We start from the raw sequence: 71,893 nt of genomic DNA, 5'->3' as shown, positions 1-71,893 counted from the left end.
TATTTATTGATAGCGGATTTTAATAAATTGTAGCAAAAATATTTCTGAAAGTAGCCCGAAGAATAACAAGTATAAAAGAATTGTAGAGGATGAGTTTTAATCCGCTACAGTGGTGACATCTGGCACCACTAGCTAGTTTAGAGGGTGAGCGCAGTCTGACTCGGCGCTGGCGTCACATTACGAGTATTGAACAAGACAGTACGCCTATAGAACATGCATAGAACAATGGTGAATATGGTTTTCATCTCGTAAGGTTACGATATACGAGAAGTATTGATTATTATGCATTTTGAAGAATAAATTAAAAAAAGGCCAAATTTAAGGCCAAATCTTAAAAAGGCCAAATGTATAATTTCTAAGGCCAAAAGACTCTAAAAAAGGCCAACTTCGAGAAATTTGGCCTTAAAAAGGCCAATCTGGTAACCCTGAAAGTCACTGCAACAGCATTTCAGAGTTTCCAGTCTTAAAATTAAAAAAAATTCTTGTAAAATATTTTCGGGGTGCAAAAAAAAGCAATGTTCTAACAAACCCCATGTTCCAACAAACCCCAGTCTCCCTATTCTTTTGTGTTATTGTTTCACTAAAATACGAATATTTGCGTTGAACAACGCTTATCATCTATGGACCATGATAGCCTACTTACTTTAGCAACGTTTTACGTAGGCTACCGGTACATCAAGTGTGTTGTTTCAAAGTCTCATAAGGGCATCTTCTGAATCTCTTCTACGGCACCTAGCGCATTTGGAAAGTAAAAAACTAACGTTCCGGAAGCTAATCTCCTGGAAATCCACCACTGGTTATGGTTAGAGGAAACTGCAAAAAATGTTTGCGGAAACTGCAATCAACGACTTCCGCTTTTTTCAATTTTTTTTCGATCTTTTTAGGGTACGAACTGTTCATGGTACGAACTAGGTTGCATCCGATAAGAACAATCAGATGATTAAGTTACAACAAAGTCGGGACTTTACTACAGTCCCGGCCAGGCGCGGATTTATGAGGGGGGCCCAGGGAGCCCGGCCCCCCCCCGAAATTTTGTGAGGAATTGTTGAAATTGTATGTTTCCGCATCAAATGGTTTGATATGCTTCTAAACAGCTGATGTTAGTCCCACGGCGGACTTAACTTACCCCGGGGGAGATAGGTTTTTGTTATTATGGTTGAAATTATCCATCGACCAGACTCCGTTATTTTCTTTCATACAACTTCAAATACATTTTAATAGTAACATTTGTTGGAGCTGAAACCAACGCTGAACCAAATGGCGTCAGTTGCAACAATCTGAAACCCCTGAATGGCTCAGTGGCGTTGCCAGGGGGGGGGTTGAGGGTTTCAACCCCCCCCCCCCCTTTGGCACGCGTGTGACGTCACGATATTGAGAATGATGCTTTCAGTCTCTTTATGTCTCTAAAACAAAGTTTACTTAACTTTAAATGAAACTGCATTAAATGAGTGAGTTTTGCCAATACCAAACATTCAAACATCTCAGCCAGGAATTAGCAACAAGAAAACATAGACTTAGCTTTATTTCCGAAAAATGCCGAAGAAAACATGATCTTATCCTTTTGTTATGCCACCGGACAGCACCATTTTATAGGAATATTCATACCTACATTTTTGTTGAAAATGCTCTCAGAATGCACAAAATTTAAAGTAAATTTTTAAAATTTTCTGGGGGAGGCCCCCCAGACCTCCGCTGCTGGGTGTCGTCTTAGGCGAACACGCAGGCGGGCTTTGCCCGCCCGACGTCATAAAAAAAAACCTTTCAAAATTTCTAGCCACGCCACTGGAATGCCTGTTTTATAGTTTTTAGTCTTCTTTATAATTTCAATCAATTACGTATATGCCTGCAAACATAAAATATATCCAATTGGTCATGGATACTCCATGCAGGGTTTTAAACCAGATTTCAAGTTTACTTTGAATGCTTAGCAATTTTTATTGAAGCAACATTTATTTTTTAAACATTCACAATTGATGAAAATGGCTGTTTTAATGTCTATTTTATATCATATCTAGGCTATATGTCGTATTATGATTATTGTTCATATGTGCTTTATCTTTTTCTTTCTTTTTAATTGATTTTCAAGTTTTCTGGCCCCCCCCCCCCCCGAAAAAAACTCCTAGATCCGCGCCTGGTCCCGGCAACAAAGTTATATATCTTCGCAAGAAAAAAAAAGGAATTTATGCTACTGCAAGACCGTAGCCCATGGGCCTAACTACCACCGGCAGAGCGCTAGCCTATAGCATACTGCACGTCAGGCTTGCCAGATTGGCCCTTTTTAGAGGTAGTTGGCCCCCAAAATAATTGTTTGACCCCTTGGCCCTTTGTATTCAATATTTCAACCCATAAAATGTACAAACACATTTCTATGATTAGAATTTGGGTGTGAGGGTTTTAATTAGAAATTATCAGACAGTCATTTTTAAGATTACAAATTAGCAGTAAATACTCAAGTGGCCCGCGCAACCATTCGTAAACTACACGTGGCCCTTTGGCCAAAAAGGTTGGACACCCCTGGTCTAAACTCTAAAGCATGTGCAAAATAAAAATTACCGAAATGAAAATGTGAACTTATTAGGCTATTACTATCAGGTTTAGATCAAATAGGTTGAGTTTATTTTTATCAAACAGCATCTCAATTCAATTGAAATTGCAGTTTCGTAAGGCTACGATTTTGATCATTTTTTATTTGTCTTAATCTGACTATAGCCATTTGCAGTGTAACAACAGTAGCCTATCTCACAAACAGTAAGTTAGGCTACCCTTAATTTATGGTTGAGGCAATGTCTACAAATTGCTGTTTATGTGACAGTGTCACTGTCAGTGACAAAAACCGTGTAACTTACTATCTTTTCACGCTTTCTCACAAAACAAGGTGCTGAGAAGAAAATGATCAAAGTTTTCTCTAAGTGCTCGAAAGTGGGATGGGCCATACAAAACTAGTCGTATATGTTTTCTTCATTTTACTAAAGATGATTTTATTTATTGTTGCTTTACAACAGCAAAAAGTATTTCTGCGACAAGGCTCATTTTTAATTTTATATCAGATTTACGATCTCATCACATTATTACCCGACTTATTTTCACTGCGTTGTGCAAGAAAGAACACAATCGGTATCGTTTTTAACCCATTAGTGCCCGGTCATCATTCTAGTCGGAATATTTTTACAAAAAGTTTCATGTAAGGTCGTTATGGGTTGAATATTAATATTCAAAAAAAAAATTTTGATATCTGTAGGCTACCAGGAATGCAGAAAATGGTACGTCCTTCTATGGACGCTTGGGCATTCGTACGAAGGCTTGATGTAAAATAAAAGAACTTAGCATTTTCCGGTAATGGAATTTTTGAAGTCATAAAAAGCAATACTGCTGCCCTGAGATGCGTTAAAAATGAATTTCTAATAAAAATGCATCGCTTTTTTATTAGATTGATTGAGAAACGAACAAACGAAACTCGATCTAAACAGATAATATTACAAATTCCTTTCAGTCATGATACTTTTCGAAGCAATCTGGGTGCAGTCGAACATAACACCGACGGCATCTGTATATTGACGTTCATTTGTGACAGTGTTTGCAGACACCTTTTTGTCTGTCTTGATGATCAGGTGATTGCCCTGATCCCTTCGGTGTCCGACGTTTTTTTCGTAAACTGTTTTTCGTAAAACAATTGTTCGTAATCCATTGTTCGTAAAATCAATTCTTCGTAAAGCAATTCTTCGTAAAGCAATTCTTCGGGCATGCAATTGACCGTAATACTAATTGTTCGTAAACAAATGTTCATAAAAGTTAGGTTACAGCTTCAAAAAAAAAAAAACAGTTAGGCCTACAATTGTTTACGAACAACCAATTAGGGTAGCCCATATGCTAGAGATGTGCTAATTGTGCTTAAAGACGTGCTGTACCTGTAGAGTGTAGACGAGCAGACAGAGCGTAGAGTCCCTGATTCAGAATGGCATTACAGTTTGTGAGCAGCGAAAAAGGAAAGCCAAAACTTTTGTATAGTGGCCAGCTTTATTACAAAGATTATAGTGCACTTAACGCACAAGGGCAAGAAACTACTTATTGGAAATGTGAGCATTTTAATAAGAAATGTCCTGCACGAGTAACAACTGCTATGGCAGCCATTGTACAATCCAGAGGTGAGCACAATCATGCTGGTCATGTCGAAGCAGCAAAGGTTATGGAAAATATTCGTTGTGCAGCAACAGACAGTCGTGATGCCCCAAGTTACCTCGCCTCTGCAAAAACTATTGGACTCAGTCAAGCCACGGCAGCAAAACTGCCAAGTGTGCAGAGCATGAAAAGGGCAGTCACCCAAGTGGGATTGAAGGAAAATGCAGGCCCGGCAATCCCAAATTCTCTCCGTGACATTGTGCTTCCAGTAGAGTACAAGCAAACGTTTGCTGGTGTAACATTCTTGGCCTGGAGATAACCGTATGGTCCTCTTTGCCACTGAAAGAAATCTGCAGCTCCTTGCCCGTTCAAAGCACTGGTATGCTGACGGCACCTTCAAGACAGTGCCTTCACTGTTTGAACAGCTTTACACAATACACGGACTGAAGGAAAACACTTCAGTGCTTCTGGTGTATGCCCTGCTGGGGGACAAAAGGAGAGGGACATACATTCATCTGCTGCAAAAGATCAAGGAGTTGTTACCTGCTGTTGCTGTTCCAGAAACAATCATGACTGACTTTGAGATGGCTATGGTTAATGCAGTAAGCAGAGAGAACCCACTTTCAACTCACCGTGGCTGTTTCTTCCATTTGTGCCAGTGCATTTGGAGAAAGACGCAATCAAGTAGCCTGAAGGAGCAGTACGAGACAAGTACAGAGTTTGCTCTGAGGCTGCGCATGTTGTCGTCTCTGACCTTTGTGCCTATTGATGAAGTCAGTCGGGCCTTTGACATTCTCATTGATGGGAATGTATTACCAGATGTTGCTCAGCCAGTAATTGACTACTTTGAAGACACTTGGGTTGGGCGCCCTGATTGTCGTCAAGGGCGCCGTCCTTCAATGTTTGCAATTCAAATGTGGAACTGCTATGATGGCGTCCTCAGTGGCCTTCCCAAAACTAATAATAGCATTGAAGGATGGCACAGAGGGTTCATGTTCCAGGTATCTGCAAATCATCCAGATATTTGGAAGTTCATATCTGCAATCAAGCGAGAGCAAAACCTAAATGAGGTTTGTATTGAACAGTATGTCAGTGGCCAGGCAGGACCCCCTCCAAAGAAGAAGTACAAGGACAGTGCAGAAAGACTAACTAGAGTCGTCCGAACCTGGCGTCAAGACTTTCAAGATGATAAAATTTGTGATTACTTTAATACTTGCGTGGAATTGCACACAATACTTCATACTAAACTTGGCTCGTGGACAATTTGTACGAAATTACTTAAAGTAGTATTGGTAGTGTAGGCAAAGAATTGCTAAACACAGACAATTGTTGGATTTCAATATATAACAAAAAATGCGCTTTTTCATTGTGCTTATTTCTTTGTGTCGTCGTAACTTGGTTATTCAAGAAAATTTGCATTACGCACCTTCATCGGAAATTGCAAGACAAACCTTGCTGTTGCGAAAAATTGTTCACGAACAATTCACCTATCACCTGTTTACGAACAATTCACCTATACGAAGAATTGATGTATACGAAGAATTGCTTTACGAAGAATTGCTTTACGAAGAATTGATTTTACGAACAATTGTTTACGAACAATTGCTTTAAGAACAACTGTTTACGAACAATTCACCTATAACCGATCCCTTCTGATCTCTTCACGGTTGACAAGTGCATGTGTCGATGGTAAGACAGAAATGTCTTGTTCCCATCATAATTGTCATTTCTACACATGATCGGATAAAGTCAAGGAGGATAATCTTTTCCATATCTCTCTCTCTCTTCCGTGATTGCACCAAATTTTTTCTATAAAACCTTCAAGCTTGCACCATACTGGTATTTAGAATCCAATTGTACACACCCCTGTACCAGTTGCGGTTTCTTGAGCGGATGGAATAACAGGAACTGAGATTGTCCAACATGTCCACACCTACCATGTTGTTATTGTAGATCTTGAGTAAGTAAGGCTGATCCACGTCCAGTTTCATTACGCATCACGAGAGTATCTAAAATTTGCTAAAATGATTACCTACTATAACTGAAAGACAGTACCGTGTTCAAGAATCTTTCCAACAACAATGGTTTGATTATCTCTAAGGTAAAGTTGCTTCATATCTCCCTTCTTCATATTATTGGTCTCTTTCTTTGATGGTAAAGATAGATTGTTTATTCGATTTCACCTCATTGTCCCCAAAATACCTATCCCTTTCTTAGACAGATGATCTAGGAAATCCAGGCTCCTGAAAAGATTGTCGCACACAACCTTCGAACCAGGAATCAGTCGAGCACTTTTCATCAGGCCATAAACAACGTCAAGCCCCCTGACTTAATCCATACTTGAAGATGTTTGTTTTTGCTCTAGCGTAGGGACACAGTGAATTAGCTCTCCGGAGGGAGTGCACATAGACCACATTTTAAACCCGAATCTTGTTGGTTTGCCCTTTATGATTTACTTGAGAGGGTGGGGGGCCAAAATAACGGATCACTGATTCGTCTATAGCTGCGCACTCATTTTTTTCTACAAATTTGGCTGCTATCTCATTCAAAGTCTCAAAAAGATAGGTAATTTTTCAAAATGAATCGTCTTTAGAGTGGTTTAAGTTGGAAAAATTGCTATAGCGCATTACTTCATCAAAAATATACATTGACATAGCTCTTCTTGCCATCACATTGCTTGTATCATCTCTCCTCTCTCAATACATCCTGCGTGTGAAAGGGGTGATGTATCCTGTCATAAACATTATTGCATGACTTGCTTTTATGAAGGAATTATCCAGCTTTGACTGGAAGGCCAATTGGTTTTGTTGTGCTGCATACTTCTGGATCTCTCTCACTACTTTGTTCATAAAACCATCAGTCAGAGATCAAGAGTTTCATAACATCATACGTTTTCACATTATCAGGATGAATGGGTAAATTATCATGGTTTTTCAGCTTCAGGAAAAGGAGGGATTTTTTTCCTCAGTTGATTTTGCTGTAGACTGGATCCTATCTTTGTTGCTGACGCGTACAGGAGGTATCTTTTCTTCTGTTAACTCTTCTTTACTTGATGATGAGTTAAGAGACACAGTTTTTCATAGACGGCCCTTCCTTTTTTTAGTTACAAGTGTGACTTTTCCAATTAGTTTGGGTAATTCTGTAAACTTTCTCTTGGCAGGCTTGTTGTGCGATAGTTCTTCTTCCAGGTCATGTAACGCAACAGGCGTTGACCCACTTTCTTGTGTTGCCAGTACTTTCTTTACGTTTCTTCTTGGGTTCCAACGCAATAGGTTGGCTTTGGATGGTCCCGGTAGCGGCTCTGTCTCATCGTTATCAAATATAGGCCTCTCCTTATCTTCAACAAAATCCATGCCCTGAGTATCTTCATTGTGATGAATCACTATTTCGCCTTTCTGGTTCAGGATTCCTTTTCCAACATTGTTAACATTTTTGACACATTCAACTTCATTTGCACTGTCCTCATCGCTCACGTTGCCGGATTCATCAGGAGGAAAAAATTACAATATCTGTGGGCTCCTTGGGTGGAGCCTCTTCCAAAATTTCTTAAACAGTGAAACGAATTTTCCTATAAAAAGTGCAAAAATTTAATTATACATGAACTTTTAAAAATAAAGATAAATTAAAGATACATGAATATTTATAACAAGACCTCAATTTACAGAACAAAAACAGTGAAAGCGCCTACTCCTAGATTCTAAAGCACCACCGTCCGCGTACGAAAGTGATGACCTAACCTACTACTCGAACTAAAACGTCCAGTTTTGCAAATTGAATATCACACCGTTACAAATAACGTTCGTTTTTGCCCAAAAATAAAAACATACGAAATCCTATAGCATTAAGCGAACCTGCCTATATGTCTACAGTTGGCACAAAGCGTCCGCGCCAGTGCCCAAGCGTCCCTACAAGGACTCACCTAACTTCTAATTTATGTTTATTGTCAGAAAAAATAATAAGAGAAAAATAAAATATTTCGCTTTGGGCACATAGCTATACATATTAATAGATTTATTAAAACACAAAGTTGATTAAAAACAATTTTACATACCTCAATTTTGCAGGTCACAGTTTGTGTACCATGTGCTGGCTCCATATTTTACAAAAGTACTTTGTAATCTGACCCTACTTCTTGACAGAGTGCTTTAAAAGTACGGTGGTTTACAGCTCTGCTTTTGATGAAATTAACAACTTTCACGCAGTTCGTCAGAATTTCTTTGAGACTTGCTAGTAAAGTTTTTCCTGCTAAGGCGTAGGCCTACCTGTGCAAGAAGCAATGGGTAACAACCACGCGAGGAGCTTCGTTTTTTACTAAACCAGCAAATCCGGATTTGTTTCCGAGCGTAGCTGGTGCTCTATCCGTGCACATAGAACATTTTTTTTCCAAATTCATCAAGGTAATCACGGACCCCCAAAAGCTTTCTCACGGACCCTCAAGGGGTCCACGGACCCTCAAGGGGTCCGCGAATCCCAGGTTGGAAACCACTGTCTTAACTGCTTGCAATTTAGTTTTACTTATAGACTATTGCAGTGTATATGATAAAGCTTTGATTTAGAGTTTGCTTTGTTGAACCATAGAGAAATAAAACAGAGTAACTTTAGCGGGTTTAACATACTTTTTTGTGTGTAAAAAGGTATGTTAAACCCGCTAAGATTACTCTGTTTTATTTCTCTGTAATGTATATCTCTTTGAAAACTCCTAATCCGCCCCCGGCTCCTGTTTTCATAAAAATTTGCACTCTTGTTGATCCGGATACTGTTTTTTGAATACCCGACAAATCTGGATCCTAATCCGCTTTGTGCTCATCTCTAAGGCGCAGGCTTTGGAAGAGATGTACGAGCGTTAGATTTCAAAATCCAATTCCACTTCCAGATTTCAACCTTAAAATGTAAATCCAAGTCCAACTTCAGACTATTAGCCCTGTAAAATCCAAATCTGGTTATTTATCACAGCCTACTGCAACACAACAGCAAATGCTGTATGCTCTTTAAAAACTAATTTGACACTTTGTAGGTTTGCGCTTACGGTTGCAACATTCAAATCACCAGGCTTTTCGCGCACATTTATGACTCGTTTGTGGCACACCAGTGTACCGCGTTACACAGCTTAATAACCTCTGACGTAGACTCAAACGCTTTGTTATTTTCTTCAGGATATGCGTAGTCATAATACAATGAAAAATACAATCATAACCGTTTTGTTTCTTTTCCGTTTTCTTTGCTATGGAGATCTTATTTCACCAGCAACTCAATGGTGTCTCCCTTGAGCTGCAGGTATCAGCGCGTGAGCATTGAGTGGTTTATTTGTAAAGCTTAGTCTGTTTGAGTTAACACCATATTGTTGCGAGATAGGATAACAAAATAAAGTGTCATAAAGAAAGAGTTTAAAAGAGTTCATAACATAGGCTAATGATTTAAAATCAAAATTATTCTATAGCCATTTATAGTCTTATTTTTACTCTACAGCAGCAATCGGCAACCTGCAGCTCCGGAGCCGCATGCGGCTCTTTTGTTTTTACGCTCTGGCTCACGTGATGCTTTTTTGTACTCGTTCGTGTCACAATTAAACCATTGTGGTGCAATAATCAAAAAGCGAATAGTTGCGACAAGGTGGCGTAACACTTTACCTTTGTAGCTACGGTTTGCTTTGCAGCTAGTAATAGTAATTTGTAGCTAGTCAGTATTAAATAGCTAAATATTTAATTTCAGCATCACTTGAATAGATTTGTATTGATTAATCATAAATAATAGCTAAATCAATTAGATGGTGCGGCTCAGAGCAGGTTTTAGTTTGATGAAGACGAGACCAAATGGCTCTTTCAATGCTAAAGGTTGCCGATCCGTGCTCTACAGTAATAACCTTTAATCTTGATGTTTGGCCCTGCCGTTTCTTGGTTTCTTAGAAAAATACTATTATTACTGCGATATCTAGCCTAAGTTATTCAGTTTATAAAAAAAACTTTAACATAAAAGGCTAACAGAAAACCTTGCAACGAAACGTCCAATCTATCCATTTAGAGACCGTTTGTGATAAAAAGATGCAGAAAATTGCATTCAGGGGCGGCTTACCATAGTGTGGGCTGCGGTGCTGCAGCACTCCCACAAAAGTTTTCACGAAAAACTTCTCAAATATCTTAGCGTTTCTTCTGCCCAAAATGTATTTTATGTTCTTTGCTCACAGAATTGCTGACTGTTATAAGTGTAAATTATATTGGGAAACTCTGCGTTATGTGAAATATTTGGGAGGCACTTTGACCATTGGGAGGCACTATGCTTTGACATAGGACAGTTTTCCTTGCGAATCAGCTGATTTCAGTCATGCGACTCAGCACGTGATATTCTGACCGATCTACTCGAAAGATTTTTGATACAAAGAAAATTGAGTGAATGTATCGCCACAAGCAGCGTGGCCTAATGGGTTAAGGTTAGGGCAAGGGAATAGTCATTTGGATTGCGTGGGCTCCATTCCCACCCTCTGCTGATGTTCTTTTTTCTTCTGCAACTGAACTGAGTGCAAGAAGGATCTTAATGACTGTAATCAATTGAGTTTATAAGGAAAATTGTCCTACTTTTCTTAACCAATGCGCCGCGGCGCAATAGTGGTAGCTGGTTCGCACGGAAAACTGTCCTATGTTAAAGTGCCTACCGAAATATTTTGCGCAAGGTTACAATAAAAAAAACATTCAATTGTGACGTCAAAGAGCCGCAAGTTTTCTTAAATTGTCAATACAAACGAATAGTAAAAAGCTTGTGCTGTGTACACTGTTACAAACAGCAAAATTGACCAGGATGCTATCCTAAATGGAACGGCAAGTGTTATCTTCTGAAATTTCACGACGATGGTTGCTGCAAGCAATTAGGATTTGTTAGGGAGGTTTGACGTTTTAATTAAAGCTTGGAATAGATTTAAGAAAAAAGTAAATCTGATATTCTTCTTATTAAACAGTTAAAAAGTTTTGAAACTGCAGATAGTTCATAATATGTTTCCGTCAAGTAGGGTAGGGGAAGGTGACCATAGTTGTGCAATTGTTAACATTTTAATTAAAAGCTGAATCATGAGTAAAGTTAGCAAACAAACGTTATGATGTGGTTATAGCACAAGCATTTACCAACAAAAAGCACTACAAAAATCAAGTTTTGCAATAATCTGATAGGTGCTTTTGACATTTTAAAACGGTGACTATAATTGCACAACTATGGTCATCAGTAGCGTAGCCAGGAATTTTGAAAGGGGGGGTTTTGACGACCCAGCGGCGGGGGGTCTGGGGGGCCTCCCCCAGAAAATTTTGAAAAGTTACATTGAATTTGGTGCATTCTGAAAGCATTTTCAACAAAAATGTGGGTATGAATATTCCTGTAAAATGGTGCTGTCAGGTGGCATAGCAAAAGGATAAGATCATGTTTTCTTCGGCATTTTTCGGAAATAAAGCTAAGTCTCTATGTTTTCTTGTTGCTAATTCCTGGCTGAAATGTTTGAATGTTTGGTATTGGCAAAACTCGCTCTTTTGATGCAGTTTTGTATAAAATTAGGCAATTTTTTTACACTGAAAGCATCATTCTCAATATCGTGACGTCACACGCGTGCCAAAGGGGGGGTTGTAACCCCCAAACCCCCCCCCTTGGCTACGCCACTGATGGTCATGGGTGCCCATCAGAGGCGTAGCAACCGCCCTCCGAACCCTCCGCCGAAGTTTTTGGAAGACTATCGAAATGCAGGATATAGGCTAACCACGTGGTCACAAACGCATGCGAAATAGCAGAGCTTATTGGTATTGAGCAGATGTTTTCAAAAACACGGTGGCCTACGACATAGGAAGAGAATGTTTGGTTACGAATGTGCTGATGATTCGAGTCGTCTTTCTGCTGAAGAAAAATTCAAATCGCCATTTTTTTCTTGTTCTCACTGGTCAGGCCATGTCTTCTGTTTCTTTGCGCTTTGACCAACTCGTGGAGTGATACAAGTTGTTTGAATTTCTGTACAAAGCTAGCAGCCTGAAGAAATGTCTCAGAGAAAATAGTTTGGTTGGTTGGTTTTGAATCTTTATCCTCGGACCGACACAGCCTTGATTGGTTATTCCTGGTAGTTTCGCATAGCCTACTTATAGAAGCTCTTGACGCAGGGCCGGTTACCGAGATTGGCAGAGTGAAGTTTTCCGATTATTGAAGTGTTGTTGCCAGGAAATTATTCCATTCACTAGGTGCCGCTGAATGGAGAGCAGTCCTGAAATGCGTTGCTCAAGCGCACACCCCCAGAGTCGAACATGTGCCGCGTGATTTTGAGCGGGCACGCAACCACTGAGCTAATGGGTCGCACAATGGAACTAGAGTACTAGACAATCACTGAAAAAAAAATTAAAAGAAAAATGTGAGACATTGATGCCAACAAACTAATAATGGAATTAAATCGTTTTATTTATGTCATTGAGAAAGAGAGAGGACTTGTCACGGCAAGCATTTTTTAACGCACAACAACAGCCTTCAGAAGATAGGCTATATCCGAATCTTTGCATTTGCACCAGAATTCTTCTGACCGACCACACAAGTTACTGTCGCCAGTGCTGAAAGGATCATCAGCAGAATGACTGATCAAGAATATCCCACGCTTAACTGTGGCAGATGACAGGCTTTCTGCTCTTGCAATTACTATCGAAAACAAAATTGCCAAATCCTTGGACTATGACCCATTACAATTTGCGCAGAACAAGGCTCGAAAGAAGCGCTTTGCGTAATTATGGAATAGATGTCCACACTGTCACTGTAGACCTATGTAAGCTATACACAGTGGTAGGTGCTGCTAATGTAAAAGTTAGCTTTCAACAAGGAAATCAGCGGATTTCCAATAAATTTACTTTCGCTAACGAGTCAGCTAAAATTTCTAAATATTTGCGAAAATGCTAATCCGCTAACCAAAGCGTTAGCTTCGCTAGTTAGCGGAACTGTGCCCTCTAGCCTACTGTGTATACATAATATGATTAATATGAACCCTGCATGTTGTGTAAAATAAATACCACATTCCAGTTTCTGCGTTGGAAGGGGCCCCGGACTTATGTTCGGAAGGGGCCACATTCTTTGTTGCTACGGCCCTGGTGCCCATAGTTGTGCACTCTAATTCCTTAATTGTGTTAATTGTGCAACTGATTTGTGTATTAGCTTTATTATTGCAGTAGAACGAAGTACAGGTGATGCAAGCTCTATGAAGCTCAAGCTCTACAAATAAGCTCACTTTCTTAGAGAACTAACGTCTATTTAAGATGACAACTTATCTGATATCTCAAAAACCAGGGGAAAATGCAACAAACTAACATTTAGGCCTACAGCAACAGCTCGCAAAGAGTACGCACGAGAAATTTGTTATCTATGAGAGATTAGCACATTACTTAGAGCAGGAATTCCCAACGTTTTTACGATCTCGTACCACTTCTACGCTCTGTATTGCCAAGCGTACCACTTCTTGCAGAACAACTAATTTAATCACACCATATTTTATTCAGAAGAATACTATTGACGTACTAAAATAACATTAAAGCACTACAACTAAATTTAACGAGATTTTTGTTTACTGTCCACCAATTGGTCGATGCGCTGTGTAAATTTGCTAACAGCGCATCGAAAGGCATTTCCGGGCGCACTTAGTCGGTTTCGATTTTTTGACTTGATGTGCATCATGACTGAAAATCCCTGCTCGCATTCCCACGTGCTGTGGACAATCACTAGCTGTGGAACAACATGGGAAGCTAGCGTTGAATATGAAGAGGCCATACTGAGCTAGAAGTTTATTGGTTATTGAATATTTCATTTCCATCTATTTATAGCTTGCACGTAGAATTATTCAACGCTGTTTGTAGCTTAAATAAAACAGTAGATGATATCTATCAAGAGCTATCATTTGACATAATTAACGCCCACTGTCCCACAGCGTTGTAGGCCTACAGCTTTTCAAAGCAACTGTGCTTCTTGTTGACAATTGACATGACCTGTATTTTGAAAATCGTAATGATACGAAACAACAAGAATAGTTCTGTAACAATAAGAATAGGCTTCGGGAATTTTGAGTTTAATATGTCATGCAATAAGCAACATATCTACATCCAAAATGTAAAATGACATAGGCCACGGGAGAATTTTTGTCGAGTAGGTAGGCTAATGAAGAAAAACAAGCGTTTTCTCTTGTACCATTTATAGAACGTGTTTGTTGATCGTCCCCTTCAATATATTACACATTTTCGAAACTCTTAAATAAGCCAGTTTTATCTTAAACTTTTATCACAATTTAGAGCTGAAAATACGCTCAGAAAGCAGCAAATCAAATATCATTTTTCAAAAATTTCTGATGGAAGCCCTCCAGACCCCCCCGCTGTTGGATTCGCCTTCGGCGAACACGCAGCACCCCATTTCTAAAACTCACCACCCCCCATTGACGGCATTGATGAGAACTTCGAACGTCTGAATTAATGAAAATATTAGGTTGTTCAATTGATTTTGAGGTAAATATTTATAAAAAAGCATTATAATTACTGATTTTTTATCCTGCTGTATATCAACTTATAACTCATAACATATTAACTTAAATATCATCGTCAAAAGTGCGTTCCTAGTTTTGCAAATTTGTCTTAGAAAGTGTGCCGCTTCAAAACTTATGAAGCATTTGCTTCCATTAGGAGGAGCCGATGTAGGCTACTGAAACCTCAAATCATTTTTGTAGGGGTTCGCGACCGCTTCGAGAGCACCAAAGAGGTCTGCCATGATAAAAAAAAAAAGATTGAAAACCACTGCTCCAAAGCTATGTTTTCTGCTTGTAACCGTTGAATTGGAAGTGTAGGTTACGGGTACAGCGTATTTTTAGAGAAACAAAAACTCTTGAAGAGAGCGCTTTGCAAGTTGTTGTCAATGATTTCTTTGAGTGGAGGTTGTATTGGTGTGCCTTCATGTTGGCTGTTGTTTTCATTGGTTCCAGATATATCACTTATAACCAAAAAATATCGAAAAAAGATGTTATTCTTGTTATTTGTTATACTTGTGCAATTTGTTTCTGCAAACTTGCACGTTGCACCTCAGGCTCAGGCATTAAATCTTTGAAGTGAAACGTGTAGCCTACTCGGTTTTGCATTCCATAGAGCAGAGAACAAAACCGAGATATCAGTGTCATCATGACAATGGCTGTCGTTACTTTCGTTCGGGAGCGCCAAAGTTATGGTATTAGCTGCCATGTGGTGTTCCCAGTAGCGTAGCCAGGAATTTGGGAAAAGGGGGGTTTTGACCACCCAATGGCGGGGGGTCTGGGGGACCTCCCCCAGAAAATTTTGAAAATTTACTTTAAATTTTGTGCATTCTGAGAGCATTTTCAACAAAAATGTGGGTACGAATATTCCTGTAAAATGGTGCTGTCCGGTAGCATAGCAAAAGGATAAGATCATGTATTCTTCGGCTTTTTTCGGAAAAAAAGCAAGTCTCTGTGTTTTCTTGTTGCTAATTCCTGGCTGAGATATTTGAATGTTTGGTATTGGCAAAACTCGCTCTTTTAATGCAATTTTGTTTAAAATTAGGCAATTTTTTTTTAGACTGAAAGCATCATTCTCAATATCGTGACGTCACACGCGTGCCAAAGGGGGAGTTGTAACCCCCAAAACCCCCCTTTGGCTACGCCACTGTGTGTTCCCAACTGGTTTTGCTCACAGGGAGGGAGTTTGGTCTGCATTTATTTGAAAAATTGCGCTGAAAGTCTAAGTGATTCGGACGAAACAAGGAGCTTTCTGATAAGAAGTTTTTTTTGTACAGAATCCTAATCTATGCACAAATTGCACATAGTAATCATATGGTTGATTGATTGATTCCTTATCCTTGGATTGGGTTTGCCCGGCTGGGTTTGTCCGAGACACGCAAAGGTAGAGTGCCCACTGTTCCAGACAATTTTCACCAAATCAAACGTCATATAAAAACCGTTCAAGTCTACTGAATATTACGTCATGGAAATTCCTAAAGCATGTGCCAAAATTCCACCATCGTTAATAAGACTTGTGTCAGACCTGTTTAAATCTGTTTGGACCTGTTTGGGCCTGTTTAAACATGAATGCATTGGTTCACTAGCTCGAACACCTGTTGAATGACTTCATAATTGTTTTTCATTATTGCGTCACAGTACTGCATACGTGAATTTGAGATATTGATATCTATTCTGGTCATTCGTAAAATGATTGTTTGAAAGTTGGCCGCACATTTAACTGTTGGCTTAGTGCTTGCTAGCTGGACAAAAGTTCCGTCTTTTATCCAAGTAATCTGTTCTGTAGTGACAGTTTTCAGTGGTGTACGCGTTGCACCCCCTCGTTTTCGGTAGCCGTGGGCTAATTTTTACAGAAATACACTTTTTGAAAAGAAGTTCAAGTGTGTGTTTCTTCGGTCATTATATGCAGACGAAAGGATCCGGGAACTTTAAGTTACAATTTTCCCACGAAGAAATTATGGTTTACCGCTGTGACCACCCACTGCCCAGCGTCGTTCTGAACTTCGAGGGTCACCAGTGCGGGGAAGGGTGACTACTAGTCCTCACACATTCTGGTCGACGTTGCCTTAGCCTACATGCGAGAATGAGAGCTCCCGATATTGCCGTTGGGGTGCTCAGCGAAGGCATGTCGACCTTTGTGTTCTACCAGAAACAACTAACTTAGGTTTGCGGTACCGAAATAGAGGAAAATCCCGAAAGCAGATTAAGCTGTTTCGTGCCGCAGGGCAGTACTCCTCAGCAGGCTTTCTTAACAAAAATAAGTGTATTCTAAGTGTAGAAAGGTATAATGATTGTTTGTTTGTTTATCTTTCTTTACCTTCTTTATGACAATAGTCACGATTTCTTTCTATCTCTTACCAGGAAAAAGACTTGGAAAGATTCAATGACGTAGTTTAATGGGTCAACCGAAAAGCAGTCAATTAAATGTCGAATAATTCTACTAGAGAAATGATAATCTGACTTCTTGAAGAACTTTAACGAACGGCTTCTCAAATAACTTTAATTTCTGCATCAACTACCAATCCACAACTCATAGCACAACTCTCATAACCAACTCAATAATAATCACCATAATAATCTCAGAATCATAAACATTACACAAACTACACCACTATTTATATAGTTGGTTGTTCAGTCCAGTAACCTCTAGAAGGTAACGTAGTGTTGCATCACACGAACTCATCGTCGGTCACGTAGCATTTAAATGTAAACAACAGAAGTCTCTAGAATGTCACGTAGGGCCGAAGGTTGTAAAAAACACGTTACATAATACAGATTTCGTCATCAGAGGTTACTTTAGGTCAATACCCGATAATAACATACCGCTCAAGAATTCCATAATGAAAACAGCACATTCTGTCAAGACGCAAAGCAGCCCGACGCGAGGCTTTGCACATTGATTGTGACAATCCTGCATTGCGGGAAAGCGGACTTGAGCGCTATGCATCGGTGTACGTCTTCCCAGTGGCGGCTCGTGGTATTTATAGCAGGGGGTGCTGCAACCGGAGGTAGCCTATACGTGAAAGAGCGAGCGCCAAAGGCGCGATACCAAGGGGTCTAGGGACATGACCCCCATAAATTTTACCTTATTTTAGTGGTATTTCATGAATTCTGAGGCTATTTGAGCAATTAATTTCCTGATGTTCATCAAGTTTAAATAGGCTGTTTTAGCATGTGACCTTTGGCCTTAACTTATTATCGTAAGTTAACAATGAACCTAGGTTACATTTAATTTATAAAAATTCAACCAGGTTTGGTAACCACAAAATTTATTGGTAGAGCTTTTCTTAAATTTAATTTAACAACACTAATGAAAACCTAGTCTAAGCTTTATCTTTTTGTGGAAAAAGCAAAGCACATTAGTCTAACCATGTAACAGCATCAGTCGCAGCCACCTAATATCGTGTTTGGAAACAACAGTATTTGCAACAGTAGCTAGCCTGACCACGTGACCAGCAACTGCAAAATTTGCAGTTCGAAATTGTGTGATTTGAAGCAACCTGAGCCAAAATATGACGTCACAATTTCTCTTTGTTCTTCTTTTATAAGATCGCAACTGCAGGGCTTGCAGTTCAGAGCTGCCAAATACAAAACTTAAAAAATCATCATATATTTTAAAACCCAGAAATTATGAAACTTCTAGTCGGTAGGATCTATAGAGAACACGAGAAAAAACGTGAAATTAATAAAAAAAATAAAATACTGAAATGTGCAGGGGGTGCTGCAGTTTTGCAGTTTCTATGGACGAGCCGCCACTGCGTCTTCCGACATACACCTGACCCACGCTGCAGCCGACTGCAATGTCTGTTTCCGGTTGTCTACTCTACTTATGACTTCAATTTGGTACTACCCATTACTCGAAATCGATCACTGGGTAGAGGCAATTATCGTAAAGTTTCTTGCCCAGAGAAACAACAGCAAGTGCGGGTGGCTGGAGTCGAACATGCAGGCTCTCGACTGCGAGCCCAACGCGCTAACCACTCGGCCAGTGCTGCCGACTTGTACACATTGGGCCGAGATAGACCGACTCAAAACCCAATCATTCTTTTAGTTGAGATATAAACCCAGCCAGGTAATTGTCCCCCTAGTTAAATTCTTAGAGGGAACACTGGTAAGGTAAAGGTGGTCCCATACTTGATTCAAGTAGGATTGGGTATGAGAAGATAAAGTTTTCATTGTAGCCTACCAAGTATTAAGCCTTCGGTACTAAGGAGAGTAGGGTGGCCAGTTCATTTTTCTCGGCTGCCTTTCCTGTAGCAATTATGCCCACTCAATTTATTACACCCTAGGACTAGGTAGAGGTGAGCGGTGTTTTCAACAACCAGCTGAAAAGCCGGGAGTCGAACCAGGATTGCATGATTGGAAAGCCAACGCTTTATCCGCTGCGCCATCCCACTGGTAGGCAGTATAAAATCAGATACTTGATTTGTATTTTTTTGAATTGCGTTTAATATCGATTAGCCTATTCTTTAAGGTAGGCACTTTAACATGCAGATATCCAATCCAGCACGAACCAATCAGAAGCTACGCTTTTCATGACGTCATCAAGATTGCGTTTGGGAAGAATAAAGGAAAAACGCAAATTCTAGCTAAATTAAATCACCGCTTTGCCATCGGTTGGCTTGGCGCATTGGGTTAGGGCGATAGTAGTCATTACAATGACGTGGGTTTGATTCCCACCTCTGCTATAGCTCTTTTTTCTTCTGTAATTACCAAACAAAGTTGATTGATTGAATCTTTATCCTCGGACTGGGAAAGCTTCTTGCAGAGCTTAATCCTGGCAGTTTCGCATACTTGTAGAGGCTTTGAATCACTGACGCAGGCCCGGTCACCGAGATTGACAGAGTGAAGTTTCCGATTGTTGAAGTTTTTATTGCCGGGAAATTATTCCATCCATTAGATGCCGCTGAATGGAGAGCAGTCCTTAACGTGCGTTGCTCAAGCGCACACCCCGAGAGTCGAACCAGCGCCGCTTGATCTTGAAGCTTCTTCGTTCCAGAAGTGACGCGCTAACCAATTGAGCTATCGGGGCTATAAGTTCAAAGTAATTATTAATTCTCTGGCTGAATGCTGGAATGGTCACTATAGCAGATAACGTAGATAACGTACAGATAACGTAGCATCTCCTTGGTTCGTGGTTGGATTGGATACGCGCGTGGATTATTAGAAATCTGCTTGTTAAAGTGCCTACCATTCTTTAATCTCTACATTTTTGGGAGGCTATCGAAATTAGATATTTCACTACTTTTTTGTTTGACTTTCGAATCGATTTATCGCCTACTTTTTTCAGTATCGACTTGCAGCCCTGCCCGCAGGCTACGCCATCACTCTGCATTTCTTGGTAGTAGATTGTCTAAATACAAAGGGTGAAGGATTTGATGTTAAATTGTAGTCAAAGTAACATTTTTGTCAGTAAAGTAACCAGAATTTGGAATAAAACTAAACAAAACTGATCGCAAACTGAAGTCACACTGGCATAAGTTTAGTTTCATTTTAAAAAAATGTGAATAAGCTTAAATGTTATTAATTTACTTTAAAACCAAGATTATCTGACAAAAAAATCAGATAGAACAAAAATAGAAATTCAGTCATTCCAACGTGAAGCTTTTTTATGTTTGACCAACGTGAAATTGTGAAGCTGAGTCTGAATGGAGTTTTGCGGCTGAATTTGAGCGTGAAATAGTTAGGCTACGCAGTAGATCAGAAACAGCAACTAATACCGGCTGAAAGCTAGCGATGACCTGATAAAGTAGCTCAAGCCACTTTTTTGTGTTAAGGTTGATTCAGCTAGGTGTCAATCAGTGAGAGATCATAATTTATTTTATGGATCTGTTTTGTACATGTACTTTAAGTACATTTTTTCTCATGTTACCACTGTATTTTAATTTGATGTTCAGTTGGAAGTCGATACTGCCAAAAAGTGACTTACATTATCTTGTAAGTAAGATATTTGTTTGTCGCATTGATTTATTTTGTGTTTGCAAAGCCTAAACTAAATGACTGCTGTAAAATGATATTTTTTTTTAATTCCACCAATTTATTTGTACATGTTCCTCACTGAAGAAAACGTACAGTAGCTTATATCAGATAAACTAATCGCTGGTTGTAGTTTCTTTCCTACCAAAACGTTAGATCTACTTTTTAAGTTTTGCAAATTTGTCGTTCAACATTTTCTATGTATAATTTCCATCACGAAATAGCACAAGTTACCGAGATTTTTGCAATAATTGGGTATTGTCTATAACCCAACCCGCTGACTTAAATGTAACAATTCTGCTTTATATTGTAGACCTATCAATTCGTGAATTTACAGAAAATATTTTAGCTTAGCAGATTACGTGAAGTGTCTTTATTATTGCTTTTTTAGTGCAAACTGTACAAAGATGGCTCAATTGTTGGAAATTTATGCGAAGACGTGTGTCAGAACATGAGTGACGTAATCGATGAAAGCGGACTACAAAATCGAATCTATCCCATCAACGCGTTTGTATTTCGTCGCTACGGAAAAACTTTGGTTGTCAAGTCATTATTTCAAGCAGAAAATATCTTTGAAACATTGTCCATGACAAATAAGACCTACGATCAGCTTTACTGGCTCGTGACGAGCCTTCTTCAAGGAGAAGGCCTTACAATCACAGCTGACAGTTACTCATTATCTTCACGCCTGAATGGTAGCGCAACAAACAACGAAGCATGGGTCAGCTTCGCTCAATTGCGGACGATTTGGTTTCTTTTGCAACAACTTGAGTTTCTGGCATTTTTACCAGCAACCCAACACTTTGAGTTGACTCACAATATTTTCCTTTCAACGCTAAAACGCAAAAGCCAAAGAATTACCAAGTTCTATCCAAAAATGCATGGAACGTGTGGACCGTATTATGCAGTGGAGCATTATGAAACTATGGCATCAAAGTTTGATTTTGAGCTAAGCTCAATAAAAACAACCACGGTCAAAAATGCTGATAGGTGGTTGGAATTAATCAAAGTTTCCAGCTCATTATTTCATTTAGCAAATGCTCTTGATACTTTCACATTTGATAAACCTATCAGTATCATGCACGTTTGCGGATTATCATTTGATGCCGTTGGAATCGCAGAAGATCTAACCGTTAAAATAACTAATGGAGCTAGACTTATTCCTTTATCGGTGAGATATTTACATAAATTAATTATTAACACTTCATGTTGTGTGGCTTTTAATAACAAATTATTTGCTACTAATGACACATCAAACTGAACATTCAAATGGTGCAAAATGTTTAGGTTGTTGAATTCATACAAAACGACCGTGATTGCCATCACGACGCTGATTGCTATTTCCAAAACTGTCACTTCTTCTGCAATGCCACCATTCATAAATGCACTGTGGTCAACAGATTATCCTACTTGCAAGTAAGAAAATTTTATACAGTATTGTTCAAAATGCTTTTCTATGGTTTTCTTCTTCGTTTGAACCTTCTTCGCCACTTCAAGGGTCGAGGGGCTCTGCCTTGCCGAACCTAGACCCGGAACGCTCTAGCCCAGGGGTGGGCAAACTTTTTGTACTGAGGGCCACATTTTAAAAAATGTTGCAGCCGGGGGGCCGCACACTCTCATTACAAAGTAGGAAAATTTACCCTGGTAAATAAACGCATATTCATAAACACAATTTTGTATTTCACACTCAGTTACGTTTAAAGCTATGCAATCATCATCACAAAAGTTAATGAGACTTGTGCAAGTGTTCACAGTTTTTTACAATCTTCTGGTTTGGTTGTGTCTTTTTAAATTGTAGGCTACTCCTTGAAAACAGCCACGGACTCACGGCACAACAAGCAAACTGCTTTATTCCCAATTTCGATAAAATAGTTTTTAACAGTCCATTCCTTATTGAAAACACGACTTTCGTCTTCAATCTTTCGCTTCTCACCACTCATTATTTCAACAGAGTAAAAATATAAATCTTTTATTTTGTAACAAAAATCCTGTCGAAGTAGAAAACATTAAACTGTGCGTCTAAAATAACAATGAAAAGTTATTTGGAGGAAAGTAGAAGTACTGGTAGGCCTACGGTAGCTGCTACCGTATTTGTATTGTATGATCAAACAATTGAATCAAACAATGCGTGAGAGCATGTTGCAATACATGCGCGACTGACGTGTGTGCGTTTACGCACTGAAAGTGGAGAAAAACACACTCGTAAAGGGAATAATATTTTGTCATGTAATCTGTTTAATTAAAACAATAAGTGATGATTAGTAGTTTCTGCAAGTGCCGGCGGGCCGAATAAAATGGTCTTGCGGGCCGCATGCGGCCCGCGGGCCGTAGTTCGCCCACCCCTGCTCTAGCCTATGGCTTTGTAAGTAACTTTCTAAAAGTTACAAATGCTAATTTGCGAGTCCGCTTTTTTCGAGACAAAAGACTCACTGTAAAACTTGTTGCAACGTTAGTTTTACGTTAGATGGATATAAATATGTTTGAATTGCCAATCGGAGTTCAAGACAAAATTCACCAGTCGTTGCAGGAAAACAAGCTTACTCCCTTTACCTATCGCAATACTAGTTTAGTTGTTGAACTGTTGCTCTCCGCTAGCAAGACCCGCTCTTTTTTGCATTATGTCAATGTCTGCAGACGCTGAATCACTGTGAAAAGAATAGGTTTTGCAAGCAGGCTCAGCTCGGTTAGCAAAGATTATCAATTGATATGTGGAAAGTGTTAACTTTTAACTATTATTTTTAACTAATAAAGTCAAGATAAACAGTAGGCTTACATGAAAGATATCACCGGACAACATCAGTTTCAATTATCAATTATTTAATGTCATAGCTATTTCACTTGAACCTGCAGGAGCTACTGTAGTGCTAACGAATTATGCTCAATGGTCGAAGTTTGGTTTATTGGTGCAGTTTTAAGCATTTTCACAAGTTATCCAAAGCAGGTTATGCATTATTTTACGTTTGTAACCAATTCAAGATTTGTGGAAAGGAGATTATTAAATTTTGGAGGTTATTAATTATTTTTTGAGGTTATTAAATTTTGGAAATCACGAAATATGTTGAAAACTATTTAATTACTAAATGGGAAGGAGGTTATTAATTATTTTTTGAGGTTATTAAATTTTGGAAATCACGAAATATGTTGAAAACTATTTAATTACTAAATGGGATCTGTACGCCGTACGGTCTAAATTAAATACACGTGCGTTTTTTTTTGCAGATGCTTTGCTACAACATGGTGCTTCCAATGTATCGTGATGCTCCATGGCATATCACAACATACATCTCAGAAATCACTGTAGCGTGTGTAGAAAATGACTACATGAAATCAAAACGTCACATCAACAATCTAATAAAGCACGTAAATATTTGGAAAGCTAAAATTTATGGAAATTAATCTTCGATACGATATGACCAAGGAAAAAGAATCTGTTGTGTTTCAGGCAATAATGATAGCCTTTTGTATTGTGAGTTACGCCGCTGCCAACATAACGATAGCTTGTATAGTTGCCTGAGCTTCGTTTGACATTAAGTTGAATGTTGAAAAGAAAAGACTCTGCTGAGGGTCTAATGAGTTTAGTGGAGATAATTGCTGAAGGAAATGGTGTGGGAAAGAAACGGAGCTAAACACCCTTCACTCGTCAATGCAGAAGACTCTGTAAGCTTGTTACAAAGCAAACTTCATCCCCCGATGTGTGACATGAAGAATGAAACCACTTTCAACTTTTTATTCAATAGGCTGCTGTTAGAGCTAAAACCCTTATGCTTTTTTACAAGTTTCCTTGCACAATGTTCTGTAAAATGTCGATGAAACTACTCATACTGTAGTTTATTTTTTATATGACTTAATAATATTTGGTGCTTTTATCTGGGAAGAAACTACTCGAAGCTCTGAGAGCAATTGCCCCTTCAAACTTAATTTCGTACCTTCAAAATACATAATATTTTTACAGTTGTATTCCTAGAGATTTTTTGAAAGACTTCAAAACTTAAATGAAAGACTAGAGAAAGACTAGAGAAAACTTCAAAACTTAAATAGGTAGTTAAATTGCCTAACGAGGTGGTGGACTCGGACAGTCGGACATGTCCACAAGTGATTTAGGCTTACTATCTATCCACTGCTGTAGTTAACTGTAGGAAGTTAATAAAATTTAATTATTCTTATACAGTAAAAACATATATTTACACTTAAAGGCATACTAAATGAAATTTTCAAACGAGAATTAAGCATTAAAATGCGTAAACTGAACATTCAAGAATACATTTCAAAAACATTACCGAAAAAAATTTGTTTTCAATGGCGCTGGCCAGTGGCGTACGCAGGATTTTCTGAAGGGGGGGGGGGGCATTGACGGTAGCGTAGCCAGGAATTTTGAAAGGAGGGGTTTTGACAACCGGCGGGCGAAGTCCAACGGCGTTTTCGCCTAAGACGACACCCAGCGGCGGAGGGTCTGGGGGGCCTCCCCCAGAAAATTTTGAAAAATTACTTTGAACTTGGTGCATTCTGAGAGCATTTTCAACAAAAATTTGGGTATGAATATTCCTGTAAAATGGTGCTGTCAGGTGGCATAGCAAAAGGATAAGATCATGTTTTCTTCGGCATTTTTCGGAAATAAAGCTAAGTCTCTACGTTTTCTTGTTGCTAATTCCTGGCTGAGATGTTTGGTATTGGCAAAACTCGCTCTTTTAATGCAGTTTTGTTTAAAATTAGGCAAGTTTTTTTTAGACTGAAAGCATCATTCCCAAGCATAAAGAGACTGAAAGCATCATTCTTAATATCGTGACGTCACACAACGCTTTTAAGGGGAGGGGCCATGGCCCAATGGCCCCCCCTGCGTACGCTAGTGGCGCTGGCAAGGCCGAAAGTCCAATGTTTCATTTTTTTTCTTTTTTTTTCAAAATGACCAAAAAGTGCAAACACTGCTCGAGAATACGTCACAAAAGACAGCAATAACAAAAGCCACGTTACCACATCTGATGTTTTAACATCAGATCTGAGGTTTTGAGCAAACTGTCTGATGTTTTGATGTTGAAATCTGATGTTTTGATGTACATAGGCTACATAGCTTACAGTTAAATCGCCGGCAGTAACAACTGTTGCGTGATCAGCTGATTGCTCGTCTTTTGTGACGTAGACTGTACAGTCGCACGCTTCGCTGCTCACGCCCATTCTGGTTTTGAAAGCTCTGACAAATGTACGCGCGGAATGCTGATCAGACCGCAATGGGGCAAAATTTTATTGAAAATCGTTTTATGGTAGCATGTTAAACACAAAGAACGTGGAAAATCGCCAAGTCAGGTTTTTCCTTTAGTATCCCTTCAACTAAATTATTGTTGGATAGACTCCTTTAAACTGTGCTAGTTGAAAGTGATAATAATTCAACAGAATTATCAAAGTTTATTTGAGTGCTCAGCACTGGTGTTGCGTGACTCATTTGATTGGGGGCACTCCTGAAGCTTAAACATTTAACTCGACATGAAAATTTACCTTTAGGCAATTTTTGGTTTGTAACATCAGAAATTTTACTTATTATCCAATAAACGCATTTGCAATAAACCCTGGCTATTTTCGCCTTTCTAAGTTCGCCGATTTGCAATTTTGTAATAAAAGCTTACGATTGTAACTTACAACACGAAAAAGACTCATAACAGACCGAAATGAAGACATATGTGCAATTCGGCCAAGAACTTTCGATTTTCCTGAATTCGGAAAACGAGTTTTGAAAGATTAATTGAAATTAGCCTGTAGTGTAGTCACAAAGATGAAGTAGGCTACTGAGCTTTCAACTTATTAGTGACCTTTTGTCATAAACCTTGAAAAAAAACACTTTTTTGAATCAGTTGCGCAGGTTACGCAGAAACTTTCAAGGGGATTAAAAATATATTTCATGACTGAAATTACTGCACGTTAAACAGAACCATGGTAACCATCTTTTATTCCACGGTAGAAACAAAACTTTCTTTTGAGATGTTACAAAATCTATGTTTGTAACTATACTTGCAATCAGAGCTGCAAGATTGTTCGCTAAATCTAATCGACGTTTTGTTGTTTAGTTAAGAAATTGCTTGATGTACTATGAATATGAAAATACTGTATTTATTGTAGGAAAAAAGCATTTGTTTCAAAGTAATTTTTTGAATGTTCACAAATCATCAAAATTAAAATTCGAACGAACAAAATCGGACATAAAATGACTAAATGCCAGCAAAATGCGTGTATTTAGAGCTTTGTTGCAAGAAATGTTTTCAGAATACACAAACTAAGCCTTTGTTTTGAAATTAAATAATTACAATATAAAATAAAAGCATTTGACTATGTGTATGTCAATATTCTCAAATGTTCGATATTAGGCTAAGCGGCTGAGTTGTAAGCCATTAATTAAAGCGGGCTCAAATGGTCCCGTCTTGTGTTTTCGCGCGTCTTTGAAAAGAATGACAGATGGGGTCCCAAATTGCAATACCAAATAGCCTACAAAACTTTCCAAAATTGATGATGCTACATTTTACATTGTAAGAAAAATGCCTAATGTAGCCTACTTCAAAATACAACACTGTACAAAATTTCTAAACGGGTAAAGTGTTGAAAACTCATGATAAAATGTGATTTGGCCAAATAACTGGACATTTTTGCACAAATGATTTTAATAATAACTGCATTAACTTAGTAGGATATAGATAAAACAGCAAAAAAAATTTATAAACTTACCAGTACCCAGCAGGCTTTTGAATCTTACCCCTAAAGAAATTTAGCCTAACTTAGCCTACATGTTAGTGAATAAGCTTACCTCTGCTCGGCAATATTGTGCTCTTTTACACTTAGCCTAGCTTACCTACTTTTAGCAAACGTTGAATCAAAACTTATCATTCTTCCCAAATTGCAACAGCATACCACATGCAAGAGTTTCCAAATTCGATGATAATACAATTTAGGCTACATATATTAAAAGTAAGTTATCAATGTATGTCTTAAATTATAACAATTAAGTTATGTAAAGTTTGTAAACTGATGAGATGTCGAAACGTCATGATAAGATTGATTTGCCCAGACAACTGAATATTTTTGCTCAAATTTTTAATGATTTTTTTTTTTCAACGAGAGAGCGACTGTCCCCCCATCTCCTACTCTTTAGCTCTTTAGCAAGTGTAAATTTTTAATACAATAGCATTTAAGTAATTTGCATCGCTGTTAGTCACTGGAGATTTTCAATCTCGCTAAAATGGTTAAAAATTAGAATATAGCCCGCCGACTGTACGAACGAAAATGGTAGGCTATCATGCTTGGAGTGGGGACTTGAGCCAGTAGGGACCGCCCCGGGCCCCAGTCAGCAAGGGTTCGTGGGGCCCACGTGGGATTTCCATGGGCATTCATGGGCTTGTGGGCTTAAGGTGGGTTTATCTGATGTTTCCGATTAGGCCCCAAGTGCGCGGCCTACTTCATATTTTTTTCTTTACAACCGATTCCCGACATCTTTTATTGAATTTATCTTAATAATGTTATCATATCATGAAAATGTATCTGGGAATTTATTTTCATTTCTTGAAATAAACTTTCTGGGCTTTCTGTGGGCATGAAGTGGTCTACCCACCATGATGAAAAATTATAAAATATACGTTCGCACCGGTCCATTATGCTATATTAAAGTGCATTAATCATAAAAATTGAATATATACAACGATACAATGCGACGGCGGTTTACATTTTAATAATGGTTTCATGGTAGGCTACCCACCCATTAGACGTAGGTGGGCTGCCCACTTGGGACATTTCTGCAAACCGTGAACACATAGGTACTGGGGCCCATGCAATACAATGTGAGTAACCCATATGCAGCCCAAGTGGGCCCCACGAACCTTTGCTGACTGGGGCGGCACGTCTGGGGGCGGCACTTTCAGACTACGATTTTCGATTTTAATTAGCCTATAATCTGATAAAAAACGCCTTTCATTTTCACATGCTTTTTCTTGAAGGGGCGGCAAAATCTGAATCCGTCCCGGGCGGCACATTCCCTAGCTACACCACTGCAGTGATTCAAAACCTCTACGTCTACAAACATAGGAAACTGCTATCATAAACTTTAAAAAGACTTTTACCGTCTTAGAAAAACGATTTCCAGAATAAGATTTACTAGCTGTAGTGCAGCCAAGTGAGATTACAGACTAGGTTTTAATCAAGGATGGTTTTGATAAAATGAGAAGAAAAACCAAAAATAGGTAGGTTAGTTTATGCTAAAAAAAGAAGTGCAACTGACCCGCCACAGCAGTGACAGCACATTAAATTAATGACGTTTTCAAAATTTTACATTTTGCAGAACACAAAAATGAAATCGTGAGAAGATCACTAAACTTGAATTTGTCAAAAGAACAATAAAACAAATTTTAAAAATGAAAATCGTAAACTTGAACAACTGGCATATTGGCTACTTTATGATATCAAATAAAAAAAATCAGTTGAATTTTCTTTACTATAATATAAAATCAATGTGGTAGACCTGTGATGGGCTTTCATATATTAATAAAATGACATTTACAGCCTGTCAATAGGCTAAACTTTATCCAGAAAAACGCTAGGGTATGTTATGAATGATAAAGTAGGCTATATATTCCGTCCCCATGGCTCAATTGAATAAGTTCACGACTGTGCAAAAACAATCAAACCGCAAGAGCAAGCAACGTTGGTCCAGCTCGGGGTTTGCGCTTGAGCAGCACATTTCAAGAAAGAGTCTCCGTTTAGCGACACCTAGTGAATGGATAATTCACTGAAAAGAACGCTTTAGCATACGGATAGTCGAATAACTTCTTTCCTGAAGCCTCGGTAACTGGCCTGCCTTAGTGGCTCAAAGCCTTTCCAAGGATGCGAAGCTGCCAGGCATACCCGTTCAGAGGTTTTCCCAGTTCAAAAATAAAGATTCAACCAACCAACTTCATCTTTTTGTTTAATTTGGTTATAAAATATAACGTGAGACACCATAAGCCACGTCGCCGTGTTTAAATATTTTTTGATACATTTTCTTGTGTAATATATACAATGTGTTTGTCCATCAAAGTATGACTTTATAAACTACGATAAGCCTACTTTTAGTGTTTTTGCTTCGTCCTTTATGCTAGCAGTTAACAGTTGTTGTTTTTGCATAGGCCTAGGTGTTTTTTTTTTCTCATACTAACTTACTTTTGTAGGGCATGATATTTTTTGATGTTTCAATAAAAACACAGGAATCCACTTTTTTGTTTACATTTTTGCGGAACTTATGCTTATCTTGTTTGCAACGTAATGCCGATGCTTTACATTTGTCACATTAAAAACACGGGAAGCAGCTGACTCGATGACTAATACAGTCTTTCGCTGCTTCCTGTTTGTTGTTGAATATATTTGTACCGGTTTATATTTGTACCGTATAGGCTTACTATTATTCGCCGCAGACACAATAAATTGCATGAAAGCGGCCAATACAGAAATGCAAGAAGTTGTCAAATGGCTTGTAGCAAATAAATTATCACTTAATGTAAACAAAACAAAATACATGGTATTTGATACTAACAGTTTACGTGCTAATAAGTGTAAGCGAATCTTAATGATCAACCAATTGAGAGAGTACAAAATATCAGTTTCCTTGGCCTGACTCTGAATGAAAATCTTTCATGGAAACCACACATGCATCATTTGCTGCAAAAGCTTCGAAGGAATTTTGGCATAATTACTAAGATTAGACCCTGTCTTTTGTCAAATTTGATCTGTTTATACCATTCTTTAATTGAAAGTAACCTGAGGTATTGCATTACGACTTGGAAATATGGCAACGATGGTCTTATACAAAACTTCAAAAAATCTGTGACAAATTTCATCGTATTTTCCGTCCCAACAATGATAGTTGTAGCAAGATCCCGATATCAATTGAACAATTGTTCAAACTGGAAATTGGTGTTTTCGTGTTTAAATTTCACAACAATTTACTACCAGATTGCTTCACTGTCACGATTTCTTTCTATCTCTTACCAGGAAAAAAACTTTTACCTTTTTGTTTCCAACTTTTCCATCTACTACTGGCAGGTAATCTTCAGGTATTATATTTCCGCAAACATCTTCATCCGGTTTTTCCTCCCCAAGCGTGAGTTCAGGAATCATTAACGCACAACCGCATCGATAAACGTCCTCTGTGTTTTTCTCATTCTTTCCAGACTGATTGGAAAGGGAAAACGACTTGTCCTTGCATTCCTTCGCTTCGTGTCCTTGCCTATTGCAACGATTGCACCACTTCCTCGATTCCTGATGATTTATGTTAGTCTTTCTCCGGCAGTTAACAGCCTTATGACCTAAGCCATTACAATTAAAACAACGTACTTCTCTTGGAACCGCACCTCCCTTAAAATTATTTGTTTGCTCCTCGTCATCATCGCATGACAACGTCTCTTCAGTCGACAACTTCTCATCATGAGCAACTAAATACTGTTCCGCCACACTGGCTATGTCTTCTAGAGTCTTTGGACTTCTCTCCATTAGATAAACAGACAGAGCTTTTGAACATGAATCTGTGAATTGTTCCTTAACTATAAGGTTTGCCAATCCGTCCAATGATTGTTCGGCCCCCGAAAGTTCAAACCATTTTAAAAAAAGGTTTCTTAAACGTTCAATAAATTGACCTGGGCTTTCGTGTCGTTCAGGCTTTGCCTCACGGAATCTTTGACGATATCCATGCTCGGTAAAATTGTATCGCTTTAACAGAGCTAACTTCAATCTGTCGTAATTCATGGCTTCTTCTTGCGAAAGTCTTGAATATACATCAAGAGCTTGTCCCGATAATAACATGCTTAGCTGGGTAGCCCACGTCGACTTCTCCAATTTGGCTATTGTAGCATATCTTTCAAATCTTAACAAATAACTATCCAACTCATCTTTTTCTTCAACAAATGATGGCAAATCTGGGCGTCTAACTTGCGCCACAATAACATCTCGAGCGTTATCATTAGTAGAATTAGATCGCTCACCAATGTCCAGCTTTTGTCTTTCAAATTCAAGTTTTAACTTTTCCAATTCATATTGCGCTCTTCTTTCTTCAGCTTCTGCTTCGCGCTGCGCTTGTTTCTCTTCAGCGTCTCGTTGAGCTTGTTTTTCTTCAGCTTCAGCTTCGCGCTGCGCCCGCTTCTCCTCTGCTTCAGCTTCAAGTTCTGCTTTCCTTATTTCACGAGCAGCTCTTCTATCTTCTCTTTCGTCAGCTTCTCGCTGAGCTTTTTGGGCCATTATCTTGTGATACTCTTCCATCACAAACTGAGACTTTTCATTGTCACTCAGCCCCATTCGTTCAGCCATGCTCCGTAAGTCTTCAATCATCTCATGTTTGACAGTATCCGCCATCTCGATATTAATTTATTATTCTTTCAATAAATCTTCGGTATTCTTCGGTTTTTCGGTTAATTCTTTTTCGGTTTTTCCCGGACGAGCCCCCAGAATGTCACGATTTCTTTCTATCTCTTACCAGGAAAAAGACTTGGAAAGATTCAATGACGTAGTTTAATGGGTCAAACCGAAAAGCAGTCAATTAAATGTCGAATAATTCTACTAGTGAAATGATAATCTGACTTCTTGAAGAACTTTAACGAACGGCTTCTCAAATAACTCTAAATTCGAACACAATTTATATCAGCACCAAATCTCATCTACTTGTATTCAATTAGGCCTACTTCAAGTCTCAATCACCAATAATTTCTGCATCAACTACCAATCCACAACTCATAACACAACTCTCATAATCAACTCATAATAATAATCATCATAATCATAATCACACAAACTACACCACTATTTATAGTTGGTTGTTCAGTCCAGTAACTTCGAGAAGGTTACGTAGTGTTGCATCACACGAACTCATCGTTCGGTCACGTAGCATTGAGCGGCATAAACAAGCAAGTTTAAAGAAAACTAAAGAATGTCACGTAGGGCCGAAGGTTGTAGAAAACACGTTACATAATACAGATTTCGTCATCAGAAGTTACTTTAGGTCAATACCCGATAATAACACATCGCTCCAGAATTCTACAACCAAAACAACACGCTCGTTGAAGATACAAAGCAAGCCATCGCGAGGCATTGCACCTTGATTGTGACATTCACCAACCTTTCTAAATATGTCAAAGAGGTTCACAGCCTGTCTACAAGTACAAGAAACTGTAACGTCTTGATCTCTCAAGATATATTGATTCTTATACTGAATTATAGCTTCATCAAACTAGCGTCTTGCGCATACATTAGTAACTCGTGAGAATCTATATTTCGTCATAGTAATGGTAACCGCACATATATACAAGTGGTAGATGGCGCTATAGGCCTAATCATTCAATCTGTTACATCTTCCTTCTTCAAATAGGCCAACATTATTTACACAGCATAAAAATACAATCGTGAAATATGAACAGTAACACAAATGCTTGTAAGTCACAAGTCGGTGAATAAATCAATCACGATATCTTTGTGGGGTGACAACTTGTCTGCCAGATCGCGTTGTCCTATTTTCAAGTCGAGAAGTAGGCCTACTTGATTCATTTCGAACATCAGGCACATTTTGATTCAAGTCATGATTATTTGCGATACAGTTTTCATCAGGATCAAAATTGAAATCACCATGACAGTACGGATCAGCGGGCATTTGCAATAGATGTCTACGATTACGTCGAAGAGGTCCACGTTCATTGCGAACAATGTAAGATCGAGGTTCATTGCATACATTCGAAACAACAGCATTGTTCCAATAATTACGTGTTTTATAACGTACTTTATCTCCTTTCTGCAAAGTAGGTAAGGATTTTGTATGACGATCAAAATAAGACTTCTGGCGATTTTGACGTTTGCGTAAATCAGCATACACATCAACAACTTTAGGCACAAGTAAAGTGTTAGCAATAGGCAATTTACTGCGAAGACGACGACTCATCAAAATTTGAGAAGGTGAGTAACCAAGACCAGCAATGGGTGTATTACGGTACTCTAACAAAGCTAAATAGGGGTCAGTGCCTGCATCAAAAGCTTTTTTGAGCATTTTCTTTAACGTCTGAACAGTGCGTTCAGCCTGGTCATTACTCTGAGGATATTCGGGGCTGGAGGTAATACTCTTAACACCATACTCTTTACAAAACTCAACAAACTCTTTGCTTCGAAACGGCATATTGTCGCTGACAATTTCTTCAGGAATACCGTGTCTCGCACAGACACTTTTAACTTGTTCTACAACAGTCTTTGCTGTCTTGTCAGCTAAGGAAAGCAGTTCAGGGTACTTGGAATAATAGTCAACAACAACAAGATAATCGCGATTTTTAACAGTCATTATGTCCATAGCAATTTTTAAAAAGCGTCCATCTGGAATTTCGTGAGAAACTAGCGGTTCACGTTGGTTGTTTCGTTGATGAGCACAACAAACATTGCATTTTGCAACAATGTTTTCGATGTCTGATAACATCCTAGGCCAATAAAGCAAGTCCTGCGCTCTGGATTTGCATTTTTCCATTCCAAAGTGGCTTTCATGGATTAAATTCAACATAAACGATCGTAACTCGACTGGAACAACGATTCGATCGTTGGCCATTATTAAATGTTCGGCTTCATGCAATATGTCACGCATATTCCAGTAACTTCTAGCTTCGACTGGAACGTCTCTTTGTGCACGAGGCCATCCATTTTTGCAATAGCTTTTGACCTTTTTTAGACCTGCATCTCGCTCTGTAGCCTCAATAAGCTCGTCCATGCGAGATGGCGTAACTGGAAGGCTAGTTATAAGAGTGTGGATTACACGAACAAGGTCATCATTCAATTCATTGTCTGGCACAACATTGAGATAAGCACGTGATAAAGTATCAGCTAGGTACATTTCTTTTCCTGGAACAAATTTGATTTTTAAATCGTATGGCTGCAAACAAAGCATTAAACGTTGAAGTCTAGGCGGAGCTTTGCACAATGGCTTCTTCATAATTGATTCAACTGGTTTGTGATCAGACTCAACAACAATAGAGTCTTTTCCATAAATGTACTGATGGAACTTTTTTGCTGCAAAAACGATAAAGAGCATCTCTTTTTCTATTTGTGCATAGTTTTGTTCGGCGGAAGTCATGGACCTAGAAGCATAGGCAATCGGTTTTCCATCTTGAAGTAAGCACGCTCCGAGTCCCTTTTGAGAAGCGTCGGACTGGATTGTTACAGGCTTCATAACATCGTAGAACGATAAAACTGGCTTACTTGTCAATAGTAATTTAAGATGAGTTAATGCTTCGTCATGAGCATCAGTCCACTTCCATTCAACTCCTTTCTTTAACAGATCACGTAAAGGCGCTGTAATGGAGGATTCATTAGGTATATATTGAGATAAGAACTTCGTCATTCCTAGCAATCGTTGCAAAGAATGGACATCTGTGGGCTTGGGCATGTTCACAATAGCGTCAATTTTCTTTTCATCCGGCTTCAGACCATCTTGTGAAACAATGTTACCCATATATTCAACAGTTTTCACTTTGAGTTGGATTTTCTTTTTGTTAAACTTCACTCCTTTTTGACGAGCTCTGTCTAGCACAGCTTTGAGAATTTCATCATGTTCTTTCTCAGAAGATGCTGCTATGATGATGTCATCAGCTATGACATGCACATTGGCAATGCCACCAAATGTCTCTTCATTTCGTTTCTGCATTATTTCAGATGCGGACGACAGTCCAAAAGGCATTCGAAGAAATCGTTTTTTACCCCAAGGGGTGTGAAACGTAGTGAGGTACGAAGATTCTTCTGTCAACTTTACATGCCAGTAAGCGTCTTTCATGTCAATTACAGTAAATAAATTCTTTCCGGACAGTTGGGATTGGACATCCGCTGGTGTGGGAATATTATGACGTTCACGCTTAATAAAAGTATTCAATGGTTTTGGGTCTAAACAAATGCGCAACGATTTGTCTTTCTTTTCAACTACAACAAGGTTATTTACCCAATCAGTAGGCGTATCAACATCAGCAATGATTTTTTGTGTTTTAAGTTTTTCAAGATGCTCTTGCAAGTGTGATCTTATAGCATAAGGGATTTTTCTGGGGTGCTGGATTACAGCTTTGGCATCAGGCTTGAGCATTATGTGGTATTCTTTATCATAAGCTCCAATGCCAGAAAAAATATCAGCATATTCATGGGTAATATTTGCAATAGGACCAGTGCCATTTTGTGTGTATGCGTCGATACGTTTAACAAGGTTTAAAATAGCACATGCATGTTCACCAAGAATAGCAATATCAATGACATCAGTTACGTAAAATAACAAGTCAAAACAATTGTCGCTTTTATCATAGCATTTGATTACGGTGGTGCCATGCGGCTTAACAACGCTATTACCAAAACCACAAAGCTTGGTGCTCGTCTGCTGCAATTCAAGACCGGACATTTGTGCAAAAAAATTGTAAGGAATAACATTTGCAGCTGCACCAGTGTCAAGCTTACACAATACAGAATATTTGTGACCATCAGGATCACCAATAAGCAAGCGAGTTTTCATTTTCGTGCTGCTTTCTTGTTCATCAATGGTAGAAACTTGTAGAAATGTTGGTTCTGATTCTTCGGCTGTGATGTCGTGCATCGTCTTCGTAGGTGGCTTTCGACACACCGATTTAAAATGATTACGCACACCACAGTTGAGACATGTTTTACCATAAGCAGGGCATTTTCTGGGTGCGTGGACTTTACCACAGTATCTGCAACTGTCTCTTGGCTTTGGAACGGGTTGCATCGCAGAGGCTGCGCGGTTCGTCATGGTTGACTGGCGTTTACTACTAATGCTGTCGATATGTTGTGGTTGTGTGTTATTCATGACCAACAAATGGCTTCTTGTTGCGTCATAAGCGTGGCATAAATCAATGGCTTTTGCCAGCGTTAAGTCTGAGGTTTGCATCAGCTTTTCTCTAATACTCTGGTTTGAAATACCACAGACAATTTGATCACGAAGATTTCTCTCTTTAACAGCTTGATTATGAAATGCACAGTCATTTGCAAGTGTTCTGAGATCATTAATCCAACAATCAAAAGACTCACCATCAAGTTGATTTCTATGCCAAAACTTGTAGGCCTACGTGGAAAAAATTTCATTCTTCTTTGGTTCACAATATAACCGAAATTTTCTCAGTACGTGGTCGGAATTGTCTTTGCTATCATTATCATCATTGTCTGGAAAGACAAAATTGCTAAAGATTTCTTGTGCTGCAGTCCCAGCACAGTGTAGCAAGATTGCGACTTGCGTCTCTGCTGACTTCTTACTGATCTCAGCGGCTACATAATAGGTTCGAAAAGACATCTCCCATTTTTTCCATGCTTCTGCTATGCTTGAACTGTTGAAGTTCATCGGGGCAGGCTGCTTAAAATCTGCCATGTTTTAAGACTAAAAAACGACTATTGATAATTCTTCTTGCAATACGTAGGTTCAAGTATATTCTGACACCATGTAACGTCTTGATCTCTCAAGATATATTGATTTTTATACTGAATTATAGCTTCATCAAACTAGCGTCTTGCGCATACATTAGTAACTCGTGAGAATCTATATTTCGTCATAGTAATGGTAACTGCACATATATACAAGTGGTAGATGGCGCTATAGGCCTAATCATTCAATCTGTTACAGAAACCATGATAATCGATTCTCTAAACATTCCATACGGTACTTTTCAAAAACGCTTACTCAACATTCAATAGAATTCACAGGTGCGAAAACATGGAACGAATTTCCTTCTTCAATTAGAAAGACTGATACAAAGTCACTTTTTATTCACAAACTAAAACAACATTTAAGCAAAACGGACACGCAATAGAAAGACAACGTAGAAAGGCTTTCTTGCATTCTTGTGAAGATTTTAGTGGAAATCCGAAATTATTTACAAAAGATTAGGCTTACCTAACAATAATATCGATTGCTTGTGCTGTAGGCTACTTTTATGTTTATAGATATTAACAGCAAACGCAATACTCCATAATCAACACGACACGTCGTAAAAGGGGATGAGAGCTTCATCAACACCACATGAGGACATCTCAAGCCCGGATTTAGGGGGGGCAAAGGGGGCAGTTGCCCCGAGCCCCCCGACTTTTGAAGGCCCCCCTATGTGGTTAAAATGTGATTTTGTGTTATTTTTTTTTCTTTTTGGCCTTGAAAGTTTCTGCAAAATGCTGTGCAGTAGCCTACTGGACTGATGCTACTGTAAACGTAGAGATCGTTTTTCGCATGGGGCCCCCCGATCTAAAAGTGCCCCGGGCCCCCCATCAGCTAAATCCGGCCCTGCATCATCTACCAGGTCATCCATTCCATCACCAACCAGGACAAGAAACAATAACTTAAACTGGATATCAAACCTCAATCGTCTTAGGCTACTGTGTGATGTGCAGTCTAACCATAGAAAGAGCTCAACACCTGCTCTCCTGGGCGACATTGAAACGGGCTTTTTCCTGAGGATGGGTTTCTTTTATGTCCGGTTTTCTTTCTCCATCCTATTATTATTATTATTATTAGCCTGTTATGACTGCTCATCCACATCAATATTGGAACTGGCAAATTCAATCCACAACACTTTTCATTTGGCTGTCATTCATTACAACATGTGTGCTTCTCTCTGTTTTTGTTTTATTTTTTGCTATTTGTTTTTTTTTGGTTTTGTGGCCGTGCTAACTACTGATATATAGCCTACTGCATATTTTTTCATTCAGGCACGTTTTAAACCTTTCAAGGTTTTGCCACCTTTTCCCGTTCGTTAACGTGCTGGTAGGTTTATATCGATTTTTGTAGTTAGTATCTTTTTCGTCCCGGACGCGTTAATGACGAAAAATAAAATGATTGATTGATTGATAAAAGGTTTCTCTCTCTCTCCAACACTTCGTTTTTTAACCCTTGCGAATTTAAATAATTTTACGCATGACTGAACAAGTAAACAAACATGCTATGCCTTGCTGTTTGTTTGTTCCTTTCTGTTGTTGTTTTGTTGAATCCACTGGACCGGTAGGCATTGTGTAAACCATTAAATGCCCCATTAAAGTACTGAAGTGAAAAAATTTAGCTAACCGTGTTGATAAGCTGCATTGAAATTCACTGAATCTCTGTGAGCTCTAGTTTTGTGGTTGAGGAAGAGTTCCAGAAAGCTTTGTTAAGCTACAGACATTGGTTGAATGCAGTTTTTCCATCTTGTTTTGAAAGTTAAAATAAGTTCAAATACTATGCCATCAACTAACACAACAATGCCGATAAACAGAACGACTAGCAATTACTTCGGTCCATCCACACGTGCTCGAAAAAGATCTCACCAAAAAGTTGCAAGTAACTCTGATAAATTGTCAGCACAAGTTTCTGGTTCCATAGCATCAAAAGTGGCAATAGAAAAAGAAATCCAATCTCAAGAAAAAAGAAGTTTTTCCAAAGTTAAAGTAGAGGTTGTTTGGGAACCCAATAACTGGAGATTACAATTTGAAAATATTAGAAAAATGAGAAAACAGAAAGATGCTCCTGTGGACATAATGGGATGTGAGCGCTGTACACGAGAAGGTTATTCTGAAAAGGTACAGTGTTTGCTTTGTCAATAATTTTTTGGCTTGTAGCAGCAATCATAGGCGTCGATTTTTTCTTAGAAGGGAGGAATTCTGGGTGGGCGAGAGTTTTCAAACAGATTTCATTGAATGTGTATGTTTGCAAATTCGCAATGGTTAATCTTTCTCACAATGACTGCGTTTAGCGTCGCTGCAGCAATTAAGCTTTAATAGGTTTGATGTTTGCTTTCTTGCGCCTTGCGATGTTATGAGCGCTGCTAAACTAAACAAACTTCTTTTATGTTTTCCTTTGCGACCTAAAAAGCACATGACTCGTGACCTGTTATCTTTAAAGTGGCACCTTCGGATTTGCCGCAAACTGTTCGGACAGGTGACTACTGAGTGCTGACTGTGCGAATGTTGCGGTTTTATACCACGCCAAGCTTACATACAATGTGGTCATTCAATCACGTGGCACGAGTTCAGTTGTAAAGTAGTCCTACCACGAAAAGCTAGGCCACGCGGATTCTAATTGTCTTGGCTTTCTGCTCTGGACAGGTTTTCAACGTGCGATCTTCCAAAAAGAGTGAGAGAGAGAGATGAGTTCGGCAGTTTTACAACATATAGGTTTGATAATGATATCAAATCGTGTCCAAACGCCTTTTTTCAACACAGCGTTGTTGCGGATTTGCTTTGTTCTGTCGGATACCTAGCGAGAAACATAGCGTAAAACAAGAAGTTGCACTGCAGTTGGTTGGATAATTCAGCATTTAACAAAAACGGAAATAATTGTAACAAACACTTCATAAGTGTCATGAAAACAGGGTGGGCAAAACATATTTTGCCCACCCTCGTTTCACGGCAGGGTGGGCGCTGCCCACCCTACTTTGACGCCTATGGCAGCAATAGTAACAAAAATCTTTGTTTTTAGGTTATGATAAATCTATTTTAAAACAAACAAAGGAATGCAATAACAAACTTTACATATTTACAAATAAATTTGCTTTCACACGAGTCAGTTCAATCATATACTATAGCTAAAAGTTGCTTTTAATCTGCTAGGTAATCTTCAATTCAGCTTACAATATTGTATTTTAAACAAGCTGAACCGTGAAGGATCTGTTATCAAGTTTATTTTTGAATCCAGTAGGTACAGCAAAAAAAATAGAGTTCAACATTTTTTATATTGTTAGGCTAGCCTATATCCTACGTGCGTATGGCAATCATTTTTTTTTTAAAGACCTCTGACAATCATATTTGTTAACCTAAACAGTTACTCTTTTGATTTGAAAGATATTTTAATACTCTTGTGTGTAATAATTTAGTGATGTTATTTTGTGCATTACAATAACAATAGCACATTGCTGTCATAATCCAAACACCATTGTCTTTCTGGCGGAATAATTCTGTGCAATCCGTAAAAAAACACATTGTAAATAATGCGATAACAACTACATATGGACCCTGCTAAAAGCACTTCTTGTTACGGTACATATTTATTTTTATGCCGCTTGAAAGTCAAGATGCTATTTTTAATTTTTTTGATTTAACATAATTTGAACACCAAAAAACAAGTCACGTAGTTGGCTCAAAAAGATGAAACTTGCGATGAAACTTTGAAAGTTGTGATAACATTATTGATGAATTTATAAACTTTTTTTTCTGTCAAATTATTTTCAATTGCAAAATATTTACAAATTTGTGAAGTGAACGCAATTACCTTAATGGTTGCAAATACACACATTGACCAGGGTTGAGAAAAACCCGAGTTTTTTTAAAAAAGCCCAACCTGCCCGTTTTTTTTTTAAAAGACCTGAGTTTTATTGTTTTTTTTTAAAAAGATGCAAAAAAAGGTAGCTTCATGCTTATTTCATCTCTACTTTTTACAAATGAAGTGCCTTTCACTCACAGTACATGCTTGCATAACTCAATAAAATAATGCACTAGGGCTGTTGCTGCTTGAATGTTGCATCATCCATTAATTTCAAGATCAAGTTGGATGTTGCATCATCCACTGATTTCTATACCAAGTTGATGCTACCGTGGTAGAAATCACATTATTGCATCATTTGCTTTAGATTTGAAGGCAAGGAGCATTTATGCCATCATGTTTAAACATTTTTTATCATTTTGAGCAATTGAGCGATTGCATGGCCAATGGTCATTTAGGCAAATGCTTTGAAACAACCATGCGTTAAAATCCAGAATCTGTAATTGGTAAATAGCCTCCTAAATTGCAATTCACATCATATATACAAACATAGGCGTCGATTTTTTTTTAGAAGAGAGGAATTTTGGGTGGGCGAGAGTTTTCAAACAGATTTCATTGAATGTGTATGTTTGCAAATTCGCATTGTAATGGTTAGTCTTTCTCACAAAGGCTGCGTTTCGCGTCGCTGCAGCAATTAAGCTTTAATAGGTTTGATGTTTGCTTTCTTGCACCTTGCGATCTTATGAGCGCTGCTAAACTAAACAAACTTCTTTTATGTTTTCCTTTGCGACCTAAAAAGCGTGTGACTCGTGACCTGTTGTCTTCAAAGTGGCGCCTAGGATTTGCTGCAAAATGTTCGGACAGGTGTCTGCTAACTGTGCTGAAGGAACCTTCCCGAGCCGGAAGCTGATCCGGCAGCATGCTAATGTCAAATGGAGCAGGTAGATTTCCATGGCTCATGCTGTCTTCTACAACTACCGGTGCATTACCTGAGACATTGACTTCACCACTGTCCATCCTTGAAGCACTGCTTTCTTCGTCAATGTCATCTCTACGTTCATTCGTGCTGGACGTGGCTTCTTCAGCGCCTTTTGGAAGCCTCATATCTCGACACCTTTTGGAAGCTGGTTTTAAGAATGCGCGAATAGATGTTTGACTTTGCTTCATGTTTAACTTTTCAATAATGAAATGACACATCTCGCGGTGCCCCAATTTATACCCAGCAACAAGTTTGTGAGGAAAGATTTGCAAAAAGCGATTGTTTCAGTACGTCTTCGGTTATTTTATTGTCATGTTCATTATGATGTCATATTCATATTCCCTTACGCTGACCCGGAACTGAAGTTTATTTGTGATGTAACGAAAGTGAGACCATTCGGAGAAAAGAACAAACGTGGCTCTCACCAGGAATTGCCAGTGTGTGGCAGTTGCCGTAGCAACAACAATGCAGTGAGTACTGCCTTTTTTTCAACGCAGCATTGTTGTGGAATTGCTTTGTTGTGTCGGATACCTAGTGAGAGACATAGCATAAAACAAGAAGTTGCGCTGCAGTTGGTTAGACAATTCAGCATTTAACAAAAACGGCAATAATTGTAACAAACACTTCATAAGTGTCATGAAAACAGGGTGGGCGAAACATATTTTGCCCACCCTCGTTTCACGGCAGGGTGGGCGCGGCCCACCCTATTTCGACGCCTATGTATACAAACTACAGTAGAGTAGTACTTTCACCAGTTTAACTATAAGGCCTTCTTGCATAAATGAGTTTTAATGTAGTATACACAAAGTGGCATTACTTGATTTTTGTGTACTGTACAATATCCACTGCGTTTTCAGTTTATTCTTGGAAATTTACTTCACAATCACATCCTTAAGTCCTAATTTAAAGTTTGTTTTAAGTGCCTTGTAGTGTTTTTGTTCATTTTTTTAACTTTCTAATAAAAACTGGACAAATATGATGCTCTGGGTTTTTTTATGTTTTTTTTTTGGTTTTTTTAAGTAGGTTTTTTTGGGTTGGGTAAAATACCGACAACCCTGACATTGACCCTATGCATTTCATAGGCTGATTATACTTTTATTCTGACTTAAAAATATCAATGAATACTTTTTAGGAAAAAAGATATCACATACTTGTATCACTAATGCTTTCAAGTCAAACAAAGGATCAAGTTACGCACGCAGCTATGGATAGGCTGCTAGACCATGGGTTGACGGTAAAGAATATTCTTGATCTTTCTGAGGAAAAACTTGGAAAGCTCATATATCCAGTTGGGTTTTGGAAAGTAGGTTCAAATGTGTGGTTTTATTATCGATGTAATTGATTTTTTTTTATACATGTATATTGCTTAGTAAAGTTATACAATATATATTTGATTTTATGCAGAATGAATTGTCATGTAACATATGTCATAAAGCAGTTGTTCTTAAACTGGGGGGCTGGTGCACTGGTATGCTGCTGTATTGTACAGGCCGTGAAGAAACATGTTGGCAATACCTTACTTACTCTGTGCCACAATTATTAACTGGTAGTGTCCTAGATTTTATTTTAGCCTAGTTTTCATCCCAACTCCCATGCTTGTAGTTGTTGTTTTGTCCATTGTTTGGTAGCAAAGACTGTTTGTAACAGTATTTTTGTGAAAAGTGGCTTTTATGCACTTGCTTTTAATCTTGCTTGCAAGTGTAAGTGAAAGACACAAGCTTGGAACAAACTTAACTGTGAAGACATGTGATATGCAGTGTCTTCAACTAAGACACATTAAACTGCTGGTTTACAAATTAAACTTCGTTTTAAAACCTAAAACATGCAACATTTATGTAGTATGACTTTGGTTTATAACTTAAAGAAGAAAGGGGCACAAAGTTTTACAAGTGACTTCAAAGGGAGCGCAGAAAAGAATTAAGAATCCCTGTCATAAAGAATTTATAATTTTACTTCTGAGAATGAATCAATAAATATACTGACACTTTTCCACAAGCGAAGATTTTTAAACATTGCAAAAACAAATTAATAATCTAGTAAATCTTCTCTACCGAGTTGACTATAGTTCAAAAGCTTGGTGGCCTAAAAAGATGTGGGAAAGTTTTAAATGAGAATAGCAATATTTCATGATTTTTTGGTCTCCTTCCTTCAACACCATTTAATTTCTCACTTGGTAGTGTATCTTTGTTGCTCGACGCATGGCTATAAAATGTAAACCACAGACTGAACTGAATCGCATTGGACAAAATCCATGCATTGATATGCTTCTTCACTTGATCCGTTGTTTTTTAGAAGAAAGTGACCTATTTAAAAAATACGGCTGCCATATTAAACAAGGAGTACGATGACGATATTCCTGGTACAGTAAAAGATCTTGTGAAACTACCTGGAGTTGGACCTAAAATGGCATATTTAGCAATGAATTGTGCATGGGACCAGGTTGTTGGCATAGGTAAATATCAAACACAGCTGTGTAAAATGGTATCAGTTGTTCATGTAATGTCGTTAGATGTATTCACAATGTCGTGTTTTTAAAATCAGTTGTGCGTTAGTAGCCTGTATGCGTTTAAAAAATAGCGCCATAAAAGTAATTTATGGAACCACTAGTCTTTCATTTATAAATGTCAATTGTGAATTTGAGTTTCTCATGAAAAGTTAAACATTTAAAAGAAATCCAAGCAAACAAATACGTCTAGGTTTTGCGTCAGGACCGCTATGTTTTCTCGACCTATTAAGTATTTTGGCTATTATGGGGATGAATTGTTGAAAACTTGAAGGCCATTTGCTTTTACCTCAGGTGTTGACGTTCACGTCCATCGTATCTCTAATCGACTTAATTGGGTCAGAAAAAAGACTAAAGAAGCGGAACAAACTCGAAAGGAATTAGAAAGCTGGATGCCTCAGTAAGTTACATGTTGCACTCAGATGAATGTGACTGGAGGAAGGAGTAGCTACAATTCTACCTACAGTAGCTGAAAAAATCTGTTCTTTTCATATTGATTTAACGTCTTCCAATGTTGAATTAATTTCAAACGGACGAATTTTGCCTGCTGGGTTGTGACAGATAGTGGTTGTCTTTTCAGGGACATGTGGAAGGAGGCGAATTGGTTGCTGGTTGGATTTGGTCAACAAATTTGTCTACCTGTTTCTCCAAAATGCTCAGGTTGTCTGAATAAAGACATATGTCCTGCTTCTACAGCGAGGACGAAAGTGAAACAAGTTAAAATAGAGGCTTGAAAAGAGACGTATTTCAAGATTATTGTCAGTGCCAAATTGTGTAGCCTACCGTATTATTCTTTATTACTGCCATATTTTGTTGCTCATTCACTAACCCTGCATCATGTCTTCTGCCTATTAACACGTTTCCACTTCAAGACACCTTGGACGTGACCGAGTTTTACTCGCCGTGCCCCTGAATACGAAGCAGTGGGACGCTGAAGTAACAAACACCTTTCCAGTACCTTGTGGTATTATTTGTTTACACTGCCATTTCAACGTTGTTACAGAAAACACGTTCGGGCCTCGGGGTAAAATTTCTTTTTATACGTCTTTTAAAAACACGAGCATTTAGAAGATTTTGCGAGTCGCTGAGTCCTTCCGCTTGGACTTCACCACGTTTTTTCCAACCGAGAAAGGTCTCTCCACCGCAGCACTAGAAGAAATGGGGATTGGGGAGTTGCATTTAATGCAGAGACGTTTTAAATCGGCACTGGGAAAGCTCAGGAGCTTCTGTCTGAAAAAGAGGCCTCCACAATTGACTTGTCTATCCGTCGTCGTTCGTATGAAGCAGAAAGTTTGTGGTCAGCTGAATGGCAAGACTTCGAGCCAACTTTTGGTCAGATCGTCAAGTGTGTCTATTAATCTTTAGTCAGATCGTCCAGTGTGTCAAGTAATCTTTCCGTACCGACGTTTGATGCGATGGCACCAATAGTCCAATACACCAAAAATTCGGAGTCGTGACTGGTGTTGGATTAGGGACGGGTCATTTAGAATAGTGGGTTAGAATCCTAAACTATTTGAATAATTCGAATCCAAAAATAAAATTCAGTATGTGGCCTATCTCATTCATTTTTTTCATGTCACATTTACGTTATTACTGCTGGAGTGAACCAGCTCAGTGGCCGAATGGTTTCTGCTCTTATACTGGTAGGTGTGATTTCAGTTTGGGTCAAACCGGAGACTTTAAAAACGGTACCCATTGTGTTCTTTCTTGCATGAAGCAGTGAGAATAAGCCGGGTAATAATGTGATGGCATCGTAAACCTGATATAACTTAGGCCTAAATTAAAAATGCGCCCTGTCGCTAAAAGACCTTACAATACATAAAACCAGACAGCAAATCGACTGTTTTTTACGTTTGCGGACGTTGAGTAAAAAAAATGGTTGATTTGCCTTCTGGGCATAACGTTATTTTTACTGATTACCTGCGCGCGAACAGCGCAGCAAATGGGCAAGCGCGCACACGCTGAATAACATCGCAGGAGCCAGTTTTGAGGTTTCTCCGCAGAACTGTGATAACCTCATGCAGGAGTTGCGAGTTTTTGCCGGGATTTCGGCGTTATATAACCTGAAATTTCTTCACTCAGCAATAATTTTATTGCATTTGGTTGATGGAAGTTTGCCTTTTTTGGCTAAATTTTGAGAGTAGCTGACAGATAGGCTACCGTAGGTACCCTCAAAGAATCAACATTCACATTTTTCACCTTTAGGCCTACTCAATTAAATTTGAAATTATCATTTCATATAAATTGAAATATTTTGGTTCTTTTCAAATTAGATTTAAAATATTTTGCAAAAAGTAAAAGGCGAATGAAAATTTATGTTTGAACGTCCATGCGTTCATGCTTGACATTTGCAGTCTCGTGTAAATCGATAACTTCGGTGGTTGACTTAATGTTCTATAGGCTACTTCCAAGGTAGTAAATAAAATCGAAAAAAAAAGATTTGGGGTGATTCTTCACAGTTTGCAACGTCAAGAAAATTTATAATTTTGACTTTGCAAGAAAAGTACGAAGTTTTAGTTAAAATATTTGTTTGAAGAAGCTTCAGATGAAAACTACCTTTGCTTTTAAAACGTTGAAACAGAACTTTTGGGAGAACCGCAAGTAATTACATTAGCAAACATACACCTTTTGCTAAGTAGGCTAATATAATAGGCCTACCGTTAATTTATTAAAATCGATATAGCCTACTGTATTAGCATGATGTAACGTGTAGGCTAGTAGCCTACAGTAGAACTTGGATAACTCGTCACCCCAGGGGGAACAGAAAAAGTGACGACTTACCCGAACTGACGACCAATGCAAACAGCTAAATTTTGCCATTGTTTCGCTTCGTATTAATTTCATGGTGCTCCGCGACCTAATTAAATGCGATAATGGTAAAGTGAGACGAAGAGGAAAGCGAGAAAAGAATTTAATCTTCGACATTCTGCGTTGCTGCAACCAACGAGATATAACACAATGAGTGGAAACTCACTCTTTTAGTGTTTCTCTTTTATCTCTCTCGTTTCTCTACGTCGTTCGTTTCATGGTTCACTGTTTGCACATGGAAGGCTACAGACTGCGACCGTACGGCGTGCTAAGAATGCACTAAAGCAAGGCTAAAGTGACGGCGAATACCACGAAGCAATTGGACTGTTCCGACCATAGTATTATTGTTAGGTGGTTTAAAAGTTTATTTTCGTTACCGCTTGTCTTTTCAGATTATTGTGTGAAATTTTGAAGTAGGTTAATCAGGATGTTACAGGTCAATAAGCAGGGTAAATACATAGGCTCTTGCTAACAACAATATTAAATTAATATAGGGTAGCAAAGGTCTACGAAATACGATACAAAACGACTGACTGTAGGCTATATGGTTATCAAAGTTTATCTTATCCAGCTATAAACAACCAACAGGGCTAGAAGAAGTTTGGCTTTTTATAACAGTGCAATGGAAAACAGTTCTGATAATTTAACCGTCGAGTATCTTGTGGAAATAATCGAAGATGAAGAATTTCAAAGTACAGTATTCCCATTTCAACGAGCGCGTCTACAGTGCAACGTGAATTTGGGTAAGAAAGCGTTTCAAAGGACCTCGCACCTCTAATTAAATTGTGCAGTTGTGTGTTGAAAGCTGAATAAAATTGTTTGGATATATTATCCGGTATTTTTGCAGATGTTACTTATGTCCGAAAACTTACAAAACCAACGGGGGATTGCGTTTTCATGTCAAGTCAAAGCACGCTGGAAACATACATACGCTGAGGCATACAGCATATTATCGGCATTTTATCTCTGAGCTTGTGATTCTACCTATCAATTATTGCCTTTTCACTGTTTTATTTGTTACCTACTCTTCTATACCTAAACATTAAATTGAGAGCCGCTCTGATATCAATCATTCATTAATCTGAGCGGGATATAAATGCTATCATTATTATTATAATTTCACGATTCAACTAGCAACAGTGCAAGACTATAGCCTAAGGTTTTAAAAACATTGTAAGACTTACGACGCTAGTCTAGACGGCTTATTAGAAATTCAGGTCCTTCAAAATTGATTAAGTTGCTGACAGGCTAACAGTAGCCTGGCTGGGTTAACTTTAGGGCTGCACTAGAGTTTAATTTTAGGCTTCTGACAATAACATAATGTTAAATAATAGGTTGAAAATAGCGATAGCACCTTACCCATGGTACAAAACTATATTACTAATTAGCCAAGCACCTTAGGCGGTGAGATAGCTCAGTGGTAGAGCTCAACGCACATAAAATCGAAGGAACATCCCATCTAAAACTCTTGTGATGTCCGTTTAATCTACTGCTCAAGTGTCTGTAGTGAAGCGTGACGGCCGACACGTAAAACGAAGCAAAAAGAGGAGTTTCCACTCATTGTGTTATATCCAGGGAGTCGAACCGAACCCGATTTTTGTAAACCGGTTTTGGTGCGATTTTGTCTGAACCTTAACCGGAACTGAACCGAAAATTTGAGTTAGCTTAAACCCTAACCGAACCCGAACCGGTTGAAAAAAGCGATTCACTCCAGCATTACGTCATTGTTCGCATTGTGGTAAGTGAAGCTGTACGTAGCATGTTGTTATCTTGGAGGCCACATTGTACCATAGATATCTTACAATGTAAGATATCTATGATTGTACTGATGAATTATAGCCTATTCCGTAACACACGATCCACTATCATCGATGCTTTGGAGAGGAATTTTTTGAGGTAAACAACTTCTGTTCTGTGACATCATAGACAATAGTTTGATTGTAACTTGTGCAACAAACAACAAAGGCAAGTTAATTGAGCAAAGCAGTGTTGAGATCAGTGTTGCCAACCTTGCGGTTTTCACGCCCAATTTGGCTAGTTAGTAGTTGGGCAATAGTAGGCTTAGGCCTAATTTTATCGGACCCGAACCGGAACCTATAAAACCGGTTTTAAGTTTCTTCGAACCTGAACCGGAACTGAACCAAATTTTGAAACAATCTTTGAACCAGAACCGGACCCGAACTGGAAAAATCAAACGGTTCGACTCCCTGGTTATATCTCGTTGCTGCAACTTTTGTTTACACGAAACAGCGCTTCTCTTATCGGATCGGCAATAGAGCACGTGCGCCCACACCCGCAATCGACCAGACCAGAGCTTTTCAACCCGTGGGGTGGTAAGCACTTGTGCGGATGAAAAAAATTGTAATGCGGATGACAAATGTGGTGCGGATGAGGCGGATGAAAATAGCCTATGGTTTTTACTTTTCGTTACGTGCAATAATTTATATAAGCCGTCAGTGGCGTAGCCAAGAGGGGGGTTCGGGGGTTACAACCCCCTCTTTGGCACGCGTGTGACGTCACGATATTGAGAATGATGCTTTCTTTCAGTCTAAAAAAAATTGCCTAATTTTAAACAAAACTGCATTAAAAGAGCGAGTTTTGCCAATACCAAACATCTCAGCCAGCAATTAGCAACAAGAAAACATAGAGACTTAGCTTTATTTCCAAAAAATGCCGAAAAAAACATGATCTTATCCTTTTGCTATGCTACCGGACAGCACCATTTTACAGGAATATTCATACCCACATTTTTGTTGAAAATGCTCTCAGAATGCACCAAATTCCAGGTAAATTTTCAAAATTTTCTGGGGGAGGCCCCCCAGACCCCCCGCCGCTGGGTCGTCAAAACCCCCCCTTTCAAAATTCCTGGCTACGCTACTGCAAGCCGTATAGTAATTGGCAATAGCCCTGTGTCTTTGATTCCCTCGTGCTAATTCAGTCTTTTCATGTGGTTGCAGTGCTTCCACTTCTGACAATTGATAAATCCTCTTCAATTTCCTTTTTTGTCCTGAAAAATCCTTTTTTTCTCAGTCGGAAATCTTTCAAAATTTCCTTCATAGGCGAGGTTATTTTTGACATTATTTAGGTTAAAAAAGGTGGTAATACAACTTTAAAGTTATTATAATCTCAGTTAAAGCCATTGTAATCTCGATTTTATTCAGTAGCACCGGTAGGCTATGTCGAAGCAACGTTGTTTTATTAGAACAGTAGGCTGCACAAAAGCAGCCTATATTTTACAATAACATGGTTTAGTTCCTTTGTTCACTGTCCATCCAAAAAACTGCTTGTCAGTTAGGCCTAGTCGGTTCTGGACATTTACCACCTGGTCCTGGACATCATTTACCAATTACCACTCTCATATTTCCTACCCGGACTCCTAACCTAGCCTATCTCTAACAGCGAAAATGTACAGGTGGTAAATGTCCTGTTTCAACGAATTATCCATCCATTAACAAATTTCTTTTTGTGTTTAGTTTTCCTTGATGTGCTAAGCCGCTAACTTAACATTATTGGCTAGGCTATCTCTTTTTTCTCTTTGTCAGTAACGTCGTCACAATCATCTGAGACTGACAAAAAACTCAAGGATACTAGGCCTATTCATGATACTAACTCAGTCTGACTGTGTACACTGTACACCAGTGGTTCCCAACCTTTTTTGGTGTCGGGGCCGAATTTCAAACTTCAGAGTACGTATGGAGCCGCATGAAAACACTCAAGTAATTAACGTGTGCTTTAGCGGATAGCCTATATGTGCTTTAAGCGTGCTTTGTGCTAATTGGTATTGGTTGCAAATTATTGGGCTTGTCTTTGTGTTGATTTGCCTGTTTTGGGCTTGTTTCTTAGATTCACTTTCTTGTTTTCAAAAAAACAACCTGACATCACTGTGTAAGATGTAAAATGAAAATTTCACTGACAATGCAACCTCTACGACACAACGGGTAGGCACTTTAACATTACCCACTGGTCGAAGAGGTACGCAATCATGCGTGACATGTTCAATCAATATTTGTGTTTTAGTCACAATTTCGACTTGTTAAAGCACGACTGTGGTTAAAGTGAGATCCTTCTTGCACTCAGTTCAGTTGCAGAAGAAAAAGTAGTATTAGCAGAGGGTGGGAATCGAACCCACGAAATTACTAATAATATACTCCTCTGCCCTAACCATTAGGCAACGGTGGTTGTGGTAAAGCATTCAGTTAAATTTCTTTGTATCAAAATTTTTCGATCAGAATATCACGTCACGAGTCACATGACTGAAATCAGCTGAATCGCGAATGAACATGTCACGCATGATTGCGTACCTCTTCGACCAGTGGGTAATGTTAAAGTGCCTACCCGACACAACGACAATACAGTTTGTAAACAATTTTGACTTCGCAAACAATTTTGACAAGTCATAAAATAATCGCCCTAGTTATTATAAATAGATTTTTTTATATTTTTTTGTGGGATTTTCAGGAGTCAACGAGAGCCGCAAGAAGGCTAGCTTGGAGCCGCATGCGGCTCTAAGAGCCGCGGTTGGGAATCACTGCTGTACACTATACATGTTGTATACACACTACATAGCCTAGCCTCTATTATTATGACACCATATTCAGTTAGCATAGGCAAAAACTAACTTTTATAAACCGGAAGGATATCACTAGTCTAAGCTTATCATACCTAAATGTACGTCGAAGGTCGAACCTCAGTGAACTTTGTCATTGCTGCTCAACTTCAACTGTAAATCAACGGATTACCTAATTTTAACTAAAAGAACTGAGAACCAGCTCACTCACTGCAGTCTGCAATCACGTCCAATTCCCAAAATGGCAAGAAAAAAATCGAGCGACAAAGGTGAGGATGGGAAAGAGAGTAAGAGGGGTTCCGGATGTCGAGGGACGACGGAAACCAGCTGATCATCGTTATTCCAGTCGTTGTTAGAATTTTTGAAAGAGAATATTAAAAAGTTTTTCTTTAAAATTGCTAAAAACAACAATTCCCTTTTTAAGACAAAATTTCCTTGTAAAATGGTTAAAAATCCTTAAAAAATCCTTCCTATCTTCATTTCCCTTTTTTATCCTCCGAAGCGTTGAAAAATCCCGATTTCAGGATAAAATCCTTCAAAGTGGAAGCACTGTGTGGTTGGCCGTTACTCGTTACAAGGTTGCCAGTTCTGCGGTTTTTTGAAATTGTACTATTTTTGATTTGAAATCAAAGGAAAATTTCAGCAGTCGTCGTTGCGGGTTTTTGGGCTAGGTGTACGTTTTGGTTGCGGTTTTATAGTTTATAATATAATTTAAAAGTGTAGGCTACTACTTGTTGAAGTTAACACGAGAATGTAGCCTACCGTATGGCTATATTGCAACACGTTTGGGCGTTTTGGTCCAAGTGATTAAAGATGTTTATAATCTAATAGGTAGCTCGCCCAATGTCGTCAAATTGAATTCGGTCCATGTCTGTATGTTGTCATGCCATCGCCTTGGTGGTCTGCCTCCTTTTCTTTTTCCGTTAATTTTACCGTCCATGCAGATTTTACTTACTCCGTATTTTTGATCCATACCCTTCCATTGTTATTCCACAAATAAGAAAATAAATATAGCTGCAAACTAACTACTCTTTTTTATATGTGCGGATGAAAATTTCGTGAAATCAAAAAGTGCGTACCGCTGTTTTAAAGGTTGAAAAGCACTGGTACCAGACCAACATACTCCACGCATGTGCGTCTGGCCCGATAGAGTGTGTGCGTGCACACTTCTTAGCGCAGTAATTTCTTCTCGAAGGGGTCTGTAAATGCCACCTCAGCATTTGGGTGGATGACAACTTAGACGAATTTTACGTCCCAGGGGAAGAAAAGCAGTGACGACATAATCGAATTATGCGACGACCACTTAACCGAACTTGATTGTGTACAATAGGCTTTCTGCCAGGGCCTGGCAATCATTGACGACTTGGGCAAACTGACGAGTTTTCCGAAGACGAGTTATCCAAGTTCTATTGTATTTAGTCTGTGTGGTCAACACCGCTGCGGCAGTTATTGGTAGGATAATAAGTTATAATTAATCCAACAGTGCGGCAGTCGTTGGTGTGATACCTTTTGGTTCACCCTAGATAGCAAAATCCGTGTTTTTTATATTGTTTCAAAGTTTGCAGGCGGTAAATCAATAAGTTAAGAAAACCGTTGTCTGTTGGTTGGTTTCAATTTGTTTGAATAACTGTAGCCTATCAACGAGAGCAAAATAAAACCTTGTCAGTGGATGTCACGCTGTTAATCGCCGGGGTATTGAAACAACGACTGCATTGCGTGAGTCTTCACATTACTAATTTTTATTGTAAAGTTAACCACTATCAAATTGAGACAACGTTTAACAGGAAAAAGGTTGGAAAGCTACAGCATTTATTTCACGTTTTAATGAACATAATTCGTGCTCCAAACATTACTTTGACTTTATTTGGCGTGTGAATCATTTTCCTTGACAAAAATATCTAAACTATTATACAGGGTGATCAAACCAAGTGTAGACAAATACTTACTGAAATAACATTACATCCAAACAGGAAAAAATTTACACATATGAAGAAAAGTAGGTTATAAATAAACAAATTGTGGGCTACTCTTATTTTTCAATATATCCTTCCTTTGCATTCACCAAACGCCTTAGTCTGTTGTGAACTTGACTGCATGAGGCACGCAGCCACCAGTTGGACAGACGAAAAGTTATTCCCTGTCTATAATCATCAGAATGACCGTCAGAATGTATTTAGGCTATGTAAGAATAAAGAATATATCCCATTGAATGAAAGGCTGATGTTTCGGAGACAGAAACCAGCCTCTGCGATGGTTTGGGGTAACCTCAACTGGTGAAAAAACAACTCTCTTCTTCATTAAAGAGGGAGTAAAGGTTAATGACATATAACTCTCTTCCAATCTGACGTGAGCCCGCATGGAAGCAGTACGGCTCATAAAATCACATGGAATCCTGTCAAGTAATCCATGTTGATGCGCAATCTGAGATATCGAATGATTATTATAAAGGTTAATCGACATGTTTATTTGAAAATGTCGAAGGAGAAATTATTGATTCTCTGAATCAATGCAACATTTAGAGACGGAATAACTCTTCAACAAGACGGGGCTACGTCCCACACAGCAAATTTTGTCCAGAACAGGTGTAGGCCTAAGGAGAATATGGCAAGGTTTCGGCCAAAAGAATTATGGCCTCCATCCTCTCCTGATTTAAACCCAGTGGACTTTGCAATATGGAGTATCGGACACCATACGTGCCTCACAGTGCCGGATTAAACATTAGGCAAAGTAGGCACGTGCCTACAGGCCAGTCAAAAATTCAGGCCACTTTAAAATCAGTAGAAATTTAGTCATGTTTTCAAAATAATTATTTTCTAAACTAATATGTATTTATCTTGATAGCTCTGTTTTGCCAGATGAATTAAAGGTTGCAAAAATCGTTAAAAAAAAGACGAATTAAAACATGTTGCCACTTCCTTTTTGATGTTTTTAAAAATTCGCATTTTCGTTGGGTGACGCAACGAAACAAACGTGGCGTTGTGTTAAGAAATTAGAAATAAATTTTAATCAGATTCAGAATGATGATCAGATTGAGTATTTGGACGTAGGTAGTGCAAGATTGAGTCTCGGGTGTATTTACTGTATAGCAGATCCTAACGATATCTGTATTGCAAGCGATCTACTCCGTAAGATTGACCTCCAAAAACTAGTTAACACATTTTCAATCGCAAAAGTGTTATTTAGTTAGGCATATGACCAAGTTTTTGCACGGTATCCTGTGTTATAGTTGCAAACACGATCTTTGTGACAATGATTTGGCAACACTGACAATTCTAATTTTTTTTTATTTGCAACCCTGATTTTCGGGCCACTTATAAAATGTGCCTACAGGCCAGCAAACCCTTAATCCGACACTGGTGCCTCATGCAGTCAAGCGCACAACAGACTAAGGTATTTGGTGAAGGCAAATGGAGGATATATTGAAAAATAAGAGTGCATTTTGTTTACTTATACTTTTCTTGTTTACTTATATTTGCATAATTTTTTTCCTGTTTGGATGTACAGTAGGCTACTGTTATTTCAATAAATATTTGTCTTGACTTGGTTTGATCAAGTTGTAGAATACGAACTATTCTAGAATAGATTCGATTTCTCAACTGTTCAAAAATGCTTTTCCATAAGGGTTGGTGTCAGCGTGGCGCCGTGGCTTGGTAGTTTTTACTTTCAACAACTTAGCTGGGTTTATAAACAAAAGCAGGCAAAAAAAAAAAGAATTCCAGAACGGGTATTTTTTTATAGCCATTTTCTTGGGCATAATTGCTATAGCACAACAAAATTACGTCGAAGTCTTAATTTAAACAAATACCGCAACGTTGATAAAGAAAATAGACAACTTGTGGCAGGAAGCCATAAGCAATGAAAGGATATGAAAATTTCAGATATCAGTTAGTACAAGCCATCGGTATTAAGTAACAGCAGCTTGAGCTCCATGAAAGACTCGGTAATTCCCGCGCTGTAAACAGCAATCTACGTTATGTTTATTCCGCATGATTGACACACACATAACCTTCAAGTTCACACAGTGATTAAAATCGTTCAAACTAAAACACGGTACACGAATAACACAACATACGAACCCATCTACCACCGTATAAACACCTCTCATGATTCAAATTGGGAAAGTAATTATATTGATAACAACGTTGCTGAAGCCATCGATTGAAAGTACAGTATGTTCTCAAGAACACTTGACATTGAATCTTTTTCGTTAACAGCATTGAAGATAAAAAAGTGTATTTGACAACATTGCCAAATCCTATTAGCCTACCAGTCTTCCAAAGAATGAGGAATTTTCCAAACGTTTGTCACAAAGACAGTTATGATTATGGAATGTTTAAAGACAGCAGCACGAGGAACATAAAAAATGTAGTGTTTTCTTGGAATTATCTCGATACACACGAAAAGCGGTCCACAATATCATCGACGTAAACTCTAGAGTGTTAGCAACATTGACGAATGGTGATTCAGCAGTGAGGTGCCCAGAAAAATCAGAAGCACGACTGCAATATAGATGAGCGACTTTAGATGGTAGCATTAAGTATCAGATGATTTTTTTGGTCCCTGGAATAATCTTTATTTGATTTCATCTAAAACTGTCCTAAGAGTAGTTATTTTTTTGCAAATTGCTAGCATGTTCAACTGAGAGTGACTTTAGCCTCAGGTACGGTTCAGAACGTGATCATACTAAACATGATGGATCCCAGAAATGTCCATTAGAAAGCCATTGAAATTACAGGGTTTTGATCAATGCACAATACTGCAAATCTAAGTAGGCCTACTAGGAAGGCTATTGCCTTTTGTTTACAGCACCAAGAGTATTTCTTTAAAAGAGTAATTATTTTGCAATAAGTCGAAATTTTGTGCAAGGGCAGTTATATGCAAATTTTCGTCGAAATCTTTATACCAGTGCACGAAAGTTTATAAACTGGTCCTAAAGACACCATAAAATGCGATACCACACACTATGACATACAATTACCGCGATAATTTCCTTGAAAATTCATTTTCTAAACATTTCCGTTTTTTAACGTAATTTGATAAGAAACTGTTCAATGAAAAAAATATGATACACGGGTGTAAATTTTCAAGCAAATGTTTGTCCGAACTGTTGTGATAAGAGTAGGGTACTTTAAGCAAATAGTAAAAATACTAGGCTATGAACATTTCTCTCACAAGACGATTTTCCAAGAACGAACATAAGGTAAAAGTATTCCACTAACGTTTGTACAAATGTAAAACAAAATGGCTGTAAAATTCGGCTGCAATGATTGATTACATTATTCACAACGTTCAAAAATCTAATAAACTACACATTGCGCGATAGGAAAGCTCTTTCGTTACAGCGCTATGTTTGAAGCAACCACCAAAGCACATAACACCGATGAAAAAATGAAACTCTACTCTACACAGTGATATTTGTACACCAACGATACAGGTGCATGCCAAATGACATTAATAATGCACGAGTTTCGTTCAACGAGTGATTAGTTCTACAGTTAATCGCTATGCAATGGAATGATCGATTCATACACCCACTTATCCATGTAATTTGCAAACAGACGTCCAAGGGACTAAAAGTTACCAGTTTTAGCTACGTTGAAACCATGTAAAAATAACATGGTTTGCAAGCTGGTTAAAGATTATTAAACACCGCGTGACGATGATTCCAACTGTTGGAAGGAGGTTGCTTCTTCCTGGACTTTGACCTTTCTTTCAACGCAGTCAGGTCCATGGTGAGCAAGTCAACGCCATTTGATCGAGGGGCCTCGTCCGCGGAAGGAGTCGACGCTGGCGCAGAAGGTTGCTTTTCTTCGACTGGGGTCAATGGTATGACGTCTATATTAAATTAAATTTTAAATGAAATCAGTTTTTAATTTTAAAATATAGTAACTTTGGTGCTTATATATATATGTAGCCTACAGTATGATGGGCTACATCAGTGTTTCTCAACCTTTTTTGGCCCAAAGCCCCCTTCATAAACTGGCAAATTTTTACCGCCCCCCCAACAAAAACAATTAATTACGAACAGCGAATATAAAACAATAAATACTATTAATACTACAAAAAGTGCTCAATGCCAAGCAAAAAGCCAAGCAGAGCGAATTACATCAAATATAGGCTAGTTACCAGCCTCTAAAACCCTTACAGCTTGTTTTGCCCTAAAAGGGGGATCATCAGAAGGTCCTTATTCCAATAGAATTATATTTCTAATACAATAAGGACCTTTTGATGATCACCCTTTTAGGGTGAAAAAGGCTGTAAGGGTTTTAGAGACTAATAACTACCGGTAACTATATTTGATGAAAAGGAAATATATATTGGCGAGCATGAAAACAGCATAGGCCTATTATACTGGTAGTCAATGTGAACCTTGGTTAGAAAGTGCCAGTTTCTACACATCCTGTGTAAAGCCAGTGAGAAACATTCGAAGATCACCTCTTATGTCAAGTGGGTTTCGCTGTTTGGTATGTAGCAGAACAACACAGCTGAATCCCTTTTCCACCAGGTATGAGGTAGGAAATGTTACCACGAAGATACGAGCTCTTTGACGAAATCGTTACGCTGGGCGGTAGATGGGTTAAACCAGAATGCCCCCAAATAATCAAAACGCCCCCTTTAGTCCGAGGTAATCATACCGCCCCCCTGCGAAATCAAAACGCCCCCCGGGGGGGCGGTACCGCCCCCGTTGAGAACCACTGGGCTACATGGTAAATTTCGTTGACACTCAACTTTCGATTAAAATGGTGAGTTGGTAAAGATATCAATTTAAAAAATGACAATAACTGGTCTACTTTTAACAATTTACGAATGCTAGTAGTTTAAAATTGGCATTCTGGCTGAAGTACCTCAAGAAAACAGGGTTGAACTTACTTTGTGCAGGAGTTGGCAGCGGTCCCAGAATATGCTGAGGAGTTGGAGTAACTTGACACGACTTGAAAAAAGCATCAGTCTCTTCGTCAACAACTAGAAGATCGACTTTTCCATCAGATTCCTTGATGGCAGAAACTAACTTAGAATGCTTCTCAAATTCCATGTTGGTCCCATTTATCTAGGTTCATAAAATATGTGAGACTAATATACGACAATAGATGTACAACCTTGAACCAGCATTGCTTTAACTTTTTCAGCTTACAGCGCACCAAGAAAATAAAAAGCAATTGCGGAAGCAGAACTGCTTAAAAAACATTTCCTCTACAATTTTTAAAGCAATAGTTGTGCTTTGGGAACAAGTAAGATTGAAACCAAGTTCTTTCGTTGCCAATCTGCATACCAGCATTTCGTCACAAATTCCGAGAAGTCTCTCTAGTTTTTTAATTTTTGACTTTCTTTTAAAGCAGAAAAATGTGTTTTTACGGAACCATAAAGATCCAAATATTTTGATGTCTTTTCCACTGATCATTGAATGAGATTTGTAACCAGATACCTAAAACGTTCAAACTATTTTGGGAAAAGACTTGATTCATATTTACCGAATAGATTAACTATTCAAAAAAATAATTAGCCCAAAATGTAAATACTAAACTGCTAATTCTGCAAACGTTTCAAAAACTAAACTTTTTTTTTATCTTTCGTGCAAAATTGATAAAAAAAAGTTTAATTTCCGAAACATTTGCTGAACATGAGTTTAGTAGGCTATCTACATTTATTTTAGGCCCTTTATTCTTTGGGTAGATTGACTAGGCGTTCCAACCATTTTGCTCCTCAGATTAATAATTCATCTAGAGTTGTTTACACCAAACTATGGCAAGTAATTTTCGCGTAACAGCTGTAGTTCAGACATAAAGTTTAGAAGAATATTTTAATTAAGATACATTAGGAGCGAGTAACCTATATGTTATTTCCTTCAAAAAATTTTTTAACAACGTCAACTTTTCATCCAAAGATTGCAGATCTGATATTGCTGCGATTACATTTTCTAATGATGATAGCCTGTACTTGGAAATAACTAAGGCGACAATCACCCTGCCTACATTGGCAAGACAAATGCACCTATGTCATATATAAATATAAGCAATAGTGTGCTTTGCAAATTTCGCACGCAAAACAGCTTATTTCCCAAAAGTTTTCAATGCACCTGAGAATGTTTTATGGCACACAGTTTGAGAAACACTTATAAATCTCTGAATTCAAGATATTTTTATTAAACATTAACAGTTCTTGGTAATTTAAAAATCTTTCGGTCGTAACAAAGGCGCGGTAGCCAATTGTGTATTGACAAGTAAATAAAATAGAGGATTCAGCTTTCTGTTAGAACAAAATGCAGAATACAAAATGGGATACAAAAATGGGATACCTAATCCACAGCACAATGGACGGCAATTTCCAAAATGCACAAGCATTTGCTAACAAATGAAGCAGAAGCTACGTTGCAAATGTTAGCAGTCGGTCAGTATTTTGTGCGGTCATTCAAATCAACTAAACTGAATGCTGCCTTTCGATTTCGACTCTTACTTCGATGATCCGATCCCCAGCTTTGACACCAGCAATGGCAGATGCTCCATTATCGTCTACAGAACGAATATACCTCCCCACTTTAGTCTTGTCGCTGTGTAGATTGAAACCATAACCGTCCGGAGCACGAACTAAGTGGCATAAGCGCGGCCTGAGACTGTCCGCTGATTTTTTCTGGAAAACAATTTTCAGCAGTTGAAATATGATACGAACAAGCATAAAAAACGTCACACGGAATTTTACAAACTTTAGCAATTGAATGCAGTAGCATTATGTTGTACTCACATGATATCAGCGGGGCATAAAGCGTCACAACTTCAAATTTACAAACTATGCATTTCAGTATAGTACAGTTTCAAAGAGCCTACACAAGATTATAACAACAAATAAAATCAAGTCGTTTACTATACGTATTTCATCTGAAACTAAGTTTGTATTTGTAGTTAGTATAACCTAACAGTCCTAACATGTTGCGATAAAGATTTATATTCCGACAGGAATGGTTGAAATACGTAAAAGCAGAAGGTATATTGAATTGAGTTAAGTTCCAGTTTTGCATTAACATTTAAAACTCTAAATTGAATAGCTAAAACTCAATATCGAGAACAAGGTACAGCACAAAACTTCAACATTGTGATAACGATAATTTTATAACCTTGGTTGTCGCCGCACAAATTTCTTGTGTCGGCACTGGTATGCCGTTTACCAGCAAGTCTTCTGTAACTGCAATATTGTTGTCTCTGAAATATTTGCCCGCAATTTTGTCAACCACCAAAAGCTTGGTATCTCCGCTCTTCTCTTTTATTCTTGCAACAACCTTAATAATATTGAACAAGCGATTCAGTTTAGTTTTCCATCGATCGACTTCCATGATATTGAACTAGCTTTCAAGCAATATTGTTTTCATGACTTAAACCCAAGACTCTATGTGTGCAAAGGTTTTATAAATCAAGCCCTTTGGAAAGGAATTAAAAAAAATCAATACTCTACTTATAGTGAATGAATATCTAATACACTGAATCTTACAAGTCTTGTGTAATGATGAACATTTATAATATTTCTTTTATGTTCATGGTTTTACAATTTCAAACAAGCTATAAAACATAAAGAGGGTCAAATGAAACAGTGGCAGCTGTTATTAAACTTTCATGCAAAACTTCAGTGTACCTCACCTGTTGATGAGATTCACTTTCCACATTTCTTCCATTAACGGAAATTATCATGTCACCAGCTTTTAATCCAGCATGCTCTGCTGGACTATCAACTTCTACTTTGCGAATGCTCTGTCCATACTTCCCCTTCTCCCCATGCAAATGAAAACCATATCCTGAAGGTGCCCGAACAATATGGCACATCCTTGGCTTATATGTTGCAGCTGCGAACATTGTTTTTAGCACAAGCAGTTTCCCTTAGAGCCTATGTTACTAGATAATGCGTCTAATTTCCTTGACTGTAGTGACAAATATTACCAGTTTTAGATTATTATTTTACGTATTATCACATATGAATTTTATATTCTTTTACGTCAATCCAACGTATTTCCACAGCACAGCTTTTGTAATGCTGTACAACATGTTTTTGCACAAAAATTAAAAACACAGATCCATTTCTAGAGTTGTGGTTTCTCTATCAGGCAAATCATTCCATGCAGTAATCAGTCTAGCATTAAAAATCATACAATCAGTTAATCACATGTCAAAGAAGCAGTGACGCAATGATGAGGACCATATTTCTATGCTCACAGCATTGGTTTTGAAGTCTGATATCGATAGGATATAGCAAGATTTTAATCATGTATGATGATTGTTAAATAAATTAACTTTTTCCCTTCCTGCAGCGCAATTTGTCAATAATAAACTTGATGTATAGCACAAATTGGTGTTTCAGCACCATACAAACTTTATATTCACTTTTATCATTCAATGAAATATGGTTATAAGATACCATGAAATCACAGTTTCCTTTTAAAATTATAGAAGATTTAAGTTTTAACTACCAAATTAAAATTACGGTACGGTATCGTGTTTCATAAACAACTTTTCTAACCCACACCTACCTACAAGACAGTATAAAATAAATTTGAATTTCTTGAAATCATGAAACATCAAGTTTTATATATACTCAGTTGTCAAGTTAACTATACGTACTCAGTTGACAGGAATACATTTGCGATATCAACGTACACTACAGCAAAGTGATCGTATTGCCAAACTATAATCAATAAAAAGCAAGAAATGAAAATCCTATTCTTTTGGTTAAAAAGAAAGGTAAGTACACAATAATTATAGCTTCACAATAAACTCAAATCCTATCATGTGTCCATTAACTTTCTTTATGCATAAAGAGCAAACCTTCATCTTCATGAAAGTATGCCTTAATTGAATTCCTTTATGCAAATACAGCATACATACAATGTTAATGGATAAAGTACTAAAGTAGTTCAAACGTTTTGATCAATAAACTGTCTTCATCCAGCTATTTAATAACACTGAAGATAAAGGCAGTTTAGTTTTCGAAAAGTTTGCTTGAATCAGTATATATTAAATGAATTCAGTATCTACGCTTTGGGCTCTTTATCTTTTGTGTAGATTGACGGAGCATTCTAACCATTTTGCTACAAAGTAGTTTAATTTTTTATAAAAGTATTTTAATTAATCAATATCTTTTCCAGGCAAGCATAATATCCATCAGTTGATGTTGTTTTTCGTTTAGATAAATGAAACTCATTTATAACTGCACGACCAAATTCAAAATCTTGGTATTCCATGAGAATATGGCTGGCATCAAATGACTGTCTCGTTTTTCGATATCTCTTGGTGTCATTTGTGTCTCTTTGTTCTCTTCGAAACATTGTATTCATAATCGTGCAATGAAGCTTTACACCCTCATATTGCTTTTCTGCTAACCCTGCTTGAATAAAGGATTCAGCTATTCTATTGGCAAGAACCTGCAGCTTATCAGATCCATCCAAACAATCCACCTTTAAAAAACACAAATGTGATAATATATATACAACATAAAAGTAACTGAAAATGAGGACACCATGAAATAGGGGTAGGCAGTAAAAATGAAGGTATTCAGATTTTGCATAGGACTCTTTTTTAAACAATAATATGATATGACAATGCAGAATCAGCAAAAAAATTTAAACTTTAGGCGTTTTTGGCGGTTAGCACCACAAAAAACTGAAAATTGCATTTTCGGATTGTGAATTTAACAAAAAATCACAATTTTCTGGAATAAATGATTTTCAAATGTGAAATACTGCATGAACTTGTCACTATTTTATGCAAATTGGCTCTGTGAAGATGGAATAATAACTCAAGACTAATTTGGAATTTTATTAGTCAAAGAAAAGTCCAAAAAACAAAAAAAATGGTAAAAAAGCTTCAATTTTTTGTGATAAAGTGTTAAGGAAAGGACAGTCCTATTGCAAAGCCCCAGACACTAGAAGAGATAAAAGAATGGTAGGGTATAAAATGGGGAAGCTTTCGAGGTTAATGCATTTAATGGACTTCTTGAACCATTAAGGGCATTTTGGGGGGGTAGGGGGGGTGAAGGATGATATTGAATATTTTACGCATGCAGTCACACTACCATAGGCCTACTTGTATCTTCTTGAGGTAAACACGCAAGAAGAACTCCTCCAAATGCTCCCTCTTCTGTACAACGAATTAAAGAAAGGCAAGATGTACATACTCAAAGATTATGTTATGGAATATCCTCATGTTCAAGTCACCAAACCAACAGCAGAAATTGCACAACCAATATTGCAGAAAATGTGTGTTGATTCTGCTGATGTTTTGGGGAGACAAGCTGGCCAGGAATATGGCTTTAGTGATAAGGTTGACGACCCTCCTCGTGCAACTTAATTGCATTTGCTTTCAAAAGAAGAACGTGCCAGGCTGCCAGCTTGCGATCGCACAACCTTGATGCAGAACGCCACCTTGCTGTATTTGGCAAAAGAGCACATGTTGCGAAGTTCCGTAATACGAAGTTTATTGCAAAAAGGATCCGAAATGATGTCAATGTGTTTCAATGACTCACTTTCAAGAACAAAGTAATTAAAAGGTGGTCCCATACTTGATTCAAGTGTTGGGTATGAGAAGATAAGGTTCTCATTGTACTGTACTAAGCCTTTGGCACTAAGGAGAGTAGGGTGGCCAGTTCCTTTTTCTCAGCCGCCTTTCCTGCAGAAATTATGCCCACCCAATTTATTACACCCTAGGTAGAGGTGAGCGGTGTTTTCAACAACCAGCTGAAGCAGGGAGTCGAACCAGGTTTGCATAATTGGACAGCCAACGCCTTATCTGTTGTGCCATCCCATTAAAGGGTTAAATTCTATATCATAGTCAAGATTCTCAATGACATGGAGATTGGAGAAGCACTGGGTACTAGGTAAACAACAGCAACTCCTGGAATTGAAAACTTCAGAAAAAATTGAAACAGCAAAAAAACCAGCAAATTACACTCAAAAATGTTTGGAATTGCGTAAAGGATGGATAGGACCAGCAACGAGTGTAGAAGAGTTGCATGAAATCCTCAGATCAAATCCTGACAAAATAGAAAAAATAGTAGGTACGAACGGAGTTATCCTTCTATCGGGACACCCATAAAGCTGGTGTCATACAGCAGCCAGATTTGTTCAAAATGAATACTATCCCACACGAGGAACGATTACTCAACTTGTGTGCTCTTCTTGCAGAACATGACCCAGCATCTGTTTCCTTGACTATCAAACAATGATGCTGCAATGGTCTTGTCATCACAATCCTGTGTTATGTCAACTCAAAGTACTGAAGATGACAACATGATGGAAGTAGGAAACTATTATATCACATTGATGATTGAAGGGAATCTTGATACATGGTATATTGCTTTATCATCATCAACAGTATCATAGCCGATGCGGCCTTTGATGAACTAGATGCTCAGTTCGTAAATTTTTCCAGTGTTCCCTTTGTCGCGCAGTGTCCCAAAGTGTTCTTGGTTGGCTGATTGATGTATTGAAATTAGATATAAATGTTGTTCTTTGTCTGCCACGAGCACGTTTCCCGAGAAGGCGGCCGCTTAGACAGAGATTTTCGAAATCTTCTTTTCTGATAATGTGACCGAGAAATTTGAGTTGCCTTTGAGTTATGTTGTTCAATAGTTCCTTATCTTGATGTACCTGGTTTAAAACTTCTGCATTTGTGATGTGATCAGTATATGAAATCTTGAGCATTCTTCTGTAAAACCACATTTCAGCTGCTTCAATGTTACGCCTAGTTTCTGTGTTGAAGGTCCATGTTTCACAACCGTACTGGAGAACAGACCACACTAACACTTTGAGAAGTCGCACCTTCAGAAGAATAGAAAGCTTGCGATCCAATAGAATAGGTCGTAGTCTATTAAAAGCGTCTTTAGCTAGGCCTATTCTTCTTCGTATCTCTTTCTTACATCGTGCGTCCGCTGTTAAGAGAGAACCAAGATAGTTGAAAGAAGACACCTGTTCAATTGTGTTGCCTCTCTGGTGAAGTACAAAGTGGGGTTCAGGACTTTGTTTGGAGATAGTCATGCATTTTGTTTTTTTGTCATTAATTTCAATTCCATATTTTGCACTGATGTCTGAAGTTTTGTTAATTAGTGTTTGTAAACCATCCGGGGATGTCGCTATGAGCACAGTGTCATCAGCATAGCGAATATTGTTTAATGAGATGCCGTTCACTAAAACTCCCTCATCAATACCTTATTGCTTTATACGTGGGGCAAAATATCGATGGCAGATATACAATGGATCACCTCACGAGAGTACAAAAAGGGTCCGATTTGAAATGGAAACATCCAGTAAAAACTAATATGATATAATAAATTTAAAACCATGTTGAATGCATTATTGATGGTGAGTGGGATGTTTCCCAAGAAAGGAATATCACATTTACATTGCGTAATCACAGTTTTATTTCCAAAACGATTGAAAAATTTCTGAAGTGAAGTGTGAGTACACTTTCATGACTTTCGTTTGTATGTTTTATTACCTGATTTTTGCTGGGTTTTGACCACTAAGATAACTTTAACCGATTTGTACAGAGTAAATTGATATTAAGAATTTCTGCAAAATTCCTCAAGTATTGCAGGCGGTATCAAATACCATTACTTCATATTTTGGAAATTAAACTCAATACCGTAGGTGTTTTTGCCTCAATATCTATTGCTTTTTCACCATTTTTTTTGTTTTTTGGACTTTTCTTTGACTAATAAAATTCCAAATTAGTCTTGAGTTATTATTCCATCTTCACAGAGCCAATTTGCATAAAATAATGACAAGTTTATGCAGTATTTTACATTTGAAAATCATTTATTCCAGAAAATTGTGATTTTTTGTTAAATTCACAATTCGAAAATATAATTTTCAGTTTTTTGTGGTGCTAACCGCCAAAAACGCCTAAACTCCAATTTTTTTTGCTGATTCTGCATTGTCATATCATATTATTGTTTAAAAAAGAGTCCTATGCAAAATCCAAAGGTAGTGCCAAAAATCCACCCTGTACTGCCTACCCCTACATGAAAATAAAAAAGAATTAAGGACAATGAAAATTTGTCATACAGTGCACAACATTTTTTAAAGCATTTAACAAATATACAGGGTGACCCAAAAAAAACGGGCCCCAACTATAATTAGGCCCCGTTTCTTAGTATTTTGTCCGAATGAAATGAAACTTTGGTTATATCATAACTAGTTTATTATGTTCAAAACATCACATCAAAACACTAGGGTCTTTGGCCTTTTTTCTCCGTTTTACAGCATGTGTTTTAGATGGCCTCCATTTACCTCCGTGCATTTCTTGAGGCGCAGCACGAAGTTGTCCATGACGTTCTTACAGACTGACTTGGAAATGGTTCTCATGTCCTCCCTGATGGCTTCCTTGAGTTCCATGATGGTTCTGGGTTTCCCTGCGTACACTCTGTCCTTAAGATAGCCCGAAAGGAAAAAATCTGGGGGGCTTAGGTCCGGGCTAAGGGGTGCCCACTCAAAATCAGTCTTGGGACTGATCACTCAGCCTCCGAAGTTCTCTTTCAGCCAATCTCGGGACAGGTTTGAGGTGTGAGAACTTGCCCCGTCTTGCTGGAACCACAACTTGCTCAGAGGCGACGCGTAGAGGGTCTGGAGCTCACTCTTGAAGGTTTTGAGGACCTCCACATACCGCTCCTTGGTGACTGTCACTGCTGCGCCAGATTCTTCGATGAAGATTGGTCCGATGATGCCTCTGGCCGAGATTGCAGCCCACACTGTGCACTTAGGAGAGTGCAGGGGCTTGGTGGCTACTTCAGTGGGTCAGGAGGACCCCCAGAAGATATTTGTCTTGGAGTTTGCCTTTCCGTCAAGATGGAAGTGGGCTTCATCTGAGGTCCAAAGGAGGTTAAGGAAACCTGGTGACTCTCGATCTTCTCGAGCATCTTGACTGCCATAGCGCTCCTCTGCTTCTTGTCTGAGACTGTAAGGGTCTGCATCGTCTGTATTCTGTATGGGTGGCAAGCCCTGATATCGTTCACCAGCACTCTCCTGCAAGTCTCACGGGACATACCGAGAGACTGACTTCGTTTACGCACAGAGCGTTTCGGACTCTGCTGGAGAGACTCCCTCACACTTTCGACCAGCTCGGCTGTCCGCTTCTTGGGACGTCCCGAGTGGCCTGGACGGTTCTCACTGGCAGCGTTGAGGTTCTCCACGGTCCCATACTTCTCGAAGTGGTTCACCCAGTTCTGAATTCTACGTTTGGATGGAGCCTTTTCACATTCGAACTGATGCATGAAACTGTGCTGGGTTTTCTTAAACGAGCTTGTTTTGTAGTAACATTTAACAGTGTATTTTTTGTCCCAGCTCCCACTGGGGTCTTGGTGTACTTACGGTTGTTGATTCTGCCATGTCATATAAAATAAGGGCAGTCGGTGAAGAAATAAAGGAGATATGACATAAAGTGTACGCGGGGCCCGTTTTTTTTTGGGTCACCCTGTATATATCCCTTTAAAGACCACATACTTTTTATAGATTTAGAAAGATAATTGAAATATTTCAAAGACAAACTTTACCTTCACGTAAAGAACATCAACAGCTGCAGGATCATCATTCATGTATTCCAAATTATGGACGTCAATTTCCAATGGAGTGTCACTCATCACATCTTTTACAATAATATCGTACACATTTTTCAAGTGACTAATTGCTCTCTCTTCCTCCTCTTTATTTAAAAGCACCAGTGTACATATTGTTAAATGTAGTTTTAAAGGATTTTGAAACAAGCTTTGATCTATCCCTTCATGTGATGAAAAATTCTTCATTACCTCCGCTTCAAACTTTTTTAGACCTTGTTGTACATTTTCAGTGTTTAGTGGTATAGATACAAAATGGGTAAAGGGCTCTTTCCAGCGTTTTGATGATACAATGAGATCAATGCGATTTTTTGCAGACGCCACAGCGACAGAGCTTTCTCCAGTGATTATTATTTCCCCAGTTTGACCTCTTCCAGAAATATTAATCTTTGTTTTTGTTTCATACTCTAACCGTCTCTTTGTATCACCTTTGCTTCCAATGATGTACTTGTACAGTGTGCTCGGAACATTTAAAGATACCTTTGACCTAAAACAATAGAAATCTTAGCGATAAAAGTTCTACAACAACAAATTCAGATGTTGATTGGTACATGGAATCATATCAACAGAAATGTTCTCAAAGCACTAAAATAACATAAGTGGGAGCTGGTGTACAAGTCTCCGCCCTGGTCATAAATGCTATGACACAAATATAATTATGTCAAAAATTGGAATCAATCAAGACATGCAGGGTGAAATGTGTGAATACTAAACAGCATTAAAGCAAACAAAAGCTGTTTATGAATACATTCCCTTTACTTCATTATTTTCTAACCATAACTTGGGGGGTCTGCTACTATTCGGCGAGTGCCCTATTTGGCAAGAGCTCTTTTCGGTGATTTTTCAAATTTTTTTTTCAAAATTATTGGGTACCGTAGCCTAATTATCATTGCCGCTTTTACATCGTTTTAACGTCACTAAATGTTCAAATAACCCCCCTAACCCTTAACCCCCTAACTCTTAACCCTCTAACTCCAACCCTAACCTCTAACCCCAACCCCCTAACCCTAAAACGGCAATGATAATTAGGCTACGGCACCCAATAATTTAAAAAAACAATCAAAAAATCGCCGAATAGGGCTCATCGAAACGGGTCATTCCGTAACTTGGGTTAGGTGAGAGCTTCAGTTGGGATTAGACAACAGTAAAGCAAAGAAAAAGTAGTCAAGACAAAAAACTGCTGCTTCACCCTATATTTTGATTGATTCCAATTTAGGACATCATGCATTTTTGACCAAAGCGGATACTTGTACACCAGCTCCTGTAAGTGTTTATTCAGGATATGGTATAATACAGCAGAAACAATTATAAAATAACTGTAGACACTGGCACACCATTTCGGCTTCCTCATCAGTTGCAGTGGTTACACTGGACTGATGAGGAAGCCGAAACAGTATGCCATGTAGCAATTTTCCATTTGTGGTATAAAAAAACAAAAAAATGGTACTTTTGTCAACCTTGCAAAAGTGCTCAAGGCTACTGTCGTAACATGGTTTCAATTTAAATTTGTTTACAGATACTGCTTACATAGCCAGCTTATTGAAAAAAGTTTTTTTGTCATTTATTGCCAGTGCCTTGTAATGAACAATTGTTTGTTATTTTTCACCAGTAAATAATTTTGGAATTTTTTACATTTCACAGTTTTAACCAATTGTTTTCTATCAGATTGTATCAATTCTGCTTTTTTGTGGTTATATTTACTTCTCAGTTTTTTACGTCTAATGATTGTAATCTACTGTGACACGATAACTCATGTAATGCTAAACTTTCTACATTAGTTTATGTTGTATACTAGATACAAATATATATAATTGTATATTTCAAGCCATAATGCACTACAGTATTAATACAAACTACATGGGAGGTAGGCCTAGAAGTTTTGTAAAAATAACTAAGCACATGACAACTCTGTTAGCTTTATTTAAAAAATCAGACAGCCTTACTTTTCCATTGAAACTGTTGTGTTTGTGTCTGCTTCACAAGACGGTTCATCATTCCAATAATCAACATTTTGAGTGACGTCTCTGTTCAAAACCTGTGGTTGATTTTCAGCATTATATTTGCAGTATATCCGTCCATCGATGTTAATTACCACTGGATCTAATATATCCATTTGGATCACGGTGATCTTAAGAGATCATAAAAAAAACTAACTTAGGCTGAATCAAATCAAGAAGCATATCTTAAAATTAAAACCAGAAAATTGAAATACTAATAAGTGTAAAAAAAATTAAATGGCAACCAAATCCGTGGATGAAGTGTAGCATTTGACAAAATATTAATGTAGACTAGTTATTGTTTTACCAAAATGTGAAGTATAAACGAGCAGAGGCCGACATCTGCCACTTTAAAAGTAGCCCAATATCCTCACAATATGACAAAAGATCAGCGATCTTGCTACCAGTCTAACTAATACGCTACCGCTTTTGAGGTTAAAAGCAGCGTACATTTGTTACTTCTGATTTCTACGCACTACTTTTGGCTTGAGCTGACACTGGATAACTCCATTCAACTACCTTCTGACTTGTGATGAATGTAAAGAAGTCGGTGCTATTTTCAAAGATAATATTATGTGTGATAAAGCTTTGGTAGAGAGTTAAAGATAACTTTGACTACGTATGCACTATAACGACACTCCGGACTGAAAAGCACAAACTGAACAAGTGATACAAGAATGATCACAAATAAATTATATGGCGGGAAACAGATCACATGAGGTGTAAACTACAGGCATTTGTTTTGTCAGTTTTGTGAAGTCGCTGTTTCAATTTCGTGGCAGCATAAGTGAAATTAAATTTAAAAACAAAACAAAAGCAACTTTAGCGGGTTTAACTTGCAAATTTAGCGAGTTTAACTTGTCTTATTACAAAGAAATATAACATAATTTAAAAAAAATCAACTCAAACAATTTTAGACACATATGACGTACGTGTCCTCACAAGGATTAATTAGGTTACTTAAATCGGGTGCAACCTAGTTCGTACTTTGAACCATTCGTACAGTCAGTTCGTACCCTGAAAAGATCGAGAGAAAAAATTAAAAAAAGCCGAAGTCGCTGATCGCAGTTTAATAGCACAAAGCCAAAGATCGGAGTTTCCCCAAACAATTTGAAACAAACTCGAGGGTTAAGGTTAGCGGAAACTGCGGTTAGCGGAAACTGCAAAACTGCGGAAAAATGTTTGCGAAAACTGCGATCAGCGGGGGTTAGAGCATAGAGTACTCTATGGTTAGAGTTGGGGTAAGCGGAAACTGCGGTTAGCGGAAACTGCGGAAAAATGTTTGCAGAAACTGCGATCAGCGAAGGTTAGAGTATAGATTACTCTATGGTTAGGGTAAAGGTTAGCGGAAACTATGGAAAAATGTTTGCGGAAACAGCGGAAAAATGTTTGCGGAAACTGCGATCAGCGAGGGTTAGAGCATAGATTGCTCTATGGTTAGAATTAGGGTAAGGGTTAACGGAAACTGCGGAAAAAATTTTGCGGAAACTGCAATCAAGAAGGGTTAGAGCATAGATTACTCTATGGTTAGGGTTAGCGGAAACTGGGGAAAAATGTTTGCGGAAACTGTGATCAGCGGACTTCGGTTTTGAGCTATTTTTTCTCTCGATCTTTTCAGGGAGAAAATTTTAAAATGATTGCGGAAACTGC

General features: G+C 38.2%; 4 protein-coding genes across 5 annotated transcripts; 2 read left to right on the top strand and 2 right to left on the bottom strand.

Moving 5' to 3' along the window:
* The first annotated feature begins 4,117 nt into the window (after nucleotides 1-4,117).
* LOC145776156 (divergent protein kinase domain 1C-like) lies at nucleotides 4,118-24,547 on the top strand. The gene is made up of 4 exons (XM_082587557.1): nucleotides 4,118-4,411; nucleotides 20,982-21,761; nucleotides 21,878-22,006; nucleotides 23,810-24,547. The coding sequence occupies exons 1-4, from the start codon at nucleotides 4,118-4,120 to the stop codon at nucleotides 23,984-23,986; spliced, it is 1,380 nt and encodes a 459-aa protein (XP_082443683.1). The 3' UTR covers nucleotides 23,987-24,547.
* A 14,008-nt stretch (nucleotides 24,548-38,555) lies between these two features.
* Nucleotides 38,556-45,740, top strand: LOC145775619 (endonuclease III-like protein 1). The gene is made up of 5 exons (XM_082586942.1): nucleotides 38,556-39,130; nucleotides 42,920-43,090; nucleotides 44,080-44,239; nucleotides 44,585-44,690; nucleotides 44,871-45,740. Exons 1-5 carry the CDS (start codon nucleotides 38,744-38,746, stop codon nucleotides 45,022-45,024), a joined length of 978 nt encoding a protein of 325 aa, XP_082443068.1. The 5' UTR covers nucleotides 38,556-38,743; the 3' UTR covers nucleotides 45,025-45,740.
* Nucleotides 45,741-55,772: 10,032 nt separating this feature from the next.
* LOC145775217 (Na(+)/H(+) exchange regulatory cofactor NHE-RF2-like) lies at nucleotides 55,773-61,567 on the bottom strand. Of its 2 annotated transcripts, none has more exons than XM_082586467.1 (5): nucleotides 61,289-61,567; nucleotides 60,772-60,933; nucleotides 60,117-60,290; nucleotides 58,536-58,713; nucleotides 55,773-57,500 (listed from the first exon to the last, which is right to left on the bottom strand). In XM_082586467.1, exons 1-5 carry the CDS (start codon nucleotides 61,499-61,501, stop codon nucleotides 57,298-57,300), a joined length of 930 nt encoding a protein of 309 aa, XP_082442593.1. In that variant the 5' UTR covers nucleotides 61,502-61,567; the 3' UTR covers nucleotides 55,773-57,297. The 2 variants fall into 2 exon arrangements, with proteins under 2 accessions (XP_082442593.1, XP_082442594.1); XM_082586468.1 differs by having other exon boundaries at nucleotides 55,773-57,452.
* On the bottom strand, nucleotides 61,567-70,411 carry LOC145775216 (activating signal cointegrator 1 complex subunit 1-like). Its single transcript, XM_082586466.1, has 3 exons — nucleotides 70,190-70,411; nucleotides 68,187-68,733; nucleotides 61,567-63,096 (listed from the first exon to the last, which is right to left on the bottom strand). The coding sequence occupies exons 1-3, from the start codon at nucleotides 70,357-70,359 to the stop codon at nucleotides 62,764-62,766; spliced, it is 1,050 nt and encodes a 349-aa protein (XP_082442592.1). The 5' UTR covers nucleotides 70,360-70,411; the 3' UTR covers nucleotides 61,567-62,763.
* Nucleotides 70,412-71,893: the final 1,482 nt, after the last annotated feature.

The sequence above is a fragment of the Aplidium turbinatum genome, chromosome 8, assembly GCF_918807975.1.
Source record: "Aplidium turbinatum chromosome 8, kaAplTurb1.1, whole genome shotgun sequence".
In the NCBI taxonomy this organism is placed as follows: Eukaryota; Metazoa; Chordata; class Ascidiacea; order Aplousobranchia; family Polyclinidae; genus Aplidium; species Aplidium turbinatum.
Note: the sequence above shows the minus strand (reverse complement) of the source record. Positions and strands in the feature narration are given on the sequence as shown.

What these genes read in the sequence shown, in the direction of transcription:
- LOC145775619 (XM_082586942.1), top strand. Translation starts at nt 38,744, where the DNA reads ATGCAGTTTTTCCATCTTGTTTTGAAAGTTAAAATAAGTTCAAATACT. An exon ending in GAGAAGGTTATTCTGAAAAG is followed by an intron (nt 39,131 to 42,919) that starts GTACAGTGTTTG and finishes AATACTTTTTAG; the next exon opens with GAAAAAAGATATCACATACT. An exon ending in ATCCAGTTGGGTTTTGGAAA is followed by an intron (nt 43,091 to 44,079) that starts GTAGGTTCAAAT and finishes GTTGTTTTTTAG; the next exon opens with AAGAAAGTGACCTATTTAAA.
- LOC145775217 (XM_082586467.1), bottom strand. Translation starts at nt 61,501, where the DNA reads ATGTTCGCAGCTGCAACATATAAGCCAAGGATGTGCCATATTGTTCGG. An exon ending in AAAGTGAATCTCATCAACAG is followed by an intron (nt 60,934 to 61,288) that starts GTGAGGTACACT and finishes AATATTATTAAG; the next exon opens with GTTGTTGCAAGAATAAAAGA. An exon ending in GCTGCCAACTCCTGCACAAA is followed by an intron (nt 57,501 to 58,535) that starts GTAAGTTCAACC and finishes AATTTAATATAG; the next exon opens with ACGTCATACCATTGACCCCA.
- LOC145775216 (XM_082586466.1), bottom strand. Translation starts at nt 70,359, where the DNA reads ATGGATATATTAGATCCAGTGGTAATTAACATCGATGGACGGATATAC. An exon ending in ACAACAGTTTCAATGGAAAA is followed by an intron (nt 68,734 to 70,189) that starts GTAAGGCTGTCT and finishes CTATTGTTTTAG; the next exon opens with GTCAAAGGTATCTTTAAATG. An exon ending in TTGATGTTCTTTACGTGAAG is followed by an intron (nt 63,097 to 68,186) that starts GTAAAGTTTGTC and finishes TGTTTTTTAAAG; the next exon opens with GTGGATTGTTTGGATGGATC.
- LOC145776156 (XM_082587557.1), top strand. Translation starts at nt 4,118, where the DNA reads ATGGCAGCCATTGTACAATCCAGAGGTGAGCACAATCATGCTGGTCAT. An exon ending in ACAAGCAAACGTTTGCTGGT is followed by an intron (nt 4,412 to 20,981) that starts GTAACATTCTTG and finishes TTGCTTTTTTAG; the next exon opens with TGCAAACTGTACAAAGATGG. An exon ending in ACAGATTATCCTACTTGCAA is followed by an intron (nt 22,007 to 23,809) that starts GTAAGAAAATTT and finishes TTTTTTTTGCAG; the next exon opens with ATGCTTTGCTACAACATGGT.